Source organism: Astyanax mexicanus, chromosome 5 (assembly GCF_023375975.1).
Source record: "Astyanax mexicanus isolate ESR-SI-001 chromosome 5, AstMex3_surface, whole genome shotgun sequence".
NCBI classification, from domain to species: Eukaryota; Metazoa; Chordata; class Actinopteri; order Characiformes; family Acestrorhamphidae; genus Astyanax; species Astyanax mexicanus.
In genome coordinates, this window is record NC_064412.1 from 38,201,415 (window position 1) to 38,253,998 (window position 52,584).

The following is a 52,584-nucleotide window of genomic DNA, read 5'->3' on the forward strand; positions in this document are numbered from 1 at the left end:
TGCTCTTGTTAAAAAGTGTTAAGTAATGTAGGGTTAAATGCAAACATGAATAAATGCAATATATTGTTTATAATAGTGGTGTCAGTCACTTAAAATTTTATTAATCACAATATTCTGAGCTTAATCAAGATTAAAATAATAATAAATGCGGGTTTTTTTTGCTTTTTTTAAATAATTGTGCAGTGTGGTATGATTTTTTTTACTTTATTATAATATCTCAGTAGTTTTGATGCTTTTTAATGTGCTGAATAAAAGTTTAACTGAGAGCTTTAATAGGGGAAACATAACAACAAAAAAAACAGAGCAGCAGCTGTGTGCACAAGACAGGAGAGAGAGTTATTTATGAGATTTAATATTTCGGAATAAATAAAAAGTAATCTAGAAACCTTTTGAACTTAACAGTAGCAACCCTGTGATTAACACCGCTAAATAAACAGAAGTATACATCACCAGGTCCTGTAAGTATTAAAGTTAAAAAAGAAAAAAATATCAACTTTTTCTGAAAGGAAAAAATAAGCACAGAGAGATTCAGTGGTTCAGGTTTTATTGTGTTAATCCATTAACATTTAATTGTTTGCATTATGTAAATGTTATACACATTATATTGGTTGATCAATACAACTTGAGTTCAACAGTTATAGACATTTGTGATAGAATTTAGATACACATTCAACATACGCGCTCTGAAGTATCGCATAATATTTCTGCATTGTCACGAATAACTGAAATTCTTATAGCCTGAAATTAGAATTTTCTCTTCCTTTTAAATCTTATATAGGCTAATCAGCCATAACATTAAAACCACTGACAGGTGAAATGAAAGACATATAGGGGTGGTAAGAAAATATTGGTATACTGAAGCATTGAGATATTTTGTTTTGCAATACTGAAATAATTTTCAATAACAGTGTTAATTTTTTAATTAGTTTACATGTATAGATTAGAGTCAGACCTTGGTTTATTTCAAATAGAGCAGCGACTTTTACTTGACTTTATTTATTTAAAAAAATATATAGTTTTTTTTTTTTTTTTACACAATCACAATATATCATCCTTGCTTACAGTATCACAATATATCATAATATATTGAATCATAACCCCTGTATCGTAATGCACATGGTATCGCCATTACCTGGCTACACTTTATTGGTGCCTAGGGTTCACTGATGCAATCTATGGAAGTATCACCACACGACTACAGATACCACAGGACACCTTCAGAGGCCCTTCAGAGGAGCTGTTTTGGCACAAGGGGGACCTATGCAGTAACTGCATTCAAATCAAGGCTGACATCCATCCTATGAAGAGTTTCCTTATATTTTGGCCCAATGTTCCTGGTGCCATTTTCCTAACCCTTTTTCTAACCGAGCGCCGCAAAGGATACATCAGCTGCGCCATTTTATAAAGGATCCAGTTTATAAAGGGTCCTTTACTGTGGAACATCCTCCTTTGCCAGTAAATTTCAGCCTACACTTTGGGAAACAATCTGTGAAAGGTGGTTTTAATGTTATGGCTGACTGGTGCATCTTAGAGCTTGTTGAAGCCTAGAAATAAAGCATCCCTGTTCGTCACCACGTCTTAAGAAAACATTTCAGCACCGGTTTAATATTTTAACCAGTTAAAAAACAAAGTATATCTAATACAAAAATGTTTATAGTCCATTAATGGCTATGTCCTACATAATCGTAATCTAATATCTTCCAGTGTATAATATGGTGAACTAGGCTGTGACAGAGTTTCACAGTTTAAACAAAGACAAAACAGCGATTTTATTGCCTCTTTATCAAACATATACTTTAACAAACATTCTTTATATCCCCAATTTATGAGAATATGCTTCAAAAATCATGTCCCGTAATCTGTTCTCCTTAATGAACGCTTGCAACAAAAAGTAAAACTAAAAACATCAAACGAACAACCAAACATGGAGATTTAAATCCATCCTAAAAGAGAAACAGAAAGGGATTTAAACTTACAGTTCAAACGCGCCACAATCAGCTTTTAAAAGGGCTTTTAGTCTCGTTCTCTTCCATTCATTCTTTCTCACTTTGCTTCATCATCATTATCATCTTCGCTGTACAGAAAAAAGGGACACAAAGCAGACCACCACACATGGGAGACAGGATGAGCTTTAAAAGGAAAGAAGTAGAGGTGGGCGGGGCCCCATATATAATCACTGCACTGCACGGCAGAATTCGTCAGAAGTGGTTTGTAATGCTTCTGGCAGGGGCGCCGTCGCTCTACTGCTCACAGATCAGGGTCTCCACCACAAACTTGTTCTCAAAGTGGCGAATCTTGTGGCAGTCGAGGGCCTCGCGTTTCTGAATGCCTGTGAAGAACAGATGGGTAGAGGGTGTTTACTGTGTTCAGGACAAATTTAAAAAGGGCACACGTTGTGTTCATTAATGGTCATTCTTTGTTAGATTAAATAACAGTTAAATAAACTTGATCGCTATTAATTACAAACAACGTTAGGCCTGGACAACATGAAAATATTGCATCCTAATATTTAAAGAAATTTCACACAGTAGCAGCAGATTCTCAAAAACAATAATTAAACACAAAAGATAAATACTACAAAATATGCTGCACTAATTACACTTTCTAGTCAGTGTGTTGATTAAATCTACAATACACTTAGAGGCTTATCACAATATGAACAAAAAGTCATATTGCCTAGCTCTAACTCATGCTTCCACAAAGTTGCCCGTTCTTTAAGTTGACTTACAACATACTAGAAATTATGCAGTTTCACAGTAACCAAGATAAAATGAATGACCGTTAGATCTACCTTAGTAATAATCAGTAAAACTGAAGGTAAATGAACAGTAATAAAGGAGAGTGAGTGTGTGAAATGGCTACCAAACACTGGAGAGTTTTGAGAAATTTTGAAATTTTTAAATGACCCAACTATGTTTAGGAACCTTACTAAAATTCAGGGATTCAGAAAAATAGTCAGCTTGCCCGTTACCATGGCTGCAGCACAATGTTTGTGTGCTGCTGTCTTTACCTGGCAACCCTGCGTGTGGAAATGGGATATATAATGGCAGTGGGAAGTGCTTAAACAGTGCTTAAACTCAACATGTTTCCTTAAAAGGTCTCATTACGCTAAAATAGAGCTGGGCGATATGGGAAAAAATCTTATCACGATATAGTTTTCCATATCAGTCGATATCGATATGTATCACGATATAAATCAAATCACTTTGTGTCACACTTAAAGGTTTGTTTTTATTAGTGAGAGAATAAGGGAGTGATGGAAGTTTTATCACAATATTTTTTTCTGTATCTCCATAATTATTAGGGCTGGCCCGAATAGCATTTTTTGAGCTCCGGATATTTGGCAGTAATTGGTAGCGAATATTCCAATATTAGTTTTTAAAAAAAACAAATTAATCATGAACGCGAGCCAGAACCCGAGCTTGAACGTCAGCCTGACTCAGGCGCTGCATGAACTCGGGCTTTTTTCCAATTTTTTCCAATTTTCCATGACTGAAAAAAAAACTTGGGCTATAAGCTCAATATTAAATATTTCGTTTGTTTAGAAATTATTTTATATTCTTAAACCATGTTAAATTATATTAGATTAGTAGGGCTGGCCCGAATAGCGTTTTTTGAGCTCAGAATATTGGGCACTGATTGGCAGCCAATATTGGAATATTTGTTTTTAAAAAGACGGATTAAAAACTGATTAAAGTAAAACAAAAATTGCAACTCGGCCCCTTTAATTCACCACAAAGTTTTCCAAGACCCAGCCGGAAAAAAAAAGATTTCCCACCTTTTCCTCAGCTGGGTCGGGCTCAAAAAATGATTTGTGATAGGCTGTTTTTTGGTTTGTTTGTTTAAGCACTTAGGCTTTTGTACTGCTGCAGTGCAATATTTAGATTTTATATTCTGAAATTCGTTAGGTTTTATTTCTTTTAGCATTTTGAACTTTTTTTCCAATTTCAAATTTATTTTTTTCTGTTCGTTATGTTCTATCGGTCCTTGCGTTTTTTGTAGTTGAAGTTGAATTTAATATTGAAGTTCAATATTTCTAATTTATATTTTGAAATTCGTTAGATTATATTTATTATTGTATTTTGAGCTCACTTTAGTTGGTTATTTTCCAAATTCATATCTATTTTTCTGTTATTATTAAATGTTATTAGCTTATTAGCTTAGCTTGTCATTTAGCATACAGAACTTCTCACGGATTTTTAATGAATGTTGATTTATTAATTTAAAAGCTGTACCTTATTAAAAGTATTTTAAGCCAGACAGACACTGTGTGATTTTTTAATGAGTTTATCTGCACTTTTAAATGGTTTGTCCTGTAGGAAACGCACACGATTTGTATGCTGACACTGTTGTCTGACTGAGGAGCTGCTTTCCGTCAAATGCAGCCTGTAGGCAGGAAAAAATCCAGCCAGAACCGACCATATCATGAGCCAGTTTTAAAGCCAGTAATTTAGTAGAGCATTAAACTACAAATCTGAGATGTACCTGCTGTACTTCTTAATCTCTGCCCCCAAAACGGTCCATTAACTTGCTTGACAGACGCGTCAAATCCCCCGCGAGCACGCGCGGCGCACAGCGCACCGATTAATTCATGCGTTGAGCTTTAAACGCGCAGCTGAGCTGTAATTGGGGAAATATCACAAAAATCACAGTGTGATTTGTTACATTAAAAAAAAGACCATTTTCTTCCGCCTAATCTGAGAGGAAAGCGGTGTTCTCGACCGGCCCGAGTTCATGCAGCGCCTGAGTCAGGCTGGCGTTCAAGCTCGGGTTCGGGCTCGCGTTCAGGCAGATAATCTAAATGATAAATGATTTTGTGTTTTTGCACTTGGGCCATAAGCTCAATATTAAAAAGTTCGTTTGTTTAGAAATTATTTTATATCCTTAAACCATGTTAAATTATATTAGATTAGAGGAAAGTCATTTAGACATCATTCTTAAGGTGTTTTTGTCCTGTTACCGCTCCGCAAAAAAACCTCTTCCTTTAATCCGCGCCCCACATACACATTTTTGCAGCACCTGCCCCGAGGTCCTAATATAAATTGAATTAATTACATTTAGTGCTTAAAATTTACTTAAAATTTATTTAAAACGTGCTGAACAGTGCGGCCGTTTATTCCCAAAGTACAAACACTATGGTTGTTTGCGTGTGTCGGGCCATACTCCACTATTCTTTAGGGTTTTTTGTTGCATGCATGAGAATAACTATTACAATTTTCTTAACTATTTATTAATTTGCTCCAGCGTCTTCTGGATTGATTACACGTTGTGTTTTCGTTGTTTGCCGCGCCACTTAGACGGAAATGGAAATGAATGTTTATCGAATTCTATTGCACAGGCTTATCATCGTCATCGAGGGAAAAATTATCGCGAAACAAATCGATATCGTTATATCGCCCAGCACTACGCTAAAATCTACTTTTTCTTGTTCTTTGTGAAATACAATTGGTCTCTCTGAGTTGTACATGTATGCTTCATATAAAACTGTTCTTCAGACCCCATTGTCTGCAGTAGCTAGTAAAAGAAAAGCTTCAGAAATACGAGTTGCTCAGAGAGATGTTAGGTGTCACAGGCGACACTGAACCTGGGCTACAGCATTAGGAGCTAAAGCTAAGGAAGAGTTAACATTAAGCTATAGCGGTGTCGCAGCTATCCCCACGGCACATTTTCTCAAAAAAACTGCTCACGTGGCATTTATTCATGCTAGAGACCACAACTTGACATTTTAAAATGAATTTAAAAACGATGGAATGAGACCTTTAATATCTGATGATACATCCTTATCATGTTATGGGTTGCTACAGAAAATATAATCCTTAATGTGCCTTTAATAACAATGGTTTTTAAAAACTCCCATTTACTGCTGTACAGTGTTAAGAGCTGCAGGGGGGTGATTAATTATTATATATTTACATGACTAAATAGGCAATTTAATGATACAATAAAACACATTCGCAGTTAACATGTTTAGAAAATGGTCATGGCATTCGACAGGCAAACTTGGTGATGTTACAGATATTATTTTAGTGTGAAAAAAGAACCTATAACAACCCTATGATAATACTGATAACAGGGATCATTTTGGCTACTATAATTTAGGGCTGCAATGATTGACATAATTGACAGCATCGACTATAAAAAAAAAATATTGTCAACATAGAATTTCACTATTGATGCATTCACTCAAGAGAGTGTGCATAAGTGTGTGTATGCATGCTCACCTGCTATGGTGCTCCTGCGCTGTAGTCTGTAAGTGTCTCTGCCTCTGCACAGGCTATAGATAAAGTAGCCCAGCTGCTCCACGTGCTCCACCTTCTCCGTAACAACCATCTGCTCGTGTACCAGGTAGGACTGTGGCAGGTAGGTGCCAGCCTGCACGAGAACAATATATGATTCAGACCAGTGTCACAACAATGGCAGGTTAAAAAAACAAACAAACAAACAAAACCTCATAGGCCAGAGAGATTCCTATATCTTTGTTAAGGTCATAAATTATTTTGAACCCTAATAAAAAGGTTGCACAGTGAATTGCACAAAAATAAAAAATAAAAACCCTGGACTTCAATGTATGTTTGGAACAGTTTCACGCCATCATTTTCATGCTCCAAATCTGTCCAGCATCATTATGAAAGGAGAAAAAACACCTGTTTTGGCCCTGCTTCCTCTGTTGCCACAGTTACCTTGATGTTGACAAGCAGCTCCAGGAAGTCCTTGGGGGGCATGACGATGGAGGTATTGAGAGGGATGACATAGCACTTATTTAGGCTCAGGTCCAGATAGGCAGTCAGTTTCTACAGGGACAAAAGAACATAGCGGGAGAAAGAAACGTGTGAAAGTGACTTTTTAAAAACTGATTAAAAAGATTTGTCCTCCACAAACAAAACACAATTTTTTCACAGCTTTCGTGACAGTATTCTGGAGGACATATTCTGCTTAATATTTTAAAGGTTTTACTGCTCTGACAACACCTTCAACTCAAAAAGAGGTTGTTAAAAGATATTTACAATTTGCTATTTTTGAAAGCAGTAGTTTTCCAGAGTTGGAAGGGGACATGTTGCATTCCTGCAACATCCAACATACTCATTCTAAAGACTGGTGTATACTTCTGCGTCCAGTCAATGTGTTGCCTACAGCGCAACCTGTGCGAGTGTGTTGCGCAGCTGTGCGGGTTTCTACATCTGCGTTTGTGTGCGCGAGATTCTGTGGCGCTCCACAGTTTAAACTGCAAAGGTGGGAATTTGTGGTTGAGAATCAGAGGCATAACAGTCCAATCACAGCTGATATGTAGTCTGGGGAGGTGTGCATCAGGCTATGGTGTGGAGTATGCGAAATCTCTGGCGTAGGTTCAATGTGGAGATATAAATTGGCTTTACACGCAGAGTGGTCTGGTACGTTCTCTACATTGTGACAGTATTTCATACATGAACAAAACAATACTTGATTAAGTTAATTAATCATTTATTTACATTAACCTGAATTAAAGTTACATTCTGTTTTTAAAAAATAAGACTGACTTTAATAAGCTAGTTAGATGAATCAGAGGTGTTACAGATGTGCAGAGCAGGGGGTCCCTTTATTAACTCGGTTGGAAATAGGGTTGTGTATTGGCAAGAAATGGGTGATTTACATGCATCATAATGCAGGGTTTACGATTAAATATACTGTGATACTGTAAACCAGAAGATATACTACAATTATTAAAACATGTTGTAAAATGCAATATTATTAACTTTTCACTGTTATTTATAAGATCTGTGGAAAAGAAAAGTTACATCAGCTCAGTGAGACCTGAAGAGTACAACACTGCTATATAACTGTATGGGGCTGCCACAAATTTTTACATGTAAAAAAAAATCGATACAGCTTGGCAAAACAAAATCTTAATATTTTTCCAACCCTAACAGGGAACCACTGCTTTATCTGCTTAATCTTACCTTGTTGAAGTCGTGAACGATGTCAGCGGGGTCACTGTCACTGAATTCCGGCACTGGAACATGGATAAGAGCCACTTCCTCCTCGGTCAGCACCCGGACACGCTCATCCACCCGCATGTCTGAGATTGGAGTGTCTTCTGCGCTGTCTTTCATCATGTACTGTTCCTCAATGTAATTTACTCCACAGAAGTACGTGTTCTGCTCCTGAAGAACATCGCCAACTTTAGCAGCGGCCCTTTGTTTAACCTGCACAAGTCGTAATTACCACCGGTGATATCACATGAATCATGGGGTAATTTTAGTGTTGTTTGTTTTTTAGAAATAACCCGTTTGGTGCAGATTCTTGTTCAACGGATAACTTTTGTATGTTTGCATTTCGTAAACTGTTATACATGCACACGTAAGTGCATGAAGATTTTTTGACGCTGTCTGGTCCATAAATATTCACATGATTTATAGAATGTCCTACAGCTACAGAGAGACAAAGACCCAATAATGGCTGTGGATTGAGTATACAGGAAAAATATGTGCATGGGTGAATTTGCAGTACTTTCGACTCACCTCTAGGATATAATACCTGTACAGGTAAGCTCCGCCGACAACAACTCCAGACAGCATGAGAGCCAAACCCAGGCACATGCACCAACAAAATGCCCGGGACTGCTGCCTGACCCGCAGAACCTCCTCTACATCCTACAGACATGAAGAGAGGAGTCAAAAAGGAGTGATATTAGACTTGACCTCTCAAGTAATTAAACATGTGAATGAAACTTCACAATCAAGCAGCTGGTACTGTGTGTCTCTCCACTCTTCCTCCAGACTCTGGTTCCTTGATTTCCAAATGAAATGTAAAATTTACTGATGGTCAGTGATGGTTATAGAGACATTTTTATTAAGTTTTATCAAGTCCAAAGTCAGTGCAGTGTTTCCTAGAAAATCTTACAGAACTTTATGCTTCCCTCTGCTGACAACTTTTATGGAATTTCATTTTCCAGCAGGACTTGGCACACTGCACACACTGCAAAAAGTACCAATTGGTTTTATATAATATTCTAATTTTCTGAGACACAGATTTTTGGGTTTTCATTGGCTGCAAGTCATAATCAATAACAATAAAAGAAATAAACACTTAAAATAGATCACCCTGTGTGTAATATATCTATATAATACATGAGTTACACATTCTGAACTGAATTACTTTTACTCTTTAATGATATTCTAATTGTTTGAGATGCACTAGTATACTTGAAGACTGGAAGATGTTTAATATTTTTTTTTTTAGAATATTGTAATGTGCAGAATTAAGTTTAACCGAGAGCTTTAATAGAGGAAATAAATGCTAGTGTAGTTACATATTCTACCATGGAAATGTCCCATTAGCAGTTTGTACAAGCGTTTGCGTGTGTGTGCAAGAGACAGAGCGAGCAAGTGAGAGAGTTAGAGTGAGAGAGAGTCTTCAGCACAGCCACGCTGTGTCGACAGTTTGGAAGAAAATGAAGATGACAAAAGTAGTGGATGGCTTGATGGGTAGCTTGCTGGATTAGAGGTTCTGCTAACCGGACACGCAATAAACAGCATGAGTGGCCATGAGTACACTCACACAGACAAACAAATAATTCCCTTAACTAAAGCACGAAATTTGCCGAGGCGAGGCTCCGCGGTTGGGTGAAAATTAAGTATTCTGTGTGGCCGAAATAACTGCGAGAAATGCAAGATCAAATGACAGGAATACTTTAAACAGTAACATGGAACAGTACATGAATTCTAGGAGGTCAAAATGCATCCCGTTATCCAAAATGCGTACATGCTGGCTGGTCTGCACTGTTTTTATTTACCAAGCCATATCTACCAGTCAGTCAGATCTATCTAATATAATTTAACACAAATCTTCAAAATACAAAAGCCATTGTTAGTATCATTGATTTGTTGGGGCAAGATTTTAATATGGCAATATACATTGTTCAGAAGAAATATTCTTGCAATGTCATATTTTTTCAATACTGTGCAACCTAATTTAAGGGAATGTGATGTCATCTACATATATGGAAGTTCTATATATGATGGTATGTTAATATAGAGGCAATATTTCTCAATGGCTCCGGATTTGGCTCAGTTAATCAATTAATTTTAAGAACACTGCCACAGCAACTGCAAAAAACTCCACGGTAGAAGCTGCAGATCAGAGACCATGCTCTTAGAGGGACTCTGAACATCAGGGGCAAAGAGCATGTGTGTTTACTTAACTCATCACACAAGCCATTATTTAACCTAAATCTGTCTCAGTTTTTATACCAGATTTTTGAAATCGTGACAATCATGTAACTGCCTTTGTATGTGTGAAAGCAGCATATTCTTGCGAATGTTCAGTTTAGATGACGCTTAGGTGTGGCTGTCATGTTTTAGACAAAGCCTTTTGAGAAAAGGATGCGGGAAGAATTCCAACCCCCCTCCCGTCACCCAAAGAGACAGGAAAAAACAAGTAATCTAGATAGAAAAATGAGAGAATGTAAGTGCTGCTATGTATTGTGCAGCCCCAAAAAGGGTTTCACTATCGTTATGAGTCAAAGACCACTTTTTTTAATCATTAGGAGATAAACAGTATAAGTAAAAGTAAAAGTAGTTCTAAAGCACACTTCCACATAAGCCTTGACAGTCAAGACTTTCCAATTTGGTCTGAACCAAAGCGCTAAAATTTGGTCTGACCAGAAGCAGTGTCCTCGGTCCAGATCTAATGCACTTTTCTAGATGGTTCAAACTTTCAGCTCAATTACAGGAAGTTCAGGAAGGCTATTGTTAGCTTTTAGACTAGACAATACAAAAAAAAAAAAAAAAAAAAAAAACACACACATGGCACTTAGCACCTCTTGCATCTACTGCAACTGCAGATGAACCCTTATAATTTTAAAGCGAAATAAAAGAATCTAAAAGTAATCTTGTCTCTTTTACTGTGGGATATTTGTGCCCATGAATAAGAGTTGATTTTTGCACAACACATGAAAAAGCAACTTGCCAGCCTGAAAAACATTCTGAAGTATAAAGTATAAGTAATGACGATAGGGCATAGTAAACACAACATGAACCTTGGTGATGACTCTGGTCAAGCCTTTAATATTTGGGGAAAAAAATAATAAACAGCAATAAATACAGCTTAAATGGTCCTCCTAAATCTACAAACAAATCAAAAACATTCTGGAGAAGCAGCAGGTGGAAAATGCTGAGATAATACAAGTGTGTTTACAGGCGTGAAGCCTGAGGGAGCAAGTCTTCCCATGATGATAATGATGATGTAATTCTAGAAAGGAACAGTATCATTGCTCCCCACACCAAAGAAAAGACTGCCTATCTAAGTTTCAAATAACAGCTTTGGGAAAGTCTCATATACCAAGTCTTTCCTGCTACTCCAAAATGCATCTGAGTGTTCAAAGATGGCTTCTGTACCATTATGCTCAAGTCACAATGTCTAATGTCTATAAAGTGTAATTTCTCTGTCAATTTTACCTCAGAAGCTTGTGTTTACAACTTTAGAGCTCATAAGTACATATCTTTAGAAACAACCCAAAGGTATATGCTATTGTCATGATCGAATTGTCCAAGGCCAGTGTTAGCATTATTAGATTAGCATCTGTGGTTCTAAACTAAAGAAGCAAGTCTCACATACCAAACATGCTTAGGCTCATCCGCAGCATCTACCTTAAATAAATCATGTTCATTTAGCTCATTTTTGTGTGCTAAGTCGCCTGTTCTTACAGGTGCCATTTGAAAGCTTTTCATCACACAACCACAAGGCAAGTGGGCTCTCATATTTTTCCAAACTGTTAAAGGAAACAGCAGTGGAAAAAAACAAATCTGGTTCAATCCACTGAACCTTTCCACACTGTCCGACTGATCACCTCCTTTGTACTGTCCTTCCTTAAATCTGCTCCCAAAATCAAACAACTGATGTGATACAGTTTCACCAGTCTTTCATTTACTCGCCTGGTTCGCTCCCAAAAACACACACACACACACACACACACACATTAGAGCTTAGGCCTAACAGAGACTGTCTTTGTTAAAATGATCCAAACTGGTAGGAGATTTTGAAGGGGGGGATATGGGGTCTCTGCTTTAGAGGATCAGCTTTGGCCAGACAGGCTCAGCCAGGCTTTGATCACCTGTGTGACAGAGAGCCAGGAGACAGTCCATAACATTTCAGCAAAACGAGACCACACACACACACACACACACACACACACACACACACACACACACACACACTAATAGTGAAACAGAAACAGCACACTTTGGAAATACTAACCTTTTGACCAATGACTGGTTTCTGTGTGAGTGTTAAAACTAACAAAAACAACACAGTAGGCTGTAACAAAATATTGTTAATGTATTGAGATATTTTGTTTTGCAACAATGTAGCAATTTTCAAAAACAGTACTGATTGCAACTATTAGTTTTATGGATAACCCCGTCACATTTATGCCCCAGAGTCTTTTGATTTTGATAGCATGTCCCAATCCGATGCATTAAAAAATAAACACATCACAATTTACCATTTTAGCACAAGATAAGCAATTACTAAATAGGCATATAAATTGGGAGAGAGCCAGTAATAATAATATAGTGTGGTTTAGGCCTAGATTCAGTCTAGACTTTTTACTGCATTATAATATCTAGATTATAATAATAGTGAAGTTATATGCTTTTCAAATTAGAACACTGGAATGTGCTGAGTAACTAAGTTTAACTAAGCTTTAATATAAGCTATAAATGCTAGTGTAGGTGCATATATTGCCTTTTTTGCCTGTGTAAGAAAGAGTGAGAGTGTGCGGGTGAGAGAGAGCATCTGAAAGCATTCAGCACAGCTGTGGTGAATCAACAGTTTAAGGGAAAATAGAGTGAAAAGAGAAAAGTAGTGGATGGCTCTATAGTTAGCTTGCTGGATTAGCCTTTGAGCTAACCAGACATAAATCAATGTTGATAAGCAGCACGACAGCGCAAGAGGCCACAAACACACACACAACTTATGAGGGAGTTGTCATTGCCAGTGTAAGCACAACATGGGCATTCTCAATGTGTGCATGCAACAGAGAATAGAGCTCCACTCTATATAGAAAAAGACCACTTGCTTAATTTCTAAATCAGTTTCTCTGATTTTGCTATTTATAGGTATATGTTTGAGTAAAATAAACCTTGTTTTATTCTAAAAACTAAGGACAACATTTCTCCCAAATTCCAAATACAAATATTGCAATTTAGAGCATTTATTCTCAGAAATTGAGAAATGAATGAAATAACAAGAAACATAGACCTCAAACAATGCAAAGAAAACAAGTCTATATTCATAAAGTTGTAAGAAATTAAGAAATCAATATTTGTTGGAATAACCCTGGTTTTTAATAACAGTTTTTTCAGCACCTTGGCATGTTTTCCTCCACCAGTCTTACACACTGTTTTTGGATAACTTTATGCCACTCCTGGTGCAAATATTCAAGCAGTTCAGATTGGTTTGATGGCTTGTGATCATCCATCTTCCTTTTGATTATATTCCAGAGGTTTTCAACTACCAATTTTAAATTATCTCATTGTTTTTCCAGAGCTGTATAGTGAACGATTTCTGATCACGTGATCTCTGCTTAGTTAACATGTAAAGATTGGTGGCAGACAGTGGTTCATTTACCGTCGTGTCTATCCCCAACCACTTAAGGGCAGTGTTTAACTCGGTCAACAGATGCCACTGTGTGGATTTTATAATAGATATTAGTAGTAGTAGTAGTACCACGATACATCACAGTATACTGAATTGTAACTACAGTATAATGATATGCATCCATGTTCTTTATAACACCCAATATAATCATTTTTAATAACCAATGACTGTTTTTTATGAGAGTGTAAAAATCTGCTTTTATTTTTAGTTCATCTCTACTTATTTCCCCTTTCAGCTTAGTTCATTTGGAACAGACTGTATGAAAAATAAGTGCCAGCTTTCCAGTTCCCTACTCTGAATCTGTACTTAATAAATATTTCACAATATTACAGCGTGAAATGCCAAACAGGGCCACATCACACTGAGTCATCATTAGCAGATTTCCCACAACATTAGCTAGACAGACGAGCTCAGTCTGGCACCTCGGCTTTGAAACAGAAATAAGCTTTGAGCAAAGGCTTAATGACATCCAGTGCACGTGTGTGGTCGAGGATTTACAGTGATATAAAATAAGTCATTTTACAACAAAAACAACACCTCTGCCTTGTGTTATATACACAACCTATATATAATAATTCTGTACTTTAACTAAATTAGCACGAATCTAAATGGATGCCAGCAAGACGGCATTTCTTAAAAACAACATGAATCCTAAATAAAGCCAATATTGATGTTTTTTTTTTTTTGCTCATTTTATTTAACCTAAGCTGGGGCTTTGCCGTCTCTCAAGCTGCATTTTCTGAAGTCAGCCATTTTCCCCCACAGTCTGCCTTCATGTTTAGGAGCCGAGCCTGTTCATGGAGTTTGTGAGCTCTGAGAGGCAGAGGAAGAGATCTAAAACATGTCTAAAATATATATATAAATATTTATATTAATTCTAAACAGCTAGTCACACTGTTTTAGATGAACTAGTCGAGTCTAACACTTTCGGTTTGGAGGTAAAAACAGCTAGCCAACAGTTAACCTAACTAACCCCAACTCAAAACAGAAAACAAACCGTTTGGAAACACGTTTAGCCAACCTAACAACGTTTCTTGTAACTAAAAAAAACATGTTCTAATCTTTTGTAAGTTATATTAGGTAGTGTGTGTCGAAGAACGTCGTTATAAGCAGGCAGATCACGGTAAGTTAGCGAAGAGTTAGGTAAGAAGTAAGCGACCTCCTGAGGAAGCTAAGCTAACCTAGTTAACCTCGCTAAAGCTGCCCAGCTAACGTTTCCTCCGCCAACAAAACAGGTCAGACCGGCAGCCTTTCTGAACTCACCCCTTCCTGAGGAATCAGAGCTTCATCCTTTTCGTCCTTCTTCACATCTTTCTGGCTCAGAGCCGAGTTAAAGGCTAGTTTAACCATGGCTGACTGCCTGCCTGACTGTGAGAAAAACAACAGCAGCCCTCAGCTAAGTTGTACTGGGTCTCCTGGCCTCTGTCGGGACAATTTCTGCTCCTGCTTTCAACTTACAGTGTGACGCATTTAGACAAACGCAGCGCGGCCGTCCGCCGACAGGGGGCGCCACCCCCAATAACAAAAATCTGCTTTACCTTAAACAGGTCCGATAATATTGTACACTTTGGGAGAATTTAGAAAAATCCTGTTAAATGTATTGTTTATTTAGGAATTCTGGTGTTTTGGGACACATTATGAAACTCTGGTTAAAAGTATAGTTTATTTTAAGATTTATACTTTTTTGTGACACTCAAGAAAAATCCTGTTAAAATATTATATATTTTAGAAATTCTAATGTTTGAGGGCACTCTAGGAAAATCCTGTTAAAAGTATTGTTTATTTTAGGAATTGTGGTGTTTTGCGACACATCAGCAGGACTGGACTGGGACAAAAAAACGGCCCCTCATAATTAGCGGAGCACAACCAACTTGTAATTTATGTATGTGTGGTTACATAGAAGCATAATGTATCATCAACATATTAAATATCAGAAGTTTATTGTCTATTGCTAACTCCACAATTTGTATCTGCTCTGTGTAGTTCATTTGTTTTTTTAACCTTTTTATTGAAATCATTTCTAATATGTATTTTCTGAATTTCTCTGATATAACAGCTCAATTATAATTCTTCAGGTCAAAGGTGCTTCCTCCTTTAAACAGCTGTGACATGTATTTGTATCAGGCTACAAACCGAATTTTAGTTAAGTGACCAAGGTTAAGAAACTGCTTTAAACTACCAACACTACCCAGTGTTGTGCTCATTTCTAGCTATCCTCTACATCCGGCTTCTAGCAAACTAGTTAGCTAAATGGATTTTCATTCATTATAGCTTACAGTAAGTCCTGCAATCCTAAACTACGCCACTATCACTCGTCTCAGCTACACGGGTGAAACGTGTTACTGCATTTAAAGCTGGTTCTGGGTAATTCTGCGCTTTTGGGTCAGTGAGGGCAGTTAGTTCATTAGTTGGATCAGCTGTGTGAAAATATACAGTACGCTGTAAACATACAAGTTCGCTGGTGTTGCTGAACTAATGCGAAACAAAAAGCAGACATGCGCAGACTCGCTGTGTGACATCAGCGTTTTCAGAAAGCTCCGTTTTTCCTTTCTGGCGTCTGAACATCTGAACGTAGCGGATCACGCAGAGAGAGGGTGGGGCCGCTTTCGTCCTATATCCTGATTAGTTCAGTCCACTGTCTATATTGAAGAATGGCCAATGGGCTGCCCCATCTAAATTGTGGGCCGGTCTCTTAGGACAAAAAAAAATCCAACAGCATCGGCCCCTGAGGACTGTCGGCCCACCGGGCAAACGCCCGGTACACCAGATTACCAGTCCAGCCCTGCACATCAGGATAGTCCTGTTAAAGTGTTGTTGTTAGTTTGCGGACAAATTAGGAACTTCTGTTAGAAGTAATGTTTATTTTAGGGACTCTGCTGTTTTGGGACACATTAAGAAATTTTTGTTAAAGTATTATTTTAAAAACTCCTGAACAGGGAAAATCCTGTTAAAAGTATTGTTTATTTTAGGAATTCTGGTCTTTTGGGACAATTTAGGAAACTCCTGTTAAAAGTATTATTTTAAGGATTCTGGTGTTTGGGAATACATTAGGAAAATTCTGTTAAAGTGTTATTTTAAGAATTCTGGTGGGACATATAAGGAAATCCTGTTAAAAGTATTTTTTATATTAGGAATTATGCTGTTTTGGGACACTTTAGGAATTTAGGAAAACTTTAGAAATTCTGGTGGACACTCTAGGATAATACTGTTAAAATGTTGTATATTTTAGGACTCTTCTGAAAACGTGTGTAAAATTATTGTTTATTTTAGGAATTCTAGTGGTTTGGGACAGATAAGGACAATCCTATTAAACTTATTGTTTATTTTAGGAATTCTAGTGTTTTGGGACACATTAGGGAATGTATAGTTTATTTTCAGAATTCTGGTGTTTTGACACAATTTAGGAAAATCCAGTTAAATTATTGTTTAATTTAAGAATTCTTGTGTTTTGACACGATTTAAGAAAACCCTATTAAAAGTAGATTTTATTTTAGGAAGATCCACAAAGTTGTTTTATTTGATCATTGGAGCAGATAAGATTGAAAGTAAGTAATGGGACAGAGAGGTATATATAATGAAGCAGCAGTTTGGAGTATTACGGAAGTAAAATAATATATTACATTATAGTAATGTGAGATGGATATCTAGGAATAGGTAAAGTAAATAGAGCAGAGATTTTATTAGAAAATGAAAATACTAAACATATCACTAGGCAAGCTATCTTCTTGTCTGTCATCTTGGTGTGTATTTTTTTATTTGTGTTGTTGATCTGTTTTATCTAGTTTGTTTGTTTTATGTGAAGACAATAAAAATGCTTTAGGACTTTATTTTATTTTTATCCACAAAGATTAACAGCGTGTAATAATTGTTGATCGGTGTTCTGTGGTGGGGTCTCCTTTCAGAGTGAATGAATTAGATTATTTTTTAGCAAGAACTTTATTAGTTACCCTGCTCTCTTTAGTTTTGATGCTGTGTTTCTTTTTATAAGCACATAAAGTCGGCGTCTGCAATTATGATATCTCCATATTCGCAGCAGCTCTTGTATCAGTGCCATTAGCAGCACAGCAGTAGCTCAAGTAAACAGCAAAAGCTGTCAGAAAGACATGGCCAGAAAAACTTCCAGAAAGGCCTACCAGACCACCTGTTTTTAGAATGAATATATTTTGCTTTCCAAGGTTACTGCAGCTTTAAATAAATTCAGTCAATTAAAATGTGAGTAAGTAACAGGCAAAATCAGGGGCAAACCCTGGGCAAAACCAGGTCAATGAACTTGTACTTGCCAAGTTCTTGAAAGTTCTCTTTCTGCTGCCAGCTCAAAACCACACTTCAGATGCCTCTTTTATTCCAGTTGTTGCAGTCAGAGAAAGCAGCAGCAGCAGGGTTTATTCAGAAAGTAGATCTTCTCACAGTGGAGTAAACACAGTCTCTTCATTTTATTAAATCTTTGCTACTGTTTGTGAATGGATGGTATCCCTGCTGTCTCAAATTCGCCAGAGGCCAGAACAGTTGCTCCTCTGGTGGGAAGTCCTCCCACAATGTCCATGTCCACCCTAAATGTACACAGATGAAGCTATTAGTAAGAGTAAAGATACTTTGATAGTAAAAAAAAAAAGATAAAAATATCAAACATAAGATTTACAAGCCCCTTGAAAAAAAAAAAAAAAAAATGCCAAAAAGTCTAATTATAACACTTCACTTCACTTCACTTCAGATGCAGTTAATGCTGTCTGGTATCTGAGGATTGCTTTAGTTTAGGATATAAGATTCTATATTTACATTGTTAGCAAACAATAGACTTGCAGTGTTTTATTTGAACTGGGGTGTGGTCAGCTCTAAATTCCAGAATTCATTTTACCTTCATTTTTCTCTGGCTCCACATTTACAGGCTCAGACGAGAAGGCCCTGTCCACTTCTCCTTGCATGTAGATTGTAACATAGTGATAGTTTTCCTCTAATTTGATGGAGTTTACCACAGAGGCATAACGGATGTTGTTCAGCTGCAGGCCGGCCTCCTCCATCACCTCTCTCTGGGCACACTCCGCCCATGATTCTCTGCAGGCAATACACATAAATCTAAGCTGGAGACAAACATTTCAGATTTTTTTCATCTTCTGAAAATGTTCAGGCAAAAACATGCTTGTAAAGAAAGGTGTTGCTGCTGAGAAGATCCTAAATCCCACTTAAAGTCATTATTCTATATCAGGTTAAATATCAGGTTAAATGAGTTTAGACTACAGATTAACTGAATGTGCACAAACAACCATTAACAGCAACGGCACTGTTTAAAAAAATATATATATGTGCTGATTGACATAATTCTAAATCATGCTAAAAGGTGAAAGGTAGACCTTTCAAGATAATTACATTATCGTCTTATTGTAAAAAAAAATGGAAATGACCTCAATAAATTTGATAATCATCATATCATCCATGGTGTTTATTTGTTTGCTCCCATACAAATGAATTTACAAGAATATATAAACCTAACAGTGAACTGTATTTTAGTCGGTTGCGCAAGGACCAATGCTTTAATAACTGCAACCCCATACAACAATGTTTGTGTCTGCTGTATATTTATATTTACCAGACTATCACAATTAAACACATTTTTCCTTAAGACTAAGCTTTTGATAATGGATTTTTAAATGTGAATAAAAGAATCAGTGTTAATTATTGATGCCAATCCCTTAAAAATAATTGTATTAAACCACAGAAATATTCAGTGACTAAATCATGGACAAAATCATGATTACATTTTTTTTTATTGCTGGTACCCAACTGTATTTTTGGGTAGAGGACAGTAATAATTGTGTAGTGTGGTTTACACCTGGCAGACTAGTTTTTTTTAGATCTTTTTTTGTTCTCAGGGTAGTTTTGAACATTGTAATGTACTGTTTTACTGAGAGTTTTCATGAAGAAAATAAAGAGAGAAAGCATAAACTTTAGCATAAAAAGGGCCATACATACCACCCTCCAAATAACTAAATTTTAGTTTCATCAGTCAACAGCGCTTTATTCCAAAATGAAGCTAGCTTGCCCAAATATGCTATAGCATACCTCAAGCGACTCTGTTTGTTGCGTGTGTGCACAGAAAAGGCTTCTTCTGCATTACTCTCCCATACAGCCTCTGTATGTGAAAAGTGCACTGAATAGTTGAACAATGCACAGTAACACCATCTGCAGCAAGATGATGTTGTAGATCTTTGGAGCTGGTCTGTGGGTTGACTATGACTGTTCTCACCATCCTTCTCCTCTGCTTATCTGAGATTTTTCATGGTCTGGCTCTTCAGGTCTTAAGTACAACTGTGCCTGTGATCTTCCATTTCCTCACCATGTTCCTCACAGTGGAAACTGACAGCTGAAATCTCTGAGATTTGTGCTTTTTGCATTTTTTCAATAAAACCATGATGTTAAACAATATTTGTTTTCTGGTCATTTGAGAGTTGTTGTTTTGAGAAGAAAACAGTTGGCATCTTAACCCTTTCTCATAATTGGATTCACCTGTGTATGTAGGTCAAGGGTAAATTTGAAAAAGAATTAAAGAATTTTTTAATAATTATTGTACACTTTCTGTAAATCCTATAAACTTCATTTCACTTCTCAAATATCCCTGTGTATGTCTGCTATATGATATATTTAACTGAACTTACTGATTCGAACAACCAATGATTTACAAAAAAAAATCATGAAAATTATCAGGGGTGACCAAACGTTTTCATATCACTGTATTGTCCTCAGAACATTGTCATTGTGCAACCTGGGGTTTCCCACTAGAAACTTTAGCTTGTGAGCGGGACAATGTTCAACTTCCAGTCAGACAATTCTCGTATTTACCACAATTCTGACACCACATGCATGTAGCATTAATTCAGGCCCGAAGGCCAGATTTGAGGCTGCTGCAGCTCAAATCCACTGTTTACTCACCCAAACTCAATGTGACCACCAGGTAACTGATAGGTACCTTTTCCAACCTGGCCCTTCCTTTTTCCTAACCCCCGGCCGCATGGGGTTGATGATTTTAGGTAACCTGAGATACAGAAAAGTTGATATTTGACAGCAAAATTGTATTTTATTGCTCCTACCAGCATGAATGTGTCAGTTAGATTTAGAACAAACCCTATAGCTATAACATCACTACTCACTGATGTGTTCCTTCACATAGGAGTCTTCTGGTTGGAAACATGTTTATAGTGGAATTAGGTCAGTATTAAGCTGGGGTATAAAGGGGAAATCTTCACTGCAGGACTTCTCTGGCACTTATTTTAGCAATACATTTAATCGCGTAAAGTCAGACCCTGGCTGAATTCAGAAATATGGCCCTATGCGCCAATGGCGTAAGGGTGCGTTCACACGCACGGCTGTTCTTTTCTTCTGATTCCCCCGTTATATTAGAAAACGACCAATAAATTCTTGAGAGAGCCTGAGCGCGAGTCCTCAAAGTTTAGCTACATATCTAGTTTGTATTTTATTTAAAAAAATGCTAAAAACCAATGGCATCACAACTATACTCATATCTAACTGTCCTTTGTAACAGAGGACGAATGTGTTATCCTTTATATATCCTCATAGTGTTGGGGCATTACTAGGGACAGTCCTTATAAGTGATTGGCTTTCCAAATTGAGAAGAAAATATGTTAAAAATATGCAATTAGACGTTATAAGCTTAAAATAAAATGAATGCAAATATCACTGTCCTAATTGGTACACTGACATGGGATTATTTTTTTCCATTTTCTTCTGTGGACGTGAAATAAATACTCATTTAATACCCAGTCATTTTAGTTGGTTGCAAATTGATCAGCTGATTTTTTTTCTTTATTATTTTATTAATGTAATGAATGAATCTTTTCACTTTCAACATTTGCTGTGTTCTATGTGTTATTTTAAATATAGCTCTGGAAAAAAAACAAGATACCTCTTTAGTTTCTGAATCAGTTTCTCTGATTTTGCTATTTATAGGTGTATGTTTGAGTAAAATGAACATTGCTGTGTTATTCTATAAACTACGGACTTCATTTCCCCCAAATTCCAAATAAAAATATTGTCATTTAGAGCATGTATTTGCAGAAAATGATAAATGGCTGAAATAAAAAAAAGATGCACAGCTTCCAGTCCTCAACTAATGCAAAGAAAACAACCTCTGTTTGAAAAAAACGCTGTTTTTTGACAGTATGCCACGAGGGACGTTGTGAATAATGTACTGATTTTAATAATCGCTCTCTAAAAAAAGTTTTAATTCTGAAGGGTGAAGCTCCGCCCTACGGTATTACTTCTAAAACAGAGGGTGCTCTTGAATGTAGCCTCTGTCGGGCGTACGCATGCGCGTCAGCTTCTGCGCTCCCCTTCAGTGACTCGAAAGGAGTTCGATTCAGTTTTCCGAACCGACTCTTTTGAGCTGTCAATTTCAATGAATCGGATCACACAGTGAAAGAATCGCTTAGACTCAAGGGGGTAAAACAGTACGATAATATAAAGGTAGAAAGGAAGACTTGATTGCAAGTAAGGCATTATATGCATACAACGTAATTTTATTGACCTGTTGACCTGGAAATTTGGAGGTCAAGATGATATCTGAAAAAATCAAGAGTGGGACAATTGCAAACTAATTACTACTACAAACTATTCTGAATATTAAGTATGTAAACAGATCAAATTAAGTCAGTACACTCAATTATCCATGGCACATACTTAGAACCTGTCAGTTTGGAATGGGGTTACGATGGACACTATTATCCAGCAATGTAATAAGAAACAGAATGTGGGAGCTACTCACATATGAAACAATAGCTGGGTTCCAAAATCTGTAGGCTGCAGTTGAGGTAGGACAGGTTCTCAGTAGGACTGTTCTATGAAGATGGTCCTGTGGGGTCCTGACCATTTAAGAACAGTATTGGGCAGGTTACTTTGAAAAGTAATTAGTTACTAACTGAGTTTCACTATAAAAGTAACTAGTTACCAGTACAAGTAACTATTGCGTTACTTTTGTGTTACTCGCCCCATAACCCTCACCTTCTCAGAGCATATTTCATAAGCCAGGCGAATAGAGTAGACGACATCGTTTGTCTAATGCTCCCCTCCCTTTTAACTCACACACACAACACACACACACACACTTGCACCTTTGTATGTGCGAAGTTAAAAAAAAGTTAATTGAGCGGCTAAAGTAACGTGCGGTAACAGGGTGTCGGAAATGGTAACGCCGTTATAGTGACAGTCTGTAATTAGTAATTAGTAATTAGTTAGATTATTCGTCACTAAACAAAAAGTAACAGCATTAGTAACAGCGTTTATTTCAACATTGTTATTCCCATCACTGTTTAAGAACAGGGTGAAAGAAGGATAATAAGATAAGATAAGATAAGCCTTTATTAATCAGCAGAGAAATTTGCAATGTTACAGCAGTGCAGAGGACTAAACATAAGTATCAGGAAATATACAATACAGGATAAAAATCTATATAAACAAAAAAATGAAAGGGAGCATAACAGTATTAAAAATATAGAGCATGTTATTGCACCTAACAGTTGTGATATTGCACATATTGTTGGTGAACAGATTAAGCTACACATGGTGAATTTAGCTATTGCACAGAGTAGAGTATTAGAGTAGAAATAAGTAAATAGTTTTATTGCAAATAGTAAGAGATACAGAGTAACCGAAGGACTACAGTCTGTAATTATAGAACTTAAAAAATGCACCAACAGGGGTCATTTTAGTGTGGGAGGTTTCATGGCTAAATTGGACCAGCCTGGTGGCCAATCTTCATTAATTGCACATTGCACCAGTAAGAGCAGAGTGTAAAGGTTCAATTAGCAGGGTGACATACCAGAGTTCAAAAGAGGACAAATTGTTGGTGCACGTCTTTCTGGTGCATCTGTGACCAAGACAGCAAGTCTTTGTGATGCATCAAGAGCCACAGTATCCAGGGTAATGTCAGCATACCACCAAGAAGAACGAACCACATCCAACAGGATTAACTGTGGACACAAAAGGAAGCTGTCTGAAAGGGGTGTTTGGGTGCTAACCCGGATTGTATCCAAAAAACATAAAACCACGGCTGCTCAAATCACGGCAGAATTCAATGTGCACCTCAACTCTCCTGTTTCCACCAGAACTGTCCGTCCGGACAATAAATTATTGTGGTCTAAAACCAGGTGTTTCAGTTTCATTATCCAACCCCTGTATGTGATCAGTGGAGCTAATTAAAATGTACCCTGGGGTATAAACATAGAGGGGGTCTTAATATTTTTCTTGATCTTTGTATGACTTGACTATATACAGAGACTGCTACGTGTCGATCAGGAAAAGCACAGAGTCTACATCAACCCGTGAATTAGAATTCATGGCTTCCCCCACCTTGGCTTACGACCTCTTACAGGCAGAGCTGCAGCCACACAGCCAGGCATGTCTCGTCAGTTCATGGAAGCTCATTCCTGTGTTATTTGTGCAAATATCACATCAGTGTTATATGCTTAGCCCAGTAATTAAGAGCTAAGTAAACAGATGGTTATAATTTGTCGATGGAACACCAACAGCGAAGTGAAATTTAGACAGGTTTTTAGAACAGTTCTGTTTCCACTATTTAAATTAAAAATCCTCCCCGGGGTTTTATTTTCTGGGCCTGGACTACCCACCTCTGTGTGTAAGTAACTATAGGCTTTACATTTTACATTTTTCATTCATTCTAGAGACCACAACTAAACTAAAAAATGCTCATATCATATGAAAACACAGGAAATGTTAAGGATATAGAAACACTTCAGAAAATGTAAAGCACAGTTTTAATACTTTGGGGAAAAGTGAATGGAAGAGGAAGAGGCCAGCAACCGTCCACAGAGGTAAACATTACGTCATGATCCATTTCTATTTGATTCGTGGATTCATGGATTTGTGAATCGGTTCAATCGTCTTAGTGAAAAGAACCGGATCCTAAAAGCGATTCGTTCTCTAGTGTCACTTCACTTCTCACTGCATAGCGCTGCAGAGAGCAACATGGCGGCCTCCCTGATCTGCGGCCGGTTATCCGCTGGGCTCAGGAGTTCTGGGTCCCGGACGACTTTAGGTTCGGCGGCTAAGGTTAGTCTCAGAGTAAAATCACGGGTTATACGATTCTATCGGCTCTGTTTCGTGTGTTTGGGGCGTCTGTTGAATCTCTTGGGGTGACCTCAAGAGCAGGGTTTTACATTTGACATTAACTTAGCCTGTTAGCTCACAGCTAACTAAGCTAGCTGACTGACTGACTGACTCTTCTACACTGTCAACACCAGGGGCTCCTGGCAGATTAGCTAGCTTAGCTAGCCTGTAAGCTGAATAACCCTAAAGTTAGCTAACTAGCTAATGCATTTGAGTTATAATTTTGAGAGATTTCTTTATGGAATTAGAAAAGCTAGCTATAGTGGTGCTGAAAGGGCAGAGCCAAGACTTGTATATACTTAGCTAACGCTAGCTAACTAAAGCTAGATAGGTTAGCTAGGTTACTTCCCTCCGTTTTATTTTAGCCCAGTTTGACCTCCACAAATTAAAGTCTTAGATATTTTCGTTACTGCTTTAAAACTGCTGTTTTCCACACCGCTCAAGGTGGAATTAACATCTTTATAACAGGACCTCTGTCACACAAATCAGCAGCCAGCTAGCGTTAGTTAGCTCACTGACAGTTTACGGATATTTATCCAGCCAGCGCTCACAGATGTCACCTATTTCTGAATGAACTCCTTCTATTAGGACTGTCCTCTCATCTCAGGGAGGTTATATTTAGCCACTCGCCCCTTCATTTCTTATCTCATAGCCTCGGACTGTGTTAAAAGCAGTGACTGTAGCCTTTAACGCTACTGTAGCTGCTCTGTTGTTTCAGTAGGACAGAGGTCAGCAAAAACCGGCCACTGCTGACCCACCGACCCAGTGACTGTAAATACAGCCAGCATTATTACTGTGTCAGAGAGTCAGCATTTGACCTTTTCCTAAACCTTTTAATGTCCCGTAGAAAAGACAGCTTTAAATTTAACAGTAACACAGTAGTACACAAAGTTTGAGGCTGTTATGATTTACCTGCCTACCTATTTATCCCTTTCAGACATCATGTATTATTATTATTTTTTTTTAAATGCTCTGTTGAATATAACAGTATTGGATCAGTAACTTGGTCCCATCCACTTCACTGAAAAAAAACAGTAGTATAAAACATTATACATAAAATACAATGGGGGAAAAAAATAAACTACATATTTTAGTTTTGTTGCTAATTATTTGCTATATAGTTTCTATAGGAGAATATAGAGTCCACTTTTCTGTGCATTACAGACTGAAAACAGCATTCTTAATTTTTTTTCCATCACATGAGATTTTAGGTCTGAAAGGGATAAGCTAGCTACAGTACTGTGCAAAAGGTTTTGGCCCCTGTGGACGTTACAGTAAAAAGCATCTTATGTGAGCAATCAGCGTGTGTTTGCTCAGTAAATCATAAATACAAATAAAATGAGTCATAAAGTAGAGATTTTGCATCAGTTGTTAATAAAAATATCTCCTAGGTTTTCTCCATGAAGTCTAGTATTATTTTTTATTCTCATCACAACAGCTGCTTTAATAAATCAGTGCTTAATGGTGTTAATACAGGTGAGCTGCAGGTGGAATTAAACACATCCATTAGGGAACTGGCTGGTGGTGTCCAGGAGAAATTTTGGATCTAAGCTGTGTTCTTCAGACTCAGATGACAGGATGTAAAAAAATTAATGTCCTTAAAAAATTCAAATGATAAATTCTTCTTGCTTTTCGCAATATTTAAGTTTATTTGTATGTGTTCAAATAATGTGAATAAAGCTATTCAAATAATTTGTGTTCAAAATACACTTGTTGCTGAGATAAACAAATCTAAGTAAAGTTCTTGCTCAAAACGTTCTTGCACAATATCATAAGTTTGGGCACTTAGGTCAAATTCATGTATGAGGTACTAGAGACTCAGGCTTGATTAAAAGTAGAAGTGCTGTATCAAAAAAGTGATGAGGGGAAGTTAAAATGTTTTTTAAGCGGAGGTACTAAAGTATTCAACATTTTTTGTACTGAAGTATTGCAAGTACTTTACTCAAACTACTAGTACTAAAGTACTAAAAGTAAAAGTACAGTATTGTGTTATGAAGTTATTACAAAAAGCAGCTGAATGTTATCAGAGGGAAAGGTAGGATGGGAGCAGTGCGGTTGATTGCTTGATTTGCTCCATGATGATGAGCTTCATCAAATCGAGTGACCGTGCTTTCTAATGCTCTGGCAGTGATACAGTGAACATTTTTATAATTAACAAGTAACAATGCAGCATATAAATATGTATCATAGTAAAAGTATTAAACTCATGTAAATTTGTAGTGAAGTAAAAGTGGAAATATAAAATAAGTGGAAATAATAATACTCCAGTAGATACATATAAAGCATTTTAGTACTGTAGAGTAGTACAGTAGTGAATCAGTTCTGCTTTGTTACTATACATTTTTATATTTTGTTTCATGTAGAGAATTTATGCACTTACCTATGCAAATATATGTATGAATAAATAAACAATATCTATTTTTACTAAGTAGAATAATATATTGATCCACTTGACAAGGTGCACAGCCAGGAATTTTCAGTTTCCACCTGGCTAAGATTGTAACATGAGCTACAAGACGTTTATTTTCTTACACATGCTGTTTCTGCAGAGCAACAAATGGAAAGTGTTTACCCTTTTTATGTTCTGTTTGGACCACTGCTGGCCTGGAAACTAAACCAGACCTGGACCTAGACCTGAAATCAGTGCAAATTCACTACAAACATACAACAGTTAACCCAGCCCTTCCAATGAATAACCATATATCAACCATTTCTCCCTCGAAATCCAAATAAAGCCCATTTTAGATTTTTTTTATGTAAAAGGTTGTGGAAATAATAATAAAAAAAAAAAATTGATTTCTCTGAAGAGGGGGTGAAGTGGTCAATATGTGGTTATTTGTTGAAAGTTTTAATAATTAAAATAATTTATTGTCAGTTCTGCCTGTTTAGATTGAGTCATTCAATCAAAAATAGTTATTATGACAGGCCTAATTTCATTTGAGATTATTTTCTCTCTCTACAGACTCTATAACTTTTATAATTTCTCTTAGATGTCTGTTTCATTAAGGCTATTTTTCTTTACCAGGTACTAGCTGGGACATCAGGGTTGTTGGGGAACCATGGCAACCAGCCGTCTCCGCCGGCGACGTGGCAGCAGCAGAGGAACCTGTCCCTGCATGAGTACATGAGCATCGGCCTGTTGAAGGAGGCAGGCATCTCCGTTCCTGCAGGTTTGGTGGCCAACACGCCTGACGAGGCCTACAACGTCGCCAAGCAGATCGGTAAGATTTAAGAGAGTAAAATGGTGCTTCACTTTTCTGCAACCATTGAATACATCCTGGAATTTAGGGATGCAACTTTTCATTCATTCTATTAATTTTTCACCATTGCATTGGATTCCATTAATATCCTAAAAGTGTTTTTTTTTTGTGTTTCTAAAGATCAATTCCAAAACTACTATTTTACAATATTACAATATATTGTATATGTACAATACAAATTAAACAAATTATGACATTAAAGCATTTAGACCGATTATGGACTTTTGGAATGGTTATGATCAAGTTGCCATTGCTATTGCTGTATGCTATACTTTTCTGTTGAAACAGTGAAAAAAGGGAGGGTAAAAGAAGTCTTACTGTCAGCAGTTATTCAATAATCGTGTGTATGTGTGTGTCTTTCCTTGTTTACTGTTCTCACACACACACACACACACACACACACTCTGGTCTAAACATAGCTTGGTGCTGGCATTTGTGTGTGTGTGTGTGTGTCGCTCAGCTGTCAGCATATAGCCATCACCTGTCCAGTGAGCTCCTTTTCTCTGCACTGATGAATGAAGGGGGGGAGGGGATGTTTTTTTTTTCTTAAATAATATGGTGAGTTTAGAAAACTCACAAGAAGATTCTTCATCTTGATATCAGCATTGACTCTTGTGACTGGATATATCTGAGCTAGTTCTGAAAGGTTAATTGAATTAAGTTGATTAATTGAATTACTGTGTATGTTTACATATAGAAACTGTCAGAGGGAAACTCAGTAGATAGGCATGTGTTTGTCAGAAACCTGTAACCTGGTTTGGGTACTTTGGGGTAAGAGGGGTAAGAGACAGTGCGAGTGAGTGAGAGGCGAAGAGACGGAGCGAGTTAGTGAGAGGTGAGGAGACGGAGAGAGAGAGAGAGCGAGTGAGAGAGAGGAAGGGGAGAGACAGCAAGCGATTGAGTGAAACATTATGTTTGTTATACTCCAGATGTAACGGGACACACCTTTCAAAAAGTTCCACTTTTTTTCACGTCATTCCAAAAAATAATTACCCCAAAGTCCTGGGGATCATCAAAATGTTTTTTAGCAAATGTAAAATGGACCTTTTGTGTTCTTTTTGTTTAGCAGTGTTTTTTTTACTATCTTGAAACTCTCCTATGGAGAACATTTTCACCCAGTCTCTTACTTATTATTAAACCATTAACACTGACCTTAACTGAGTATTAACTTTTGTCATCTCCTGGATGAGTTGTTCATGCCCTTTTGGAATAACTTTGGTCGGCCGTTCACTCTTGGGAAGGTTCACCAGTGTTTGTTTTCTCTATTTGTGAATAATAGCTCTCACTGAGGTTCGCTGGTGTCCCAAAGCCTCAGAAATGACTGTGTAACCTCTTCCAGAGTCATAGTTGATCAATGATTTTGTTTTCTCATCTGTTTTTGAATTTATTCAGATTGCAGCATAATGTGTTGCTTTTTAAGATATTTTCGCTGCTTCATGTTGTCAGACAGGTTGTATTTAAGTGATTTCTTGATTCCACAGGTCTGGTAGTAATTAGGCCTGGTTTTGTTCAGTGAAAGTTCAGCTTTCCAAAAAGTGTGATTATTCAGAGTTAATTTATTAACAAAATTAGGCAGGTGCATGAATTTGTTCATCTCATTGTTTTATTGATTTTAATATCTTTTAGCACTAATTATTGGAACACAAACACATTTTTGTTAAGCTCATTGACACTTGACCTACATACACAGGTAAATCCAATTATGAAAAAGGGTTAAAGTGGCCAAATCCAAATTGTTCTGCTCTTTTCATCTTCTCTGAAGAGTGGCAACATGGGAGCCTCAAAACACAACTCTTAAATGACCTGAAAACAAAGATTGTTCAACATCATGGTTTAGAGGAAGAATACAAATATCTATCTCAGAGATTAATGGGAGAGTAATGCAGAAGAAGCATTTTCTGAGCACACGCCACAAACAGAGTCGCTTGAGGTATGCGAAAGCTAAAGCACATTTGAACAAGCCAGCTTAATGTTGGAATAAGGTGCTGTGGACTAATGAAACTAAAGTTATTTGGAGGGCGGTGTGCATGGAGGAAAAAGAACACAGCATTCCAATACAAACACTTTACTGCTCTTCACAGTAAAATTTGGTGGTGGTTCCATCATGCTGTGGGGCTGTATGTTCAGTGCAGATACTGGGAATCATGTTAAAGTTGAGGGTATCATGGATTTCAGTCACTATCAGCAGATTGTTGAGAAAAATGTTCAAGAATCAGTGAGAAAGTTGAAGTTAAAGCGCCGGGGCTGGATACTTCAACAAGACAACGACCCTAAACACTAAAATCTGCTCAAAATCTACTAAAGCATTCATGCAGAGGAACAAGTACAACATTCTAAAATGATCATCTCTGTCCCAGATCTGAATATTATTGAAAATCTGTGGTGTGATTTAAAGCGGAGGGTTCATGCTCAGAAACCATCAAACCTGACTGAACTAGAGATGTTTTGTAAAGAAGAATGATCCAAAATATCTTCAACCAGAAGCCAGACTCTCATTGGAGGCTATAGGAAGCATTTAGAGGCTGTTATTTCTGCAAAAGGAGCATCTACTAAATATTGATATATTTTATCAATATTTAGTAGTATATGTATTGTGCCCAAATTTATGCACCTGCCTAATTTAGTTTTAAGACTTATTGCACACGTTCTGTAAATCCTATAAACTTCATTTAATTTCTCAAATATCACTGTTTGTCTGCTATATGATATGTTTAACCGAAATTGCTGATCCAACACCAAACCAATTATTTATATGGAAAAATCATGAAAATTATTAGGGAGGCACAAACATTTCTGTGTGTGTGTCCCTCATGTAAGTTTATAGGGTAGTCCGTATTAGTGAAAAGGGAACTAACACTAGCCACAGGGTTGAGAGGAAAAAGGGATCTTTTTCTGAATCTACAGAATTGGCACACACTCAGATTTTCACAATACTGGAACCTGCTGACAATCTGAAACCTGCAGTTACGCCTTTGGTGATTTTTTTTGTGGGTTTTTAGTAAAAAGAGAAACCTGTTTATATCACTTAAAATGAAGATACATTTACACAAATGAAACAAAGGCTGAATATCCAACATAGTTTTTCACAGGTTTTCTTTCATTTCTTTTATTTTTTACCACTGAAAATATCAAATAGCCTACATGTATTTTCTCATTATTTTTAAAGAAAAAACAATACAAAATAATCAAAAATATTTCTTAGGTAACCTTTTTAACATTCTGGCAGACAAACCAACAAAGCACAATACGTGTACTTTAGAACCGATATTCTTGAATTTACCTCAGCATTGCCATTCTAGTCACATATAAGTAAAATCTGAGAAATGTAGACAGCCTGTCTTTGTGTGAACAAGCAAATGCTAAGTCTTAGTTATATATGGTTTTATTTACTATAAATATAAATATTTACTACACACAAAAAAATCAGTAATTTACCAAGAATATTTTGTATTAAAAAAAATAAAAATAATAAAAAAATGTTACAAAAATCTATGTAAATGTAAACCTGCAGGTTGTTGACTACCTGACCATCTCTCACTCCTTCAATCCTACTTTGGCAGAATAAAGTTTGCAAAATTTCACATGAACACCTCACCAGCTGTTAATCACGGGGTAGTTTAACCGTGCTTTGTGATAAGAACAGTAATATTGTTTAAAATATTAAGCAAGACTGTTTAAGTATTGTGTAAGTAGGTATTTGAAACTTTTAGCCTATTTAAACATTGTGTAAAATAAGGGAGGCTCATATTTGGACGCCTGTTGCATTGTTTAGTTGCGCTACCTTTGTACTTACAGTGCATCTGATTATGACATATTGCATGATTCATCATAGCACACACGGCCCACAGTGGCATAGAATGGTTTAATCATTGATGGAAAATAAATATCATGTTGTCCTCATAAACATCTAATCAGTGCTGCTAAATATTTCTTTTTTTTTAATGAATAGATTCTGTTAGTCTCGAGTTACCAAATAAAGACATGTTCGTGTACCCTTGCCCTTTAAAATTATGAGGTTTGCAAAATATTTGTCTACTTTCAAGAATTAATCAATAATTTCAAAATTTAAATGTCGCAAAAAATCTTTTGTCTATTTTGTAAACAACAATAACTTACAAAGGTTGATTTTGTATAAAATGATAATATTGTAACTAATGAAATACAAAAAATGTGCCACAGTACTAAAGTGTTAGTTACTTTAGTGTTAGCGTTTCAAAGCAGACAGATTAAATTGATTTAGCCTTTTTTGGCATTTGAACTAAATTAACCTGACTTTTTTTTCCTCTTTTCAAACTACTGCTGATGCAGCATTTCCGAGTAGCATCACAGCGCGTTCGGAGGACAGCGCAGCGACTCGGGTCCGATACATGAGCTCACAGACCCCCTGTGCTGCAGACATCACCCTTTAGTGATGTGGGGAGAGAGCGCCATCTACCCACCTGAAGGGAGCCGGGCCAATTTTGCTCCCTCTGAGCGCCGGCAGCTTGATGGCAAAGCTGCATGAGTGGGAGTTCGAACCTGCGACCTCCCGCTAATAGTGGCAGCGCTTTAGACTGCTGGACCTTTTAAACTTTTGATTTACTTAATATATTTAATGGTGTAATTCATAAAATCAAATTTTAACAATGCTTTTTTTGTTATTTAGAACTTGTGAGGTAGTGAAATTTGCAAATTGAAACTTAGAAAAATATATATTTGTATGTTAATATCTGTTTTTTTTATTAGATCTTAGAAAGATTTTTGGACAAGCTTGATAGATCAGGCTATTTTGAAATTTATTTAATTTCAATAGCAACTTTCAGCACCTCAGATGTTCAAAACAAGAAAAAGCATTGTTACATTTTTTATTTAAGGAATACACCATTAATTATTTCAAGTTGATTAACTGTCAGCTAAATTAAAAATTTTAAATGCAAATGTAAACACTTATGTTAGCTTTACGTTCCATATAGTACATCCATATAAACTGCAAACATAAAAAACATGCAAAAAGACCATAAGAGTGTGAAAATGAATGTGCAAATGACATTTCTTGTACTGCATGAAAGAGAAAAAAAAAGATCTTGCATTAATGATGGTAGAGTCTGACCACTGCACAAAGTCTTCTCCAGCACATCCAACAGATTCTCAATGAGGTTAAGATCTGGACTCTGTGGTGAACAATCCATGTGTAAAATGATGATCTCATGCTCCCTGAATCACTCTTTCACAATTCCAGCCCCATGAATCCTGACATTGTTATCTTGGAATATGGACGTATCATCAGGGAAGAAAAATCCTTTGAAGGAGTAACCTGGTCTATATTCAGTATATTCAGGTAGTCAGCTGACTTCATTCCTTTAGCACATACTGTTGCTGAACCTAGACCTGACCAACTTCAGCAACTCCGGATCATTTTACTTAGTTAAATCCAGGTGGAGTTTTTAACAAAACTTAAAAAAAAAAAAAAAAAACACTGACTCATGCCTCTACTTTAGGTCTGTGTAGTTTTTATAAACAAAGGGCTTGTATGACTTAAGTTTCTCATTGCAACAAAGCAGGGTTGCAAGTAATCATTTGTTTGAAGATTGATACAAACTGATTAAATGAATAAAGCCGGGTGTGCTGCAGCTTGTTTGGAATAAAAACCTGCAGCCACACCAGCCCTGTTCAGATAAGACTGGACACAAAAGTCCAACTTCATTACGCAAATAATGAAAAACTACTGTCAAAAATAAGTGCTGAAATGCTTTTTTTTCCCCCTTATGCTGTGCATGCTTGAAATTCAGAAATCCTTACAACCAAGCATGCATTCTTTATTACAGCGCCCCACAATAGTTCTATCTCCCCTCAAACATACATTTTAGTATTTTAATTTACACCACTAATATAAATATAGTTGCATTTGAAATTCCTTCTTTTATTTAAATATCCACTATAAAAGCTTGTGTCTTAAGAAGAACAAGTGTGATTAATCACTGTTACTCTCAGAATATTGTTGCAATTTAATCAAATAAAAATTTTTAATCAGTTGACGTCACTAATTTATAATAAAAAAATCCCTGTACTCAGTATCACATAGTATATGGACAGTGTTTTTTGAGGTCACTGTTCTGCATTTTAATTGCAATCGAATGTATTGCGATAATCATCGTTTACTGTAAAAATGTCTTTAAATATTTAATGTCTCTCACTCTCTCTCGCGCACGCCCTTTCTCACTCTCACATTCTCTCTCTCTCTCTCTCTCTCTCTCTCTCTCGTGTGCTCTCACTCTTTCTCTCGTGCTCTTTCTCTCACTCTTGCGTGCACCCTCTCTCTCTCTCTTTCTCTCGTGTGCTTTCTCTCACTCTCGCTTTCTCGTGTGCTCTCTCTCTCTTTTCTCTTTTTCTTGTGCACTTTCTCTCACTTTTGCGCGCACCCTCTCTTTCTCCCTCTATCTCTCTCTCTCTCTCTCGTGCTATCTCTCTCTTTCTCTCGTGCACCCTCTGTCTTTCTCACGCGCCCTCTACCTCTCTCTCTCTCTCTCTCTCTCTCTCTCAATGTCTCTCTCTATGTTTAGGAAAAAATATGTGTAGTTTATACAGTTAAAGTAATGCTGCTGTTTTTGTTTTTAATAAAGTGCCACCATCAGTCTCATTTTTTTGTTTGTTTCAACAAGATCCAAAAGATGGAGCCTCTCATGATGACAAGCATTTAATAAAAGTTCCAACATTCCATCCCCAAAAAAACATGCTTATAATGAAGATTCATTGTTATTATGAAGTTAATAAATGTGAGGATATACAGAAAACCCAGCCTCTTTATTTTTTCCACCAACCGTACCAAAAACATACCAAACCGTGGGGTTTATACTGAGGTGTGAACCGGATCGTAAGTTTTCTGTACCGTTACAACCCTATTCGCCAGTGTTTGTGTTGTTTGTCTAAGTAACTGCTATGTGACTGCTCATATGTAGACCTAGTAGCAGATAAGACGTTTGGAAAAGCCCTTTAAACAGTTTGCAGGCATGCATAAGCTCAATGCCATGTTTCTTAACTTAGATGACCCTTGCTTGTTATGTGACACTGTGTGTGATATATGATCAGTGATCTGTGCCTGTGCCGGGTCTCTGGTGGTCATTAGGTGGTGCTGGTTCTCATTCTTTCCTCTGCCTGTCTCTCTCTCTCTTTCTTATGCAGGCTCTAAGGATCTGGTGGTGAAGGCGCAGGTGTTGGCTGGAGGCCGAGGCAAAGGAACATTTGAGGGAGGCTTGAAAGGAGGAGTCAAAATCGTCTACTCGTAAGTGTCTACATGGTGTTAGTAAATGTTTACTTTTACTGATTACACAATGTAACAGATTTACTGTTACATTTAAACTGCTCAAGTATAAACTAATAAAAAAAAAAAAATCCTCATAATTGGCCTAAGCTTTTTTTTTTTTATTGAGATAAAACACAATATTTTGACTTGTGCAATCAATATTTCACTAAAAATATGAAATATTCACATCAAAAATGATAGCATTTTAAAATACCCCAATCACTTCTCATCAACAAAGAACAGTATATGCATTGCTAATTTAAAGATAACCCAAAAATCGTTAAGAAGATTGTGGTTTTCTCAGATATAGGACTATTCTGCCTATCACTCCCAAATTATATAAATATATATCTTAAATCATGGAGAGGGACATCACAGAGTACATTTTGCTTGTCTTTTATGAATTAGAAAAATATTTAAAAAGCGTCTGCTGGATGTCTGCACCCTTCTCATGCCATCTAGATTAACTGTAGTTTTGTTCCAGAAGCTTTTTAAAGTCTGTACTTTATTCATTTTAGGCACAAAAAATTTGGAAAACATACTTGACTCTTGGAAACCAAAAAAAAAATTGTTCGTGTTATATGTATCTGCAGTTTCTTAAAACTGCTTAAAGGGTCTTCAATTCCACTGTCTGCTACAGACAGTTAATGCAATTCTAGTTTTACTGTTATGCATCGCATTTTGAAGGTATTGATTGAAAACGCTGGTCATCAGCTGTGGATGATATACAGTGCAAATGTATTGTACAGTAAAAAAAAGAGAAATCAAGTTAATGTTGACACTTTTTTTTTTTGCTATATTTTGAGCAAAATTACATTTATTTTTTCAAACAGGACTGTGCAGAATATCATAAATATTGGTATATTTGAAACTATTTTACATGAGATATAAAAAATGACTACCACAATATCACCCCTTCTAAAGATGTTACCTGTGTGCGATTTAATAATAAAACATGTGTATAGGTAATTTGTGTGGAAATGCTCCACCCCTAGTACATGCACTTGTGTGTGTGTATATATGTAAATTGCTGTAATTATTGGTGTGTTAATAAACTGTGACTAAGATACATTCGTGTCTAAGCTCTTTCTGCCTGTAAATGCTTCGCCAACACTAACCATAATGTGTATTTCACATCTTATCATATTAAATTAAGGTGTGTGCACTTTATCTCACAGTACTAATTTGTGTTATATATCTTCATTTCTCTCGCTCTCTCTCACTGTAGGCCAGAGGAAGCGAGGGACATCTCCTCACAGATGATTGGTAAAAAGCTCTACACTAAGCAGACGGGCGAGGCGGGGCGGATCTGTAACCAGGTGTTCATCTGTGAGCGTCGCTATCCCCGCCGGGAGTATTACTTTGCCATCACCATGGAAAGGTCTTTCCAGGTCAGAGCTTCCTGATACCACTGTTTAAAATGCAGTTAAACACCCAGTCTAAATATCTGTGACCTTAGTGATTTATTGTCTTTTCTGTGGAAAAATGATTGACTGCATCTTAATTAATATAAGTTCTACCATGATTTAATTCAAAGTTGTTTTTTTTTTTGGTACATATCAGAATTTGTTAAAAATACCCTGAATACACTAATGTGACTGAATTACTTTTTATATGTTATAAAAACACTGCCTGACAAAAAGAAAATTACCACCTGGATTTAACTAAGTAAATGATGTGGGGTTAATGCTGCAGTTGGTCAGGTCAAGGTTCATCAACAGTATGTGCTGAAAGAATGAGGTCAGCTGACTACCTGAATATACTGAATACAGACCAGATTATTTCATCAATGGATATTTTTTCTTCCCTGATGGCACGGGAAAACAATGCCACAGTGAATGTGTGCCTCAATCAAAGCTAAAGACAGTCTAAGGAAATATTAGAGGTTTTTTTTGCCAGGCAGTGTATATAAGATAAAATCTGTTCTTTTTTTTTATTTTATTTTAATATAATTTTATTTCTATTTTTTACCATTTTCTCCCCAATTTACATGGCCAATTACCCAACCCACACATTAGGACTCCCCCTATCACTAGTAATATTACAACACACCAGGAGGGTGAAGACTAACACATGCTTCCTCTGATACATGTGAAGTCAGCCACCGCTTCTTTTAGAGCTGCTGCCGGTACATCAGCTCACAGACAACACTCTAGGAGGGATGTGGGGTGACCATCTACCCACCCGGAGGGAGCAGGGCCAATTTGGCTCCCTCTAAGCGCCGGCAGCTTGATGGCAAAACGTCCCGCTCATAGTAGCAGCGCTTTAGACCACTGGACCACTCGGCGCCTGTAAAATCTGTTCTCATACTCTCTTTTAAAAAAACAAATCTTATCTTGATTTTCAGTGTGTTGTGCTTAATGTTGAAGATGAATAAAATTGTTAATTCGTATATTAATGAAGCACCAAATATTTAGGAACCATAATAATTCGGCCACAAAGGGGAATTCTGGTGTTAGTAAAAAGCCCTAATAATTTATATGGGACATTGACTAATTTATTTTAAGAATTTTGGTAAAGGTGGTCTGTTCAAAAAAAAATGTAATATGGTAGTTTTGTAATTGCACTTTCTTTATAAAACCATATTTTTATGCAATGGTAAAAGTTGGCAAAATGGCAAATTGAATGAAACACCTATGAAAAATCGTGTTATATATTCTGCCTTTGGACAAATGTTTAATTTTTTGTGCATCCTTAGCAATTTTAATTTAATTCCAGTGATATTCTCCTGTTTATAAGAAGATATTTTAACAATTTATGGAACCATTGTTTTCTGCATATTTTCAATTGTGGGTGGTTATGCTTCCCTATGAATTTGCTTCCATCTCTTGTTTTCAGTTTTGGGTACATCATGTACAAACCTGTGAACTGCTTGAGATCTTTTTTTCAGAAAGGAAACTTCTAAGTTTGCCCAGCAGGGGGCACTAGACTGTTAACTTTCAATGGTAAAAATTCAATGTTAAACTTTCAGGAGGCTCATCAGTAGTTTTGCGTTATTCTGAGTTTGATGGTGATGGTGCTTGATTGTTTTCAGGGTCCTGTGCTGATTGGCAGCTCTCAGGGGGGCGTGAACATTGAAGATGTGGCGGCTGAGAATCCGGATGCCATCGTGAAAGAGCCTATTGATATTGTGGAAGGCATAAAAAAGGAACAAGCAGTAAAGGTGAGAAGAATAGGAAAGCATGTCACTTTAGTGCAGAGGTGTCCAAACTTTTTTTGTTGGGGGCCAGAAGGAGAAATATATTTAAAGTCACGGGCCACACTCTGTAATAAAACAAATAATGAAATATACCACTTTAAATAATACTTTTTCCTGATTATTTAATTTACACACCATTTTACTTGACTAACTATCTTTGTCTTTGACAGTGTTGTGTAAACTAAGATTTTTCAAATTTATGTTTCATTTCATGATGTCTCTTAATATAAAACTCCTTAACTCCTTTTAGACTCTTTTGCCCCGTTTTTCAGCGCTAGAAATGCACACTCTCTCCGCTTATAGACTCTTTGGCCCGTTTTTCAGCGCTAGAAATGCGCAATCACTCCGCTTTTAGACTCTTTTGGCCCGTTTTTCAGAGCTAGAAATGCACATCCTCTCCGCTTATAGACTCTTTGGCCCGTTTTTCAGCGCTAGAAATGCGCACTCTCTCCACTTATAGACTCTTTTGCCCCTTTTTTCTGCGCTAGAAATGCACACTATCTCCGCTTTTAGACTCTTTTGGCCCGTTTTTCAGAGCTAGAAATTCGCACCCTCTCCGCTTTTAGACTCTTTTGGCCCGTTTTTCAGCGCTAGAAATTCGCACCCTCTCCGACTCTTTGGCCCGTTTCTGACACCTAGCGTTCAAACTTTGAATCTCACATTATAAAAACCTGCTTAACAGCGGGCCAACTTTCATTCTATTTCTAAAATACCTCGCCGCTCCGAAAAAGAAACGCGCCGCAAATGGACCGCGGGCCGTAGTTTGGGCCACACCAGGGTATCTGTGGATTCTTAAAACTGCTAAAAGTCCTTTCAGTTTGTTATCTAAAAAATGTCTTTAAAATGCCATAGACGGTAAATGCAATTGTAATTTTACTTTTATTTATTGCATGTCGCAGTTTCCAAAAGTAATATGCAAGTTAGCTTTAGCATAAGATTTATTAACATACTGAAGTCAGCCGATCCAACAGTGTTATTTATGGCTTTAAGGAGCACTTTCAATACTTGCTTTTAGTTGGTAGAGATGCTACTGTAGTCATGGGGAAACTGTGGGCATTGGGAATCAATAGGTTTATACCCAGTTTTGTATTTAACCATATATTTTCAGTGCATAAACATTTACAATTTAGAGTTATCAATTTATTTATTTAGATTTTCAGAAAATACAGGAATCACAAGCTTACTGTAAATGTAATAATGATTTTGTGTATTTTTGGTCATTTACCTATTGCCAAAGGTCTTAATCTTTAATTAATTTGAGTGATATTTACAAAGACTTCATGCCTGGACATATTCTTTCTGTGTCACCCATATTTTACTTTTTTCTGCACTTTTCTTGTTTACTTTTTTTTTTATTAAATTTATTAAAATATTTATGTATTTAATTCTAGAATTTAATTCTTTAATTCACTTTAAGCAAATATGACAGGTTTTAATTTGTTCTGGGTGTCCTTTTAACATTGTTTGTGTCATCCACTTCAGGTAGCTCAGAAGATGGGTTTCCCTGATGCTTTGGTTAATGATGCAGCTGAAATGATGATAAAACTTTATAATGTCTTCATCCAATATGATGCTTCAATGGTGGAGATCAACCCTATGGTGGAAGACTCTTCTGGCATTGGTAAGTACACGCCAGTATATGTGCACACATACACCAAAACCACGAAAAACACCTGCACACACAAGTAAACTCTACTCCCTGTGGACATCTTTATTCCAAAACTGATGAGGATTATGTAAAATCAGACCTTGATTAAAGGCTGTTGCGTCTATGTAGCTGCTGCAGTGCACTAATGGGAATACTATTCTTTAGTAAATTAAGTTTGCATAACTTTCTTGCACATTGTACTACTGCACCTACCCTGTTAAGAGAATATAAACTATTATGAAATCCATCTCCATTCTCCTCTGACTTTCATCTAAATGCACTGCTCCAATGTGTTAAAAACTGTTTAAAATTCTGTATACCTGCAGACTTGTATACCTAATAATATTCCTTCCATTCTTTTAAGATGCACTGAATTATTCTTTTTCTGAGTTCAAATAAATTAAAACATTTGTCCAAAAGCCGATTAACAAACGTGTTTTTTCTCAGATTTTCGTTTATTTTTGCCAGTGTAAATGTATTTTTGTCTTGCTTTTCTGTGAAAAAGCAATTGCCGTATTTTACAGACTATAAGACACACCATATCATGAGGTGCAGTATCAATAAAGGTCTATTTTCATACATAAGGCACATTCTATGTGAGTAATGCATGAGTAATGTTTATTTACAGTAAGCTTACATTATCAGCAGTACTAGCTACAATTAGCAGCAGTGTTTAGCGCTAGTAAATGCCACCTGAGAGCAGGACACTGAGGAACCCTGAGTGTTCCAGTAAGCCAGGGTGCTATCAGCTAGTGGTTTATCTCACGTAGTTTGTTTTAACATGGTAAACGCTCAGACTACAGTCCGATATGCTCACCTCTGAACGGTGCTGTGGTTAGCGGCTAATGCTAATACTGCTCCAGTCTCGGTGCTGAAGAAACTTCACTGAACCTGAACTGAACCTGATTGGTAGAATTCATACATAAGGCGAATACTGCTGGGAACTAAACTGAAACTTGTGTGTTAAGCTGTACTACAGTGGAGTTGCTTTACTGTTCCTTACAACCTGACTGGTAAAGGTTTTAAGTGTGCCTTATAGTGTGAAAAATACGATATTGGGTCTTTTTAATTATTCGCCTACACTTATTTTTCAGATGAAAAAAGTTGCCAAATGTTTAGTGCATCTTTACTTTCTTGTTTAGCCAAAGTTTGCAGGTAATATATGTATAATATATACTTTATAGATGCTAAACTCCCTTTGTTTGGATGTTAACCAGTAACAGATGACTTACCTGATGTTGCATATTGATGTCAATAATGTTCTTTTCTTGTGTTTTTGTCTGTAGTAATGTGCATGGACGCAAAGATCAACTTTGACTCCAACGCTGCATACAGACAGCAGAAAGTGTTTGATATGCGAGACTGGAGTCAGGAGGACATTAGAGACAGACAAGCAGCAAAAGCTGACTTAAACTACATTGGCCTGGATGGTACTATTGGATGCTTGGGTGAGTCAAGTTAATATTGCTTCGCATTAGATTTATTAACTAAACTTCTTACAAGTCACAGCAAAGCTCAGTCCAAACCTGAATGGCATGTTTTTAACCAGCAACCACTGCTAATCGTTAAAGTGATGTCTGTCACATTTTAATTCCCTGCATTAACTTCTTTCATTTAAAAAAAAATCTCATTTCTGATCCTGTACCCCCTGCTCTGCACATTTAGCGATTTCCCTGCATCCAGCACACCTGATCAACTAATAAGTGCTTATAAGTGCAATAAGTGCTTTCAGAGTAGCAGGAGTGAGCTAAAGCAGAGAAATTCTGGAACATGTACAGGGCGAAAGGGGCACAGGACCAGGACTGAGAAACACTGATATAAAAGTTTTTGGACTCTGATGCTGTTGATACTTGTTGAGTGCAATTCAATTAATGTAACAATAAACTGGTATTACATGTGGTTAGTAGTGCTGGGTGATATGGGAAAAATCATATATCATGATATGGATTTTTTTATATCACGATAACGAGATATAACATGATATCACATATCACATAAGTATGTTTTCAGTTATTACTCGAAAAATATGACAAAATAAGATCATTTCTTTATTATTACTTTATTTCAACATGACATTAAACCCAACTTTCACAAATGAGAATTACTTCCTTTTAGTGCAGCAATATATATGCATCAAATAAAAACGGATGATGTAGATGCAGTAGCTAATTTTTTCAAAAGAACAATGCATCTCCATTGTTCAGCTCTCATGAGTTTAATAACGTAAAGCATGTCCGCACGTGTCCGTCAAATAACATAAAGCAGCGTCATGTCGCAAAACCACATATGAAGCTTTTTTTTTTGCGAAGATTACTTTATTATCACTTATATAAACCGAGTTTATGCAAAGTGACCACGCCAATACATTTCATCGTAGCCTGCTTTATATATTTGCACGAATAATTGATGAAATTACTGTAGAAACGATAGGGATATTTATCGTCCTATCCCACAGCACTAGTAGTTAGTTTCTAAATAAAGAAAATCTGCGTTATCGAGATATGAAGTAGCCTGTATAGGGATATACATTTTTGGTCATAACGCACAGCCCAGTGTATATTGGTACATTCTGTTTGCAAAATAGCACTATTCTGTGATGATTTTTTTTTCTTAATTTGTAACATCTGAGTGCAGTTCTGTACAGGGATATAATATAGCTTTGTAAAACAGGAAGCCATTGCCATGACACCAGTACAAAAAATGTATGATGTAGGCGCAAATGGCAGAAAATTGACAAATATCTGTATAAACAATGAATCAGTTGCTGCAGTAGAACCATAGATATGTTCCACTTTAAAATAGCTCCCACCCTGCAGACTCTAAACAGACTCTTTTACCTTCTGATAAAGTTCCTTACTGCTGTGAACTGATCTGTTAATGACCCCCAGAGAACTGCACAAGGCACTATGCTATGACACAGCGGTAAAAACCAAAAGGACTGGCACTAGATTGAGCTTAACACAACCTATACCTGCTATAACCGCTGTTGATCTAAGATAAAACAGCACTGCAGCTGATTTAATAGTGGAAGAGATTCTGTTGGAAATATAAAAATATTTAAAATGTTTTTCTCTGTATCCTTATATAGTCAATGGAGCAGGTCTTGCAATGGCAACAATGGACATCATTAAACTCCATGGTGGAACTCCTGCAAACTTCCTTGATGTAGGTGGTGGAGCCACTGCACATCAAGTGACAGAAGCCTTCAAGCTCATCACATCTGACAAAAAGGTAACTCAGCAGTTATCAACAGGATATCAGTCACAGATTGTATAGAACTGACTGTCAGTAGAGTGTCCTCTGATTGCTCTGACTGGTTTTGGGTGCCATGTTCCAGGTCCAGGCCATCCTGGTGAACATTTTTGGTGGGATTATGAGATGTGACGTCATCGCTCAGGGAATCATCATGGCTGTCTCTGACCTGGACCTGAAAATCCCTATTGTAGTGCGGTTACAAGGTGAGAGAGAAAGGGGGGAGGAAGACTGAGGTAGTGCTGGGAGGTTAAATTAAATGAATTTGATTTGATTAGAATTACTGTTTTAATGAGATTTTTAGAATAGGCTAATCAGTCCTGCCAGAGGTTTTTGCTTCTGTCACAAACCTGTACTCTTTTATGTGGCAGTGATTTTCATATTTTACACTTTTTCTTAACTGGAATAATAATAGTTATTATTAATAGTGTTAAAATAATAATGGAGGTTATTTTTGCACCTTGTTCAATATATAAAAGCTGCTTGTTAAGTTGAAGAGAGCCTTTTGATATTCTTAAAAAATATTATATTAAACTTTTGTATCAAATGCATATTTTATAGCCCTAAAGGGTGCTGTTTGTTACTATTTTGGCACGTCTACAAATGAATTTTTTTTTTCATTTTTTCCCTTATATATTTGAAGATTTTTCTTTCTACAATTATATATTGTTCAGCTCTATTCTAAAATGGATCAGAAAGTGACTAATTAAAACACATGAACAGACGAGGCAATGAAATATTACCAGTTGCAGCTGAAGTAAACAGAACAGAGATCAGTGTGGCACAACTACAGATGTGTCCATTGATTGTCACTTAGTATTCGATTAATTAGCTAATGTAAGTGTTATTTCCTCCTCAGTTCCTTTTCCTTTGCCAACACCAGGTTTCAGAGATCCATCTGTGATGTGTTGGCATCTGCTGAAATTTCTGGATGCTGGATGTGTCATGTGATCATTATAAAGTGTTGTTTATCTCGACTGTTATCTCGATGGGCTAATGGTTCCAGCAGCACTTGATCATCTGTCCCTGCTGTATTCTGTGTGTGTGTGTGTGTGTGTGGTAGTGTAAATTCTCACGGTGCCCTGTTGTTGTTGGTGTGTGCTGCAGGAACGAGAGTAGACGATGCCAAGGCGCTAATCGCTGCCAGTCCTCTGAAGATTCTGGCCTGCGACGATTTGGATGAGGCAGCTAAGATGGTACACCACTATTAACCTACATAAAAAACACAAGCGATCACATACAGGAATTTTAATCTTTTTAATATTAACACTGTTCTTTGATGTGTAAATAGTAATTATGTTTTAGGGGGGGTAATCAGGTACTTATTCACAATTAGGGCTGGAATATGTGGCCAAAATCACAATCTATTTCTTAATTTCAGTCAATATGATTTGATTCCAGTATCATAATTTTTTTCCCTCGCATTGGACGTGAGCAATGAATTTTGGGACATGAATGTTACATCACCTGCGTCCTTGAAATCACTCCTCACTTTGGTATAGTCTAGTATGATGTAGCGTCTGAGAAATATATCCCACTTAAGATACACTGGTGTTCAGAGTTTAAAGACTGCTTATAGGTAAAGAAGTGAGAAGCTAATGAACCACTGGAATTTATTATAAAAACAGCTGACTCTGCTTAGTTCAGTGGTTCTTGCTCCTCGTACTAAAGTAGCGCTGCTGGTTTTAGAGTTTAAACTAGGGCTGTCTACATTTAAGCATAAACACGCAATTTTCTCCCAATTTGGTTATCCAATTGTCCCACCCCTTTGTGCATCCCCATCACCAGTGGCACCTGCGACCCTTGGAGGATGCGGACGAGCACACGCCTCCTCGACACGTGTGAAGTCAATCACCCCTTTTTTTCGAGCTGCTGCTGATGAATCATTGCCTGAGCAGCTAGCGCGCTCGGAGAAAAGAACAGCGGCTAGGTTCCGATTCATCCGCTCACAGACGCCTCGTGCCGCCAGGTGCCACCTTTAAGCATGATGGGGAGAGAGCGCCATCTACCCACCCGGAGGGAGCAAGTCCAATTGTGCTCCCTGAGCACCGGCAGCTTGATGGCAAAGCTGCATGAGCGGGCGTTCGAACCTGCGACTTCCCGCTCATAGTGGCAGCGCATTAGACTGCTGGACCACTCGGCGCCCCATGCCACCAAGTTTAACCCCAACTGCCCCAACCCCTGGAGTGTTTCGCTTGTGGTCAAAACGTGATCTGATCCAGCTATCAAATATACTTCTTTTTAAATGAGCTAAACTGCTAAAAAGGCACAGTTGAATCTGATATATTAGACAGATTATATACTACTATGATCAATTGCAGTCTCTGCTGCTTCATAGTGTTTATACACTGATTACAGTATGTGCAGCGTTCACTGCTCACATCTTCACTGCACGTCCTATTAAAAACAGTGTGTTTGAAAGTGCAGCAACATATTTTCAGCGTTTTTTGTTAAAGAAGGTTAACACTTCACAGATATATGTGCTGGAACACAGAATCATCTCACTATATTTACTTTTTTTTGCTCCCACGCCAGACAACTCTGGCCAATTAGAGGAGACATTGCGCTTGCATGGTTTGTTGGTGAGCATTTTGGTGCGTTCTAATTCAGAAATCCTTACAAGCAAGCTGAAATGTTTACATTAAAGTACAAACAAAATATCTGGCTTTATCGCCCTTCAAACATACAAGTATATACTAGTATTTTAATTGACACCACTAATATGAAATAAAATTGGCTGACAGGTGTTCGCTATCAGCCGGTAATGCACTGTACCGAAGCTCTCCATATATTCCTTTACTACATAAAGTTAGCCTAGCAACGTTGCAGCACTTACAAACAGAGCTAGACAGTACAAACAGAGCAACAATGGACCTATTTTAACTTGTGGAGTGTTTATAACCAAACAGATCATATTTTCTTGTCCTCTTTAACTCAAAATATTTTAATAAAAGCAATATTGGTACTGTGGTATAAGCACAATAATACACTCAAGGTTTGTGCTCTAAGCTGTAATATTGGCACTGTTGTGCTGATCTACGGCACTTTCAATACATTCCCTCTTGTGTATTATTGCTTAATTGCATTTTTGAGTTTTTTACATTCATTCTTTTAATTACATTTAAATATTAACTATAAAAACTTAAAAAGAACAAGTAAGATTAATCGCAGTTATTCACAGAATATTGTTGTAATTAATCTGATAAATTTTTTATTTGATTGGCACCACTAGTTTTTACTAATTACATCACACCTGATCCAACTAATTAACTAACTGAACAGCCCTCACTGTGAAGAACCGAGTGTGTTACAGCAATAAAACACTTTAAACCAGCAGTGCAGTGGTATTTCAGGAGCAGGACTGAGAACTAATGGCTTAGTGTATTTCCCCAGTGCAGAAATCGGGTACATGAAATGTCAGGGAACCCTGATATTTGGCCACATATTAGTCTCCACAGTCCCTTAGTTTTTTGGTAATTTTGATGGATTGCAATCGAGCCCTGCTGCCTTTAATGTGAGCTTATAGTAGCAGCTTGTTTTGTTGCTGGTTTCGACAGGTCCCCTAAGAAATTGTAGATGTTTTGTCACTCATTCAGACTAAGGGGCGTATTCCAGCAAGAAAGTGACGTCAATGCATTACCTCCATTCACCTCTTTGACACTCTTACTGTTCCCCAGCTGATTATAGGTCAACAGGTTATAGCATTCATCAAATCCATACGTCTAGAACAGTGATAAGCAACACCTTTCCCTGGACATCTGCTGTCCTTTAGAGCTTCAAGCCTAATTAACCTCACACGACCCAACTAATTGTGGCTTTCTATTTATAAGTTCTTGATTACAGAAAAGGGTGAGCCAGTGTGAAACATGCAGGAACGAGGGGTGTAGATCAGGATAAGGGTTGGTGACCCCTGATATTGAGAACAGACAATCACAACACTCCTGTTTAATAATTTTTTTACTTAATTTTTTAATGGTTATTTTTTTCTGTGGGATTTTCATTGTTTGTTAAAGCTGTTTCAAGTCAGTGGTCTTTTATTTTTATTCCATCTGAGTACAGTGCAACCGTGATGCAACATGGAATAAGTAATACAATATATAGAAAACATGAAGTGCAAACGTGCGACAAATTGTGCCACATAGCACTAGAACACTTCAATACATACAGTAAAAACAGCAGGAGTGAGACAATTTGACAGGACAGTGCAGTACAGACACAGTACAATCTAAATGTGAGTGGTGAAGATAAGGTTTTACCTACTTGCTGTGAAGATCCAGCACATCCCAAATCACCATCTCAGTTGAGTTTAGGTCAGGGGATTGTGGGGGTCAACACCGTATTCCATATGCATCCCTTAATTTTTTTCATGTCTTAAATACTAATCTAAAATGTAGAAAATAAATTAAATACAAAAATAATGTGACTGAGGAGGCGTGTCCAAACCTTTGGCTATAGATTATAACATATAGGTCATACATGAGCACAGCAGTTACTGAGGTAAAGAATATACAGTACTTAGTGAAATACAGAATTTTACTGTGTTCTGCTGACTACACCTGTTCTCCACAGCTAAGGTCACCAACCTTTATTCTGCAGGGAGGTAGATCTAGAGCGTGATTGTTGGTGACCTCTGTAATGGAGAACTCATGCGCTCAGCAGAACACTGTGGAATATGCTATGAAAACCTATAAAAATAACACTGGAACAAATCCTGCTGAAACGAGAGTTCTGGGCTTGTGTGCGTCATTGTCTGAAATATTAGTTACATGTGTTCTGGTAGGTCTGCTGCTTTGAAATGAGTTAGCCAGTGCATTGCATGTGCGAATGGACAATATGACAGAAATAGGATGTGTACATTGTACTTGAAGCTCCACCCTTTAGTTCTTTTCTTTCATTATTAATAGAAATAAAAATATGTGAGGGGGAGCATCGCAGTGCTGTTAGCCAATCAGATGAGATGTTTGCGTGTCATGATGATTCATGAGTAAGAGCCGAAATCCTGTCGTTCATCCCTGCCCTCTCCTCCACCTAACTAAAACAGCCTGATACTCGAGCCCTTTTTTAATTAATAAAATAAATTATGAATTGAGACCTTTTTCAATGTTTACAGCAGCTTTGTGTGATGCTCATTGTAGTAGAGGGAAAACTGCAGAGAAACACTCTGGAGCTGATTCATGATAATATATTAATATATTGCAATACAGCATTTTGCAATGTAATATTTGTATAGTGATGCACATTATATTCTCATATATATATTTTTGTATGTTGGTATTACAGTAATTTCAAAGCACAGCCCTTAGGACCAGTTTGGACCAATATACCAAATGAATCACTATACTGCCCACTACTACTCTCACTAATTTTGGTTGTCTTTTTTTTTTTTCTTTCCTTTTCAGGTTGTAAAGCTTTCTGAAATTGTGTCGTTGGCCAAAGAAGCCCAAGTGGACGTGAAGTTCCAGCTGCCCATCTAAAGACGGCTCACCCACCCAGAAACCACACCCAGAAACCACGCCTCTTTTCGAATCACATCTCGGACGGGAGTCCGAACCTTGAACTGAGCTACTAGCTGCCGCCTCCCATGTCACTCATACACTGTGTGTGCGATCTTCTGTCTGCGGTTCGTTTCCGAACCTCTTCCTTTCAGCCGCCTGTCGCTTTCCTCCCTTGTGCTTCCAGAATGTAAAGACACGGTCATGTCTGATTTTTACTGCTTCTTTATTCTCCGCCAGTCAAATAGACCCACTTCCCCTACACGCCCAAATTGTAGAATTCCCTGCTCTAATCCAATGTAACTCACACCTAGACCAAGCAGGTTGTCTTGAGCCCTATTCAGACGGGATAAGGAAAATTTAATGAATCTTAGCATTAATGACTGAGATGGGAGTAGCTACTCGATTTATACACTGATGCCATGTCCAAAACATGTTGAAAGCCTATTTTAAAACCCACTCACAGTGATGAGTAAATTTTTTTCCACAATATTTGACCCAATATTTACACACGTTTCTATTAGTGCTGAGTTTATATAACCTAGATTTATTTATATGGCTGATTATGCAGGACGCAGAACCATGCTGTCCCTATAAATGACTGAAAATACATACTCAGACAAGGACAAAAAATCACTATGGATGCTTGGTAATAATTACTAATCCTGTCTGGATAGGGCTTTAGTTACTTTTGATTAGGTCAGGTCAGTATTACTATGACTTGTTTATTTGTTGTATTTTGGCACTTGTTTCTTCATTTTATCAAGAGGCGGACCTATTTATGTGGGACTGTATTTATATTGAGGAATTGTACACTGGGGTGAAGCTTGCTGGATGTTCTGGATGTAGTGGATGTTGACTGCAAATCCTCTCTCTTGCCACAAATGCTCTCTCAGTAAAATCACTTTTTGCTCTCGTCTAGAGCCTGGGAGGCTCTTTGCTTCAGTCAGTGTTTCCAAAGAGCATGGCACCGTTTTCCCGCCCTAATGAACGCACAAACACTTCGGGGAATCTGTGTAAACCTTCTATTGTATTGTGTTCTCTTGCCCATACATGGGAAGTACTGGTTAGCAAGAGGGAGCAGATAAAAATAAAATTAATAAAATGGTCAGTTATTATATTCATATATTCATAATGATGCTGATATTAATATTGACTCGATGATGACGACGATGATGACTTCTGCTCAAAGACTTGAGTGTTATTAGAGTCCCCCCCCCCCCCCCATTTTATTTTGTGGATGAAGATCTTACTGAGTTCTCTTTTCAGTCCTCCTCTACCTATACTGTATGTAGATTAATAGATATATTGAGAAAAGAGATTAAAGGTACATTTAGGGATTTGGACTTTTTTTTTTTTGTTTGTTTTGAAGAACACAATCTGTGCGGCAACAGATACAGAGCTTCTGTCTCTGACTTTACATCTACAACGTTGTGTCTAATTGTGTCCCCTCACTTTCCACTCTGTATTTAAAAACTACAGCAGTACTGCTGTTTCTAATCCACTTGTACCAGCACAACACAAACTAACACCACCACCATACCTTGATTAAACTAAGCAAAAGAGCCACTCCTTGCATAAATACTGCAGACTTGCCATGGAGAATAGGTACAGATCCCTCAGTCAGACAAAGTCTGCTGGCTAATTCTGCTGCTTACTGTCTGAGGTTCTCAACCTTCAACTGATCTACTGGGTGGGGTTTGACGGGTGAGGGGTGGTGCCACCAAGAAACCACCATAGCTGTTTCTTTTTCAGCTTGAAGCCTTGTGTCAACTTAAATGGTGCAGCAGTCTTGTCCATTCGCTCTCCTTGCATAATTACTGAATGGGTGATTGTTTTAGCTGGAAACATCTTATTTAATCCTAACTAATGTAGTGAATAGCTTCTCATTTGTTAAAACACCATGTGCAAAGACACATCCTGTGATCAAGGAAAATATGTTTCAGTCTGTTCAACTAGTAAAATCAGGTTAAAAACAGTCCAGTGCATTAATAAACAGTGGAAGGACAGTGGGAAACATTTCCACACGCACAGTGCAATGACACTCAAGTGATTGGTACTAAACCGCTGCATAGCCCTAATAAAACCACTTATCTGTAAGGCCAACCAGCAAAAACACCTTCAGTTTACTAGGGAGCAATGGAAAAAAGTCTTGTGGTCTGATGTTTCCCAATTTACCCTGTTCCAGAGTGATGGAGCATCATCGTAAGAAGAGAGGCAGGTAAATAGATGCACACTTCATACCTAGTGTCTACTGTACAAGCCTGTGGGGGCGGTGCTATGATCTGGGGTTGCTGCAGTTGGTCAGGTCTGGATCAGGGGATGAATGCAATTCTGAACAGAAATAAATGTAACTTTCCAGAAGCTTGTAGAAACAATGCTATAGCAAATGCGTGCGACGTAATCAATGCTAAAGGTGTTCCAACCAAATATGTGTGCCCAAGGGTGTCACAAAAGTATTCATATTCATTACTCAAAGAGAAGCATATATACTGGGGTTTAAAAATACTTCTGTAGAAGTTGAAGTATCAACTTAAACTTTATACTTAAGTAAAAGCATAAAAGTACTGCTTTTAAAACTACTTATTGTATAAAAGTAAATTAATGAAAGGGGAAAAATTACCTTTATAAACAAAAGCCTAGGCCACACTACAGGGGCCTATAGTGCACTACCCCTGATGATTAATTAACTATAAGTACTGAAATGGTGCTAAAAATATTCAGAGGGATGTTAGGAAAATCTTTTACAGACAGAATCACACAGACAGCCTCATACCTGTCCTTACTACATGCTTTACCAACCAGCTGTAGACTGTAGCTTTGCACAGTGAACTTACAAATATTGCATATAGCAATAATATAAAGTACAGCTAAGTAAAACTTTGGACACATTCAATTCTCATTTTTTCTACATTTGTTGCAGATTAATATTGAAGCTATAAAATCTATGCTACTCTCAACGCTCTCTTAGCTCGGCTTGGAACCTAGAATAGTTCTTTAAGGATGAGCCAAAATCACACGTAGCGTAAGGATGGTAATCCAGGTCCAGAAATAAAAATTCCATCCCAGGGCTTTGGCACAGTTAGCTCCAGATCCAGCCAGGCAATTGGAGCGAAATCCTGGGATAGATTTTTACTTTTTGAACCTAGATTACCCACCTCTACACCTAAAGCGAACAGCGCCGGAGAGCAGGTTGTGTGGATATTAGCATAGCTAGCTAACTCTCCTGCTGTCCTTTTTTCTCCGCCCTCCTCCGGCTCGTAGAGGTAGGTGGTCCGTCACGAACCCTGCAGATATCAGCCAATAGCATTCGCTTAGGGAGGCAACCTGTCCTGACCCCGCCCCAAACTGTCAAAACCACCCCTTTCAAAACTCAAGTCGAGCGCAAAAAACTCAGTAGAGCACAAACTGCTGCTGCAGGTAATGAGAGGAGATAAATGACATTTCATATTTGTGTTAATTAATTAAGTTAATTTACACACAATTTTTTTTTCACCCAGTATTTTTGCACCCCCGACTTTTGACATTGATGTGACGCCATAGGCTTACTGTCCCATAGTTAGGAATAACAACTGTACTTACATGTATAATATCAATCAATTTAATCGATTAGCTATTGCAACCCTAAAAACAATTTAAGTGCCAAACTGATGGCCTTACAACTGTATAAGAACATCTCAGGAGCA

General features: G+C 37.3%; 3 protein-coding genes across 4 annotated transcripts; 1 reads left to right on the top strand and 2 right to left on the bottom strand.

The window, feature by feature from the left end:
- Positions 1-527: 527 nt before the first annotated feature.
- itm2ba (integral membrane protein 2Ba) lies at positions 528-15,102 on the bottom strand. 2 transcript variants are annotated; one of them, XM_007248859.4, is made up of 6 exons: positions 14,899-15,102; positions 8,496-8,627; positions 7,935-8,180; positions 6,681-6,791; positions 6,222-6,372; positions 528-2,329 (listed from the first exon to the last, which is right to left on the bottom strand). In XM_007248859.4, exons 1-6 carry the CDS (start codon positions 14,983-14,985, stop codon positions 2,241-2,243), a joined length of 816 nt encoding a protein of 271 aa, XP_007248921.1. In that variant the 5' UTR covers positions 14,986-15,102; the 3' UTR covers positions 528-2,240. The 2 variants fall into 2 exon arrangements, with proteins under 2 accessions (XP_007248921.1, XP_007248922.1); XM_007248860.4 differs by having other exon boundaries at positions 7,935-8,138; positions 14,899-15,099.
- Positions 15,103-18,049: 2,947 nt separating this feature from the next.
- On the bottom strand, positions 18,050-21,955 carry nudt15 (nudix (nucleoside diphosphate linked moiety X)-type motif 15). The gene is made up of 4 exons (XM_049479652.1): positions 21,952-21,955; positions 20,560-20,662; positions 18,491-18,687; positions 18,050-18,185 (listed from the first exon to the last, which is right to left on the bottom strand). The coding sequence occupies exons 1-4, from the start codon at positions 21,953-21,955 to the stop codon at positions 18,064-18,066; spliced, it is 426 nt and encodes a 141-aa protein (XP_049335609.1). The 3' UTR covers positions 18,050-18,063.
- Positions 21,956-24,593: 2,638 nt separating this feature from the next.
- sucla2 (succinate-CoA ligase ADP-forming subunit beta) lies at positions 24,594-50,009 on the top strand. The gene is made up of 11 exons (XM_007248862.4): positions 24,594-24,711; positions 27,794-27,989; positions 35,187-35,286; positions 36,536-36,698; positions 38,342-38,470; positions 39,989-40,127; positions 41,441-41,602; positions 43,243-43,385; positions 43,492-43,612; positions 44,514-44,602; positions 48,806-50,009. The coding sequence occupies exons 1-11, from the start codon at positions 24,628-24,630 to the stop codon at positions 48,878-48,880; spliced, it is 1,401 nt and encodes a 466-aa protein (XP_007248924.1). The 5' UTR covers positions 24,594-24,627; the 3' UTR covers positions 48,881-50,009.
- Positions 50,010-52,584: the final 2,575 nt, after the last annotated feature.

Excerpts from the sequence above, each read along its gene's own strand:
- sucla2 (XM_007248862.4), top strand. The coding sequence starts at position 24,628 with ATGGCGGCCTCCCTGATCTGCGGCCGGTTATCCGCTGGGCTCAGGAGT. Across the intron at positions 36,699-38,341 it reads CCATGGAAAGGTCTTTCCAG|GGTCCTGTGCTGATTGGCAG; the intron begins GTCAGAGCTTCC and ends GATTGTTTTCAG. Across the intron at positions 44,603-48,805 it reads TGGATGAGGCAGCTAAGATG|GTTGTAAAGCTTTCTGAAAT; the intron begins GTACACCACTAT and ends TTTCCTTTTCAG.
- nudt15 (XM_049479652.1), bottom strand. Across the intron at positions 18,688-20,559 it reads GGTGGTCACATTGAGTTTGG|AGAATCATGGGCGGAGTGTG; the intron begins GTGAGTAAACAG and ends TATTGCCTGCAG. Across the intron at positions 18,186-18,490 it reads GGAGCCAGAGAAAAATGAAG|GGTGGACATGGACATTGTGG; the intron begins GTAAAATGAATT and ends GTGTACATTTAG.
- itm2ba (XM_007248859.4), bottom strand. The coding sequence starts at position 14,985 with ATGGTTAAACTAGCCTTTAACTCGGCTCTGAGCCAGAAAGATGTGAAG. Across the intron at positions 6,373-6,680 it reads AGCTGCTTGTCAACATCAAG|GCTGGCACCTACCTGCCACA; the intron begins GTAACTGTGGCA and ends GTTCTCGTGCAG. Across the intron at positions 2,330-6,221 it reads GCGCAGGAGCACCATAGCAG|GCATTCAGAAACGCGAGGCC; the intron begins GTGAGCATGCAT and ends TGTTCTTCACAG.